This window comes from Coptis chinensis, chromosome 8, assembly GCF_015680905.1.
Source record: "Coptis chinensis isolate HL-2020 chromosome 8, ASM1568090v1, whole genome shotgun sequence".
NCBI lineage: Eukaryota > Viridiplantae > Streptophyta > Magnoliopsida > Ranunculales > Ranunculaceae > Coptis > Coptis chinensis.
The window spans coordinates 32,078,003-32,150,091 of NC_141463.1; the positions used below are offsets into that span (position 1 = coordinate 32,078,003).

The following is a 72,089-nucleotide window of genomic DNA, read 5'->3' on the forward strand; positions in this document are numbered from 1 at the left end:
ACTCCATTAACATTAGCTTCCTAACCTAACTGCCATTAACAAAGATTCAAGCTTTTGTTTTATACTTCCAGATCCAAAAATCGTGCATGGGCTTGGAGCCATGTTTTGGGTCGGAAAAATCGGCCCAAAACCCAATTTCTTTAGTCCAAAATGGGCTCTTCAGCTGCAGTTGGCTTCGACAGATGTTTCGTCCACTTCTGCTCCTCTGATTGGGTCAAGGCTTGGACCATTGCAAAGCTCTTTTCCGAAGCCGGTCGTTTTGACGTAAGGTAGGCCCAATTCGGCAGGTCCGAGTCCAAAGATATGGCACTTGGAAGTTCTCACGACTTTGCTCCTTTATCTCGCTAAAAGTGGCACATTTCTCGCACATAATGGACTTTGAAGCCCGAAATGTATAAAACACGTAATCAGTATTAACTCTTACTTATTATTCACATAATTGGTCTAACAGTATGATTATTAAGTGGTTAAAACTACAGTTTTGGGCTCTTATCAGAATGCAAACTTAGCAGCACCATCAAACCTACCAATCTCTTCATCAGGAACGTGTGATTGGGTTGTCTTGTCCTTGGGGAGTTGTTGGAGGGAAGAGGGAGAAGAGTAGTAAGGGTACGGTTAAAGGTAATTTGTCTTGAAGACCAAAAGTTTGTTGAAGATAAATAAATAATAAATGAAAATAGAGCTGTTAGGAATTATGGTCTGGTTCGGGTTTTGGTCGGACATTTTTACCCTCTATAACCGGGTTTTGGGTTCGGGTTCAGTCCGGATATGGTTTTGGGCTTTTTAACCCTTTTAACGGGTTTAGGGCCAAATTATCGGGTTGGGTTTGGGTCGGTCCGGGTTTAGATAGTGTGACCAAACCCGACCTTATGTATTTCGGTCTGGGTTCGGGTTCGGATTTTGTCGGGCTCGGGCAGGGTTCGGTGCGGGTTTTTTTTTTGGGTTTCGGGTTTCGGGCAGAATGGACATCCCTACTTATGTGTCTATTAACTTAGGTTTCGATGGAGGCGTTATATGGAACCTTGCAAGGCACCCTCAGTGATGGGAGTCTAACCACAATAGAAAAGCTTACGAAAACTAGTTTGGTAATATCGTGGAGCATAAGCATGACCTTCAAAGACTTGGTTCAAGAAAACAGTCACATCCCTCACGCGGCAAAATCGAAGGGATTGATGATGCCTTTGAATGTGGGAAACAACCAACACTGGATCCTTGTTGTCTTCAAATTTAAAAATTGGACGTGTTTTGTGTACGATTCATTGGTTTCCAATGTGATCGACCCTTCCCCAACTATAGATAAGTTGTGTGCTTTGCTCCTGTATGGACTCTTATTGCACGACCCAAATTGTATACACCCTACGTTCATACAGCGAAAATGGCAAATAGAACATGTTGATTGTATAAAACAAAATGATGGGTGGAATTGCAAAGTGTTTGTACTTGCATATGCAGACTCAATTAATCAGAGGTGATCACCTCCAATTCGGAAGACCTGCAGATTGCATCCACAATACCATGGCAAAGGACCTAGTTGACTGTGGTAATACTGAACATGAGTTCCTCGACATCGACAAAAATATGAAATACATAGTATAGATTTTATTCGCGAGGACTTCCGTCTTTTTTGAAGACTTGTTTGTTATAATGTAATTTTGGTCAATTGTCTACTAATCAGGCTACTGTGATGTGCCCTATAATATTAATCTTAATATTTGTTAGTGATAAAGCATAGAAACATTGTATGATATAAATATATCATTGTCTTAAGATTTACCCGAATCATTATACCTACCAACATAATCTCAAATATCTTAAAAACGTCAGATGTAATAATATTCAAAGCATTACAAATATATTATAAAAACAGTTTTCCTCGAGTATTTATCTACTGCCTTGAAAGTTTATATGGTGTCGCATGTAAACAAGTTAGTAATCTATATAAATTTTGTTAAGGACACTATATAAGCTTTTCATGACACTGTATACGCTTATTAAGAACTTGTCCAACAACCAACTATAAGGATGCAGATTTGATACCGGGAGAGAATGATCTCTTACTACATCTTCAAAAATTCCCGTCCAAAAACTCTTTCCATCCGTCCCATCTCGACTCCCAACCATACCTTGACATACTCATAAGCCATTCGTTTGGCACAAAATCTGACATTACTTGATGAGCGTGGTTCCAACCAACCTTTGGGATTTCTTTGATTATCAAATCCTCGATTTTTGTTAAATTATACCACACCATCTACCTTCCACAGTTGAAAACTGCAACATCATTATCTAGGTCCACGAAATGGGGTCGACGGATGCCTTCAGCATACAAATTGTCCAACTTAAACCTCCGACCTTCATCCCAACAGTTGTCAATTAAAAGTCAAAGCTCCAATTTTTGTGTACGATACCCAACACCCATAAAGGAGAACATAACTGCAATTGTTCCCTGAAACTGGAAAACCTTGAAACTCTTCCAGCGGCAACCTGTCAACTATAGTGCAATCTTTCTTCATCTCTCAGTGACAATATTGAATCGCAAAATCCCCCCCTCATGAATAGGCCAATGAAAACATCCTTTTGCCACAATACTCGAATTCATTTCAATGTACTCACTATTGAAGGACAACTCCAAATCTTTCAACTCTCTCCATTTGCGTATGCGGGAGTCAAACCCATGGCAAACGACTACCCTACGGTTGTTGACTTCGAACTGTCTTATAGTGTCTCTGCAATCTTCTGACAAATGCAGTATCGTAAACTCCACCGGTTCTACAAAACTCGCATACAAACCCATACACTGTGTCCGTAATCTAGTTTTAGGACTGGGCAACATAAGCATTTGTTGCGCCGTGGGTTTGCAAAGGTAGAATACATCCTTCATTTCAACTTCCTTGTGACATAAAGGATACCTTGCATTGAAGACGCCAAGATTTTGAAACCGTATCCATAGAAGTTCAGAGTAGGAGTAGGATGTGGTGGAATGTGATCAACATTCGAACCAAAGGATGTATACGTTTCCTAAAGGTGTGCAGTTTGAATTATGTAACCTAGAAGAGTTCTTGTCTTCAAAACATAGTCGTAGGGGTCAAACCTACTCTTTTCCCACTCACGACAAACAAGCTTTAATTTGTCGAACAATAGGAATGGAGCACATAGAAGAATTTGTCGACACATTTCCTGAAGAAGAACGCAACCCTCATCTTTCCCCTTTCTTTTAGAAGATTGGGCCATCGTTATGAAAAATCACTAATAGTTCACACACCAACACCCATATCCATGCTTATATAGGGCATGTTTACTATTTACTAGAAAGTCACCAACAGCCTAAGGACACGTCACTTCCAAAGGATGCATCACTTCGGGGCATCTCTTCCGAAGGACGCATGCATCACTTCAAACAATCTACTTATTTTGTGAAAGGTTATTATTTTGTATGCAACACTTCAAACAATTCAGTTATTTTGCAAATGGGATAAAGAAAAAGAAAGAAGAAAGTAGAGCAAAGTAAGAGTCATTTCGTCAAACACATACAATTCATAAAGGGATAAAAACATAACAACATAATACAAGTCATGAATATGAAACAGGTGAACAGTCTCCCTCATGAATCAAATTGGACTCCCTCCAGAACTGTTCTCTGAATCTAACCAAACCAAATTGAATGACTTCCAACTTACGCTCACATCTTTTCACTTTTTTCCTCAATTACACAATTTTCTTCTTCAATTTTCTTTCCCTCATTTTTATCAGAATGTCACTATCAGTAATAAAATTATACATCTTCCCAAAGAAAATAGCAACATCCTTCATTGCTAACGGATTCACTTGCTTCTTTATCATATTGATCATAACTAGTATGTCTTCGAGTAAATTCACCAACCCAATTGGGGAACGAGACGACACTGACGAAGTTGACATCGAGAAAGAGAACGATTATAGTTAAGAATATGGGTATTGGAGAACTAGGGCACAAACCATATCTTATAAGAAAGCCATTTCACAAGGCTATCTTAGGCCGTCCAACCTCAGGATCTTAATCTCAACCGTTGATCAAGTAATAGAGCAATAGCCATTAAAACCTTCTTGGGACGACAGTCAATTAAAAGACTCTCTCTGGGAAGGTTCTAAACGATGGTAATCCTATACCCAACTGAACCCAACAATTATGTATGGGATTATTGCCTTATTTATGGTCTGCTTATATAATTATTTATTCAATATGGAAAGTTAGAATGCACAAGTTAGATTCTAGAAAATGGAAATAGTATTATTGAAATGGTTCGTCAACACTATATAAGCGTGCAAGACACATTATAAGTTGCTCAATGCACTATATATGATGTCCGTTTAAGAGAAAGCCTATAATTATTTAGTGCCCTATTTAGTATCGTGTACTGACAATACTTTTATACGAATACATAAATCAGTCCTAGCAAGGACAAGTTAGTGTAACCATTTACGCCCTGAACCATTTACAAGTACCAAAATCCAACTCTTGCAACTATCAAAATAAATACAGGCCCAAATAAATAAGAAATAAAAAGGGGGCACACGTTATTCCCACAAATTCCATCTGTTACTTGTGCAAAATTCACATAAAAAATTACTATAAATGATACTTGAATTCAAGATCATTTAAAGTAAGAAAATGATAATTTCGCCATTTTAGTCACCTCATTTACAACCACAATAAGAAATGTCTCAACAATACTAGCCACACAACAATTGAACAACTTCACAAGTTAGAATCATTAAAATTGCAATAGTATCGCCCAAATCATCTGCCAAGATATTTTTTTCATGCACTTAATATAGGATACTCGAAAGACTATTTAATATTGTCAATAGCTTATATAGTGCCATATACAACTTATATAATATCTTCCAGAGAAGCTATAAACAATTGAAGCCACATCAGGTAATTGCAAAATTAAAGATAAAACAGTTGAAACCATAACCAATTACATGTTCAAAAGTACCCACAAAATCCCATTCTTGTAAATATCAATAACAAACAGTTGAAATTCCAAAAGGGAAGAAGGGCAAAAAATGTCAACTGCTATATCTGTCCTTCTAAATGGCGACAAAGTCAGAACTATTACAATCATAGCCTACAACGTTTGTCAACTACTTCGGGGTTCGCAGGACGGTGCTCGGCCCCCTTGTCATCGACGAAGTTTTTGCATGTACGTCTGTTGTGCCCTTCCATGTTGCACAAAGTGCAACATCTTTTATGCTTTGGACCCTTATGCTCTGCTCTTATCTTCATTCTCTTCATAGAAATCCAACCAGGTTTGCGCTTCAAGGGAGGGGGCAGGACACGCTCTTCCTCTTCAGCAATGTCCCATTGCTCCTTACTTAGAATGTCAACCCACACCTCACGATAACACCATTGCCAGTTTCCAGTACTGTAGTTTGGATCAACATATGTCATATGACAAGCTTGGTGGCTCACACTTATGGCTTTGGATGCATGCACACATGGGATTCCTATATATATGTTGGAAATACCCACACGAACAAACCCTATATTTTCAAGATTGACACGAAATATTTGGCAACGGTCGGTCTTGATTAGATACTCCCCAGTCCTAGCCCATGAGTGTGTGAATTCCAATGCCTTAGTGATGTTGGCTTGCACCAAACCAGTAGCCCTGGGTGTGAACCTCTCACCACGGGCAGCCCAATCATCCGCCACTTTTCTGTACTTGAAGTAGTGCGCACTAAGATTCTCCTTAATTGCTTCCACTAAACAAACAATTGGAAGGGCTCTGTCATCCTTAATCATGTTGTTCCAGCACTCAACATGGTTAGTGTAGGCAATGCCATATCTCTTTACTATGGAGGCATCGTGACATGCCCACTTATCCAGCGGAATGTTCATAAGCTTATCGTAGACACTTGAGTTCATTTTCTTTATATCTCTCATCATAGCACGGAAAAACCACTCTTGAGTTGTCTTAGCTGCTGTCTTAATCTTCCTCATAAGCATAAGTGATGGGTCGAACCCGACATGTTCTTACAAATGTGGTCTATGCAAAAGACATGTTTCGCCCGTGGAAACACCTCAGGGACTTTGACTACCAAACTAGGATGCCGGTTAGATATGATAACTAACGGAATCTCATACCCAACCACTTGGTCTCTTAGGCAACGTAAAAACCAATCGTAGTTCTCGTTGTCTTTACCGCTAACCAAACCAAAAGCAACAAGGAAAACATATTATCACCGTCAACAACAATGGCTGAAATCAGACATCCTCTTGATCTCCCCCTCAAATGTGTGCCATCTATTTCTATGTGTGGCCTACATGTGTCACAAAAGCTCCTCATAGTAATCCCATAGCTCCATAAGTAACACTTGAAGCGATCTATGTTTCCCACTCTTTGTAGCTCTGTAAAGTTGAAGCGATCAACCTTCCTCAATTATTTACTATAGCTGTTGAGTAGTTGATAGGATTGGCCAAAACTACCATGAATATGTAGACATTACAATTATAGTTAATACAACTTCTTCTTATGGGAATACAATAACATATCTGAATACAGTGCTGAACTGAATCACAGTCTATTAGGTCTATTAGGTGTACAACTTATATAATGTCTTTCACAGCTTATATAGTGTATGTCACAGCTTATATAGTGTCTTGCACAACTTGTATAGTTTATGGAACAACTTTATAAGTTACATATCTAAGCTGTCTTTCAATTCTTATATAGTGTCTTTCAATTCTTACAATATCTTCTTATGAGAATACAATAACATATCTTAATATAGTGTTCAACTGAATTATAGTCTATTAGGCCTACAACTTATATAGTGTCTTTCACAACTTATACAGTGTCTCAAACAACTTTATAAGTTACATATCTAACCTACCTATATGACACTATATAAGTTGTCTGTTTACCACAGAGCCTAAGAAGGCATTTCAAATAGGAACATAAGTTGTCCGTCTTGCAATGCATGCACCTCTTCGAGAGCCTTTTCCATTCCCCGCCACGCAGTTCTGTAACTGGGTATCTACTGAAGTCCACTTTTTAACCATTGCTCTCATGTGCATTGGCTTATATGTTCTATCCTTCTACAAATTGTCTTTACATGACATGGCAACATAACTGCTTGACACCTCATGGTTAAACTCACTAGCCCTTTGGCAACTACATGTGTGAAAGTTATATAAGGTTCTCACACCCCATATATATGAACCATCCGTGCTGCAGTACACGTGAAACGGGCATGTGGAACTCAAATTATTCATCTCAACCCCCTTACATCCAAACTGCACCCTTTTCCAGTCTGTTTTCACTCTTAATAGTTTAAAGTTATATTTAATTGCAAAAGTCTTCATGTGAAAAATAAACAAACTCCTTTCAGGGAACTCCATACCCACAGTCAGTAAATTTGGATCTGGAGCTACCCAATCAGTTGGAGGTGCATCTTCTATACGACCTTCGTCGACCACAACCTTCTTGTAGCGTTGGGATTTCTCTTTTCTTTCCTTCAAGCGGTCAACTCATTCACTACTGCACCCATTCTCTTCTGTCAACTGGGCTCCTTCTCCATCACCCATACCCCTTCCAAATGCCAGTAAAACGATTGGTGCTTTGTCAAATATGTCATTATTAGTATCACCAGTGATATTTGGATTGTGGTCGCCACCATTGTCTTGCATACACACACAATTATCCATTACTTGGGGGCGGATATACTCAAAAGGAAGCATTATTGGACCAAATGGGCATACTCCAAGAGTGGTGTGTAGAGTTCCAAGGAAATGCTAGTATAATACTCCACCGTAACATCCTGCACATATTGCCTAACCACCACTGCTTTCTTCTCCCACCGCAACACCAGCAACACCACTAACCTTTTCTGCATGACCACCACTATTTCCTGCCCCTGCCGCAGACACATAATCAACTCCATTAACTTCTTCAACATGACAACCACTTTCCACACCATATACAACTCTAGCCATTCCAAAGCATGCGGTAACACAACTTGGGTTATCACTACCACTAAATTCTCCATCAACTAGACCATCATCGTCAAGCGTACAATCACTATCCATAACATCATCCATATCTGTATCCTTCGCATTCTTAGAGTCTATACCTATAGGACCCAGTGGGTTCATATCTCTATCCACCCTAGACGTACCTGCCACATCCATAGACACATGACTGTCCCCTTCTAAGTCATTGCGCAATTCCAGTGGAGCATGTTTGCTACCTAACCCAGTTACAATAACTCTGTCTGTTCGTATGTCCGGAATAATAAGACTCAAAGTGCTTGGAAGTTGCTCAACATTGAACGTGGTTGTCTTCACATTAAGCAGTTCAGATTCGTCGGTTCCAATACAACTACTTTGGACAAGAATCGTTTCTACCACTCCCGAAATATCCAGACTATCTACGAACATGACATCGACTAGTTAATGCACAAAAATTTACTTATTGGTATATTGCGTCTCTGCAAGCTTATATAGTGTCTTGAAGAGAGAACACTAGATAATCAAAAGCTTATATCGCATCGTCAGAAACTGTATTTAACAACTTATATAAAGTACCAAGTTTTCTCTTGAGGGACATGTCATATAGTATCTTGAGCAGCTTATATACTGGAGCAACTTCTAAACATACTGTCTTTCACAGCTTATATAGTCTCGGCTGTTCAACAATTTAATCAGCGTAACTTAATTAACAAGCTATTACGAGCACTATATAAGCTATTAAAGACACTATATAAGCTTCCCACAAACATGTCAGTTTGAAGATTGATTCTGGTATCTGTGTTGCTATCGAAAGCTTCAATTCCACCATGTCATACATATTGTCTTACATAGTGTCTTTGGAAACGTACATTTTTCTTACATAATTTCTTTGCAAGCTTGTTTAGTATAGTCTTAATGCTCTTTGCAAGTGACATAAAACACAAAAATAGAATATTATAAGACAATTTAAAATTTTATATAGAGTACTACATATACTGTTTGCTACAGCGCTTACACTATCTTCGGCTTTGGCTTACATAGTGTCGTCAAAAGCTTATATAGTGTTTCTGAACGTAATTATATTTCAAAGTGTCATCAACCACGCACTTACCACCGTATACTTCTTCTGTTTCAGGTTGAACGGATGTTTCACCAACGACCGCTTCAAGCACGGGGAATGGTATGGCAACATCTACACAAACATTAAGACGAGGAAGAAGTTAGATTGAAACTTCTAATAAAAAATTTAGTTCCTCTCACTGCTCAGAAGTGAGAACCACCAAAACACACTTACCATCAATTTTTACACTCTCACGGTCAACACCACCTGACTTATCAATAGGCTTTCACTTAATTCATCATCACTTGGGTAATCACTATCACTTGATTCATAATCACTTGGACCATCATCCCCGACCAAAAGACCAATGTCTTCGTGCCAACTAGAACTATCCGTAAGTTCATCCCAATTTGTCCCTTCCCAATTCGATCTACTTTGACCCACATCACTATTCCTCCAACTCACCACTTGCTGAATAAGGGAAGTAAAGCTGCCAGGTGTGAGGCTACTTTCTCCTAGGCCTACCGACACATGACTTTCCCTTCAAACTCACTCGGCTCTTTTCGAGGAGCACCTTCGCTACCTAAACCATTTTCAATAACTTTGTCAGTTGGCATATCATAAATAATAAGCGTAGAAGTGCTTCGAACTTGATCGGGTCTAGGAAGACAAGATTTCTAGCGTTCCCACATGTGCTGAGAAGACACAACATCTACTCCAGCTGCAAACAACAAAGTGCTCTACTTTAGTACCGTTTTAAACACCTCTTTTAACGCAAAATAGTGCAGGAGTCCACAATAACACACTTACCACCACAAGTGCCAGATTCTAGGGATGCTTCAACAAACTGATTTTGAAGCGTCTCGCCTACAACAATACTAACTGCAGAAGAATTTAGTCAATTGCACAAGTCAATTTGATATACATGTCAATATTATATAATATCACATCCTCTAAGTGATTTCGTAAATCCAATACAAGGTAAGTGACACCTTAGATAGTGTCCTCTTGTTTACCTCTCATTCAGTCACAATAATTTAGTAAACCATAGTAACACACTTACCACCATAAGTGTCAGGTACACGGGATGCTTTAAAAAACTAAGTTTCAAGCGTCTCACCTCCTACAATGCTAACTACATAACAATTTAGTCAATTACACAGTTCCATTTACTAAACATGTCAGTATTTTACCATCGCAACCGACAAACCACAGAAATATTGTTTTTAAAAGACTTTATATAGTGATTTCCGTAAATCAAATATACTGTCTGCGAGTCCTTATATAGTGTCCTCGGTCTTCTTTACCTATCCTACAGTTACAATAATTTAGAAAACCATAATAACGCACTTACCACCATAAGTGTCAGGTACACGGGATGCTTCAAAAAACAAGAGTTTCAAGCGTCTCACCTCTAACAATGCTAATTGATAACAATTTAGTCAATTGCATAGGTCCGTTTACTAAATATGTCAGTATTTTACCATCGCAACCGACAAACCACATAAACATTGTTTTTGAAAGACCTTAATTATATAGTGATTCCGTAAATCAAATATAATGTATGCGAGTCACATAAACATTGTTTTTGAAAGACCTTAATTATATAGTGATTCCGTAAATCAAATATAATGTATGCGAGTCTTTATATAGTATCCTCGATCTTTTTTACCCGTCCTACAATTATGATAATTTAGAAAACCACAATAACGCACTAACCACCATTAGTGTCAGGTACACGAGATGCTTCACCTATCTTAGTTCGAGGCCAATCACCTCCAATAATACTAACTGCAAAACGATTTAGTTATTGCAAGAGTGTCTTCAAAAGCTAATATAATGTCTTCCTATGCTTACCAACGGTCTTACACAAACTTTTAGTCGACCATAAGTTAGATTCCAAAATACCCATATCAGTTACTTAAAACTTGCTCATACTACCAGTAACAACCGAAAGCGCATTTACCATCAACTTCTTTGGTAACAAGCAATTGGGATGATTCATTATAATCCTTGTCCAGAACTTCAGATTGTCCAAGTCAATATGCATAAACATATATGTTTCAAGTACTACTTTGTTAAGAAAACACCATATCATGAGGCTTTCTCTAAAACACGGACTGGCCATTTATGAACATGTTATATAGTGGCATAACCACCTTATATAGTGTCGTGCACAGCTTATATAATGTTATATATAAGCTGCCCATGAACAAATTAATAAACTTAAATTCAAAACTTCTTTAAGACACTCTATAAGCTCTTAAATCCATTATATTAGCTTCCCAACGAACTTGTCCATTTAAGAGAAAGCATGCCTATTTAACAGTTAACAATTGAGGACGTATATATCTTGTTTTACTTGCTTTCGAACTAAAGTTCAACACTTACCAACACCTCCAACTAACCCAGTATCGGGCACAACGGATGGTTCACCCAATTCGGTTTCATGCAATTGAGATGGTTCATAAATATCTACAAAATGATTTGGTCAATCGGCATATTAGTTTCAAGTGAATCCATTCAATAAAGAACAATGAGGATCGCAAACATACCTTCTTTTATCCTATTCTCATAAACAGGTGATGGGCATGATTTTGGGACATCTTCCTCCATCATATCTTAGTTCCCTTGTCTAAATATCAACAAACTACCTTCTCCATCGCTTTTCTTCCTATGCATGTCCATTATCTTGATGAAATCGTTCTCATCTTTAATTGTGCAAGTGTGTCCGAAAGCTAGGTAGCTAAATCGAAGAGGTTTGATCTTCGTTACTTGTTCCAAAAAAAATACCAAATCATATGTTCATACTGCAAGACCTACGCTTGGTTGATCCACCTACATATGTCATAACTCCACTGCCAAGAGTTCTAACATTACCCCACCCCCCCCACTTACAAATAAAATATCCCTTCTGGTCTACTATTGTACTGTCGTTTGTTATAAGGTTATATACTAAAAGCATTACTTTTGTAATAACTCTAATTTTTTATATTTTGAATAAGAATCATATGGGCAAATGTTATGCATATTATATATATTATTAGTTATATGCATATGTCTAATATTTTATGTTGTAGATGATATGGTGTGTGGTGACACACAGAAGATCATATCATCAGTACCTTATAAAGTATAAGTAAACGTTCACAACCTAGATGGATTTGGACAAACCATTGGTACGGTTGTTGTATAATCTGGTATTAGTCTATCTTGACTACAGGATTACACTAGTACGCTTTGTGTGTATTGAACAAGACCAAGTGAGGTTGTTTCTCTTTATACTGACTATATAAGAGAACAAACACCTCTGTTATTATAGATGTTTGTCCTCTTAATCCGGATATAATAACGGACACTTACGTGCATTGTACATTGCTTTAAACCATCAATGAGTGAGATTCATTTGTGAATCAACAAACTCGATGGATTAGGTAATGACATTGTATGTAAGGTGTGATGTTGATTATAGAAGGAATCCATGACCCGCAGGAAGTCGGGTTGATGATGTCCCCTTGAGGAGCTCATAAGGATTGTCATGTAAACCCTGCAGGTGGATTTAATCCGACATGACAATGAGGTTGAGTGGTACTACTCAAGGACATAAGAAGTTGATTAATATAGTTGTCAGTAACTTGACTTAATCAATGGGCATTCAATATCTTAAACATGGGGAGATCAACGAGCATATAATATGGAGCCTATAAACGTAATTTTGGGATTAGGGAGGTAGTGCAACAATAGCCTTTAGTGGAATAAGTCATTTGTTGACGGACTTGGGCCGTGTATTCTAGGAGAACATGGGAAGCCTAAGCCCGTCAAGAGACCTAACCCTAATTTCTCCTCATGGTCCCTGTTGTAGCCTATATAAAGAAACCCTCTTTCTCTGGCCGAAATACTCAGGTTTTGCTCAAGAAAAGTTAGTTCCTAAATTCGGTTCTAAACTAAGAGAGTGAGAGAGGCCAAGAAAGAAAGAAGGGGCTGGAAGATCGTTGCCCACACAACGTCCATTCTAAGGATAGGAATACAACAGAAGATCAAGAGGTTGCTAATTCGTAGAGCTTGGATTCTCAGAGAAATCACAGCTGATCTAAGGTGAGAATTCTAAACCAAATCGTGAGAACCCTTTATTCCGCTGCAGCATGGGTTTTCGCGGTTTGTAGTAAATCATTACATGAAACCGTAACGGTTCCTACAGTTTGCACCCATTTTAGTGCCGTCAAAGCCCATTGTAGTGCCTGTTATTGCCAATTAGTATGGTTGTCTTATTTTCTACTTCCATTCATTAAATACTAAAACTTCCAATTAAAAACCTCTCTAACATTCAAAAAATAACAAATAGAGACAAAAAGATGAACCAATTACTGTCCGTTGAAGAGAAAGCCTTAAGTTGTGATCGAATAGTCTCAAGTATGTATACAACTTTTGCGTGAGGTCAATGGCACTGTACTAACGTTCCATGCTACTAAATTGGATTTTTCAGAATGTATTCGATGGTACTACACTCTAACAACCAGAGACAAAAAAATGAACCAATTACTTTTATTCTGTGTTACCGAAAATACTATTAAAGTTTACAACTTTACAAGTTAAAACAATCATAAATCAAAATACTCTAGTGTGGAAACTTTAGTTAAAGTTTCGAGCTTTACTCCAAAAACACTCCAAAAACTAACTTTTAACTTTGGATGTTAATGTTGCACATAAATGAAACAGTCCTAAATGAAACACATTTATGACCAAATACATTATTAATAAGCCTATATATCACAAACATTAAATAATCGAGAGCCATAAAGTAAAGAATTTAAAGCAGACATTATTAATGCTAGAATTTAAAGCGTACCGAGAAGCTTCAAAAGACACCTCGACTGAACCTTCTAAGAATCTGGTTGGTGGAAAAACATTGTGCATTTGGGATGCGTGCAATCAATTTTGGAAGAAATAATGAAAAAGAAGAACAAAGGCAATTGAAGAAGGCTGAGATATTCCCGCGAGATATTTCTATCCCATGCATTTAATGCATGTAATGAGGTGTCATTTAGGAGGGATACAATTGGAATTTCAATTCGTAGCTATAAAGGCAAATATGAAAATTTGCAAGGTAGCTATAAAGGGAAAATATGACAATTTGCATGGCCCCTAAAAGTGGGTTCCACGTCTTAATTTAGAATAAATTAGGGGGCGATTTTGGTACGGGGGGTCGATTTTGGAATCATGCTAAAAACCATGAACCAGCTTGTTTTGCTAGAATGCACTCACAATTGGATGCCTTTGGGCGTGTAACATGCTTGATATATGGTTATGCTCCAGTTGGTAAAGGAATGTGGTTCGTTTATGTAATTCAAAGTCACGCCGCACACTAGTAATTCTCTAAGTTGAACGTAATTTCAAATGTTTCAACCTAATTAATGGACTTCTTAGTGGTGTTCTGTTTTTTCTTCAGTGTGGGACTGTGGGTTGTTGCAATTTGCTACTTCAAGAAGCTAACACGCTCCACGTATTTCAGGGTCTACTATAAACGAGCTTGAAAACAAGGGCCCTTATCGCAAGCCCAACAAATACAAATGACAAACACGCATTTTGTATTTGGGCCTCCCTCTTCTTCCTAATTCCTAAACACCTATACTGCTATACATATTCACTGATTCACCTATCTACTACTGCTAAAAGCCTAAAACCCTAGAACTTATCCACATCTCTTCCTACTTGGTAGTTTCTAACACCATCTCATTGAAAAAGAAAAATATCAAAAACAAGAACATGTAAAAGCAGTTGGCGGAGTGTAAGGATGTAGTGTTTTTTAAGCTCCCAATCGACATAATCGTTGACATAGACTGCCTCTCAAAACCATCTCTCAGTGCAGATGGCTTTCATCCCCCCACCCCTGCGCACATTTTGCTGAAACTCAATTTTCTAGGAATCTAGGATTAGTCTCAGTTGTGCCAGCCGCTTATTACGACAAAGTAGAATCTTACTTGATTGATCCTGAATGCACTGTTTTCTTTTTGGAGCACCGGCAAGGGCTTACGACCTTAAACTCAAGGAATCCAAGGAAAATTTCACAACAGATAGATGCTGGCCCTGTTCTGAAGTACTGGCTACAGGAACTTAATTGATACCTCCTAAGCTAGTTCTCCTAAGAAACATATTGTTTCTATTGGATCCCGCTTTGATTTTGATTTACTCAATATTGAGTACAAGGTAATTTGAATGTTGGAAAACTCTTCAAGAAATGGGAATGAGGCCGAAGTTCTTACTCTGGGTCCGGTATTTGAATAAATAGTCAACTGAACGTCCAGTTATTTAAAAGTCCCTTAATTCTTTAGAAGCTTGAGAAAAATTAATAATTATTAATTTCCATAAAACACAAGTACTTCCTTTTTTTCAGTTATAATAACAAGCACAGAAACTTCTGGTTTCAGGGAAAAGGATGAAAAGTTGGGTACTGATCATTTCAAGATATCAAAGGATAGTTCAAGCCAGAACTCCTAACAGACAATGAATCAATATCCCATCTGCAAACTAAGCTAAATTGACAGTACGCTACAGCATATTTTCCCACATAAGCATTCAAAAGAAGTTCTTACATGAAGCAACATCTCCAGTGACACGCTACTGCAAAGACTAGTAATGGAAAAAATGCAGAGTTCAGTTTCCTACAAATTATGTCAAAGGAAAATATTACAAGAGAAGAAGAGACATTCAGTCAAAATCCTTGGTTTTGCACCAAGGATTGGTTCAGGGTAGAGAGTATGAAGAGATGGCAGATTAATACACACACGGACGATAACAAGGTCCAGAACCGTCGTCTCAAACTACAGGGTACAATATTTATCCAACAGGAAAGACCTATGGCCTTTCTCTTGCCACTTTGAGTCGGAAGGCTCCTTCAAAACGCGCATCTGGTTTAGCACAAAACTGTTCTGCGTCCACCAAACATGTGAGTACATTTTAGCATGGCTTCTTCCTCTTCTCCACCGCAAAACATAATTGAAGATAAATTCCCAGCTGTGATGGGTTTCCGCCATAAGAAATCAATGATGGGTTCTCTTGGTACGGAGATGAATCTTTAGATCTCTAAAAATGACACTGACATATGTGCAACTTCTACAACAAAAATGCGAGGGTTCACCAGTCACTTGCATCCAGTTCATGATCTTTCAGAATTGCATAAGAATCAATATCCTAAGACAAGGAGGGAAGAATGAATTAGGTAAGACAGACATCATGCTTAGGCTCATTCAAATCAAAAGAAGAAAGAAAGGGACGAGGACTTTATGGTATTGACAGAGGTACATGAACATGAGAAATCATCTCAAAATTTCTTTTATTTTCTTTCTATCATATTTAGCAATTGTAAAGGTCTCCATGTGATACAGTCTTTCCATCTGGTAAAAGGTCATTAGAAACAATGCCATACATTCCAAGATTAACACAACCTTGACAAGATTATATATTATTTTGCATAATGAGCAATGCACTCGGTCTAAAATTACATAGACGACAGTAAGTGAAAATCTCCAATCCCCAAAAATAGATTTCCAACCAACCAATGCTACTTTGGCGAGTAAACGAAGATGGAGCAACATTAATTCTTCAGTTAGTAAGTAAAATACACATTGACATGCACATTCGCAAAACTGAAAGGCCAAAACAAAATGTGTTTAATATACACGAGTTAGATACTAAGAGGTATATACATGGACATTTTAAAACTAATCGAAAGGGTACTAGGAAAACACTGACGGATCATTTTACCAACAACATAACACTAAACTCGTATTATCAAGATGGAGCTATGTAACAATGATCTCCACGGTGAAGAAATGATAAAATCTCCTTGGTGAAGATATGACCCAAGAAGATTGGCTGTCGTTAAGTACAGAAAAACCAATTCAGGGTAAGATCAAGTATAGGCAGACCCACCTAATCCATTCAGATAAAAACCACTGTTCCGCTCCCTCCTCCCTATGGGATTTCATTACCTGCAATTAAGCTATATTGTAGAAGTGGACACGATCTGTCGACATCTTTCAATGACATGGATCCTCCATCCTCAGTGTCAACTCTAAACAGGAAAACTTTGGTTACTGGAAACAAGTTTTTTATATGTAATGTTTTAAAGGGGCTATGTTCTTCATAAAAATTGTTAAATATTAATGTACGAGAAATTGGTATTGTTACTAGACTAGCAGTAACCAATTGCTATAAATTTTGTAAGTTTGCCACTCACTTTGCCCTAGAAACCATGTCATGCCATCGCAATCTGATGTTTGAAAAAATCTCCATCTTCATTTGAGCTTCAAAGATTTAGTTGTTCCTCAAAAACCAACCAAACTTCTGCTATAAAGATATGTGTGTCCGTATCCAACATGGATAAAAGTGTCTAACACGGCGAAATATAAAAATTTGAGGTATATCTCATACAATCCGTGTGCGTCTGTGTTCGATATAGACAAGTGGATACATATCCAACACGGATTGTTTTTAAAAGATGGCGTCTCTATGTAACATAGTCAATGAAAAATAGAAAATATTTGAAAAGAAAAAACATCTGTAACAAGTGTGTTGGATGTGCCGAAGGCATGCCTAACATCTGCGAGAAGTACAAAAATGAGATGTTGAAGTAGTCTTAAAAATTAAAATCTGCGTTGGCACTTGTTAATTGAGTGCCAAAGGCACCGGATTCCACAAGATGAATGATATAGGCATGTATAGCCATACAAGAAAAGGATATATCACCTATATAAACTGAAAATTATCCAGTAGGTAGGCACCCCAAGAGCAACTTGCCACTTTTGCCCTCCCAAAGGTGGGTTACAACTGTAAAAGAGGGACTCGCTAAAAGAGGGCATGTAAAGACAAAAGACACTGGTCCACTGAAAGACTTATCTCTTCAAATCTACAAGGACAAAGTTGTTAAAGTCCATATTAATATAGAGAAAATCTAGTGTGCGCAATAAGGACTCAAAATAATCACTTGAAGTAATATTTTTCAGCAATTCCACCATGACTCCAGCTCTAAGAGAACTCCAAAAATTGAAACACACTCCATATTTAACAAATTCCTTGTTGGACTCTAAAGCACACTCGTAACAAAACTAACATAAACAGGCTGCGCCTGCATCATGAACATATCCATAGTTATAAAATAATAGACACTGCAATACCAAAATCCTTAAATATGAAAAACCATTTCTCTTATCACCAAAGTGATTGACAGTTTGACACTACACACGGCTCCGTAAGTACCACCACCTAAACAACCCTATTTGGTATGATCACACGCTACAACCAAGGCTCACTCATCTAACACTTAACTAGTTACACAGACATGCATTTTAACTCAAACATTCCCTCCTAATCTTTCATCACTCTATATATTTGATTGTTCTTCAACAATCCAAATCATAAAAAAGGTCCAGAAAGGGATTTAGAATCTGTACTCTCATCATGCTGATAGATGTACGTAGGGGAGAAATAGAGCCACTCCACTCCAAAAGGGGGCATACAGCATAAACTGAGGGCGGATTTTTGTGGAGATGATCTCCCTACAATAAAGATCATCCTCGCAGAAAATAGTCATTTGAATATGTCTAAACATACGAAAAGTTGCGTTCAATGTTTAAAATTTCATACAACTTTTGGCAACTTGTCGAATCTTTTGACAAGGTTGGGCATATTCAAACAAGTTGATGTTTTGAGAAGGTAGCCTTCATGGTGAAGAGATCTACAAAAAATTAACCCTTAATTCATGTTGTGCAAATACATATTGACACAGGAGTGTACATGGCAGTGTGTCTAAGGGAGTATGGTTCTATCTCTCCCCACGCGAAGGAATTATCACAAACAATAGTGTAAGGGTGCTTTACAAGAAAAATGGTGTGATGGTGTTTTAAACAAGCAGTAGATAAAATGTGCAAACAGAGAATTGGATAACTGAGAACTAATATTCCTCCTATCACTGATAATATGTCTTATTCAACCGTGAAAAAATGTATAAATAAATAAACATGCTTTCTCTTAAACGGACATGTTCGTGGGGCAGCTTATATAGTGTCTTGAACAACTTTTTAATTTACGCTTATTAACTTGTTTGTGGGCAACTTATATACAACACTATATAAGCTGTGCAAAACACTATAGAAGCTGCTCAAGACACTATATAACATGTCCGTTAACGGACAGTCCATTTAAGAGAAAGCCTGAATAAATAAATAAAGATAAAAATAAATAATTAGGCTTGATAAGACTGCTTAATGCTTATACAAGTAACCCCACTAACTACACACTCCACATGCCTAAAATATTTCGTGAATTTTACTTAAAAAAAATCAGTAAAAGGAAAAACAAATTATCGTAATACCATGCCCACCAACTGAGGCAATGCTGATGCATGGTTTCAATAAAGTACTTAGATCACAGCAAAGAGAACACAAAAAGGGATAACAATAAATTTGGTGATCCAACGGCCAATTATGATGGGTACATGGCCCTAATAAATGATCAGTTTGCCGAATCATGCAGAAAAGCACAGGTTTTGAAACCACAGTAATAACCAGACAGATAAAGTTTATCTCTTAGACAAGTTCGTATCAAATTGGACTTATATACTACCAAAATTTGTTCACTCAAATTTGAAGTTGGAATATATTCTGGTATTCGGCCAAAATCCAACAATCTCACATGGCCCAGAAGCATGACAAATAGGATTTCAAGGAAAACACCGACTCTCTGAATGGAACCTTTAAAAGTCAAGTAGCCACTCTTTTATTTCGAGAAAACCTTCTTGCTATAGGAACATAAGGAACACAGTTCGGTTGTGTGATAAAGCTCAATGTTCAAGTAAAGCAGGTTATTCCATTAGATAGAAAGCTCATGAATTATATGGAAACCCAAGTAAAAGTATGGAATCCACATGCGCAATGAGACCTTGATGGGTTTAGGAACCCTAGTTGCCTCTATATACATGAGGGGACGTCCATCTTTCTGCCTATGCTAGAGAGCTTCCCCATCATTTAGCTAAGGCAAGAAAGATGTAGAGCTCCTCAACTCAGGTTTCTACTCAGGTTGTCTTGTTGGTATTCAATGCTGGATTATGCATTATAAGGTATGTCATTTACAATATTTTACAGTGTTTGATCATGATATACTAGTGTCTAGATCTGTTTTTTTTTCTAACAGACTAATTATAAGCATAAATGGATCTTGACAATAAAAAATACTATGATCAAATGCTGGAAATAATTTTGAAGACATACCTTATAAACATTTAATCCAATAACGCATACCAACAAGCAAAACCTAAATGGAAACCAAAATTGAGGAGGTATGCTTGATAACTACCATCAGCAACCAACAATAAATTACTAATCAAATTGTACAAAATCATCCTCGAGAGATCCTTCGCCTTTTCAATTCTCTAGCAAACGTGACAACTGACAACCACATCTTTCTTGCCTTCACCAATCATGGGAAAGCTCTCTAGCATTGGAAGAAAGATGAACATCTCCCCATATCTGTAGAGCCATCTAGTGTTTCCTCCATTAAGGTCTCCATAGGTCATGGGGAATCCACCGTTATATCTGGGTCTCTAAATAACCCATAGGATTTCCACCCAACCCCATAACCTGAAATACTTGAATACTAGGCTTGATCACACAACTGGGTCCAAACTGTATTCCCATATTCCATATAGCACTAATACCCAATCAATTAAGAAAATGCATTAAGCTACTATATTGCATACGACAAATGCTACACCCGACACTGATTACACCTTAAATCATAACTTTTAGTCTATTAAGGAGGACAATTCATCAAAATAAAAACATAGTCATTTTAGGTAACCTACAAGTACATGACAGTCCATAAACAGTACACCCACGAAAACAACAGATGATAGATGATGTCTTCCCATCTAGCAACAAAAGTACTCGGCATTCACACCCCTAAATTTCTCAAATACTCTGGATGGACAACATACAAGACACTTAAAGAATAAAGAGACCTTCTGTACATCAGGTACACCCTCATGTTTCTTCTAATACACTAAAGCAAAATGTCCCATTCGATTGAGGTTACCAGAACTCAAACCCACATGCCATAAGAAGAGAATTGGCCGAACAGACTCAAACATTTTATTACCAAGTATTCCTATCATGTGTACTATAGTTAGACAAATCCAAAAAATTGGGACCTCTTTTTATCATCTAATCTGTGACCAGAGCTTCCAGTTGTGAAATTTCATATAGAAGTGATTCTAAATTATGGAAAAACCAATCTTTTTTTTTCGAGTAAAAATTTGATGTCCATGTCCAAAGAAGTTAACCCGAAAAGAAAGAGTCTACATGATTTTCAGCACAGAATAGATACGAATATGGCAATATGCAAAAGAATTGTTAGCTATAAAGATAAAACAATATTATATTATGAATACTGAACAAGGTACATGACAGCACCCACGATAGGGAGAGAGAAATAAATTTCCATGGAAGTACAAATTGGTCCTCAAAAAACACACCTCACATAAGCTAACTTGCCCTATTTGATGATCCAAGCAGTAAACCTCCATCATTAGAACTTTTCACCAGTGAATCTGCATTGACACATTGTCTTATTAAACAAGATTAACAACACTAAACAAAATTAGAAAAAAAATTAATAATCATAAAACAAGAACATAGCTCTGCACACCTTGATTTGGCTGCGGTACTTGGCGACCCATCTCAGAACCCAATCCTCCTCCTAATAACTTTCCTTGCCCTTCAATCTTAACACTATTCTGAGCATGTTGAAAGTTCCCCGAAGCATTCTTACCACCACTAATTGACCCATTCTTCTCCTTCTCTAACAAAACATTCAAACGCGGGATCCCTCCTTTCCCTTCAGCAGACATCTGTTTCTGCGCCATAACAGCAGCAGCAGCAAGTGCCGTATTATTCTTATTCCCAACCTTCTTCTTCCCCCCTTCCACCTTCACAACAACATTCTCTTCCACACTCATCATAATCACCTCTTTCCCTTTAATCTTCTCACTCTTCTCATTCCCCAACACAATAGCATTAACCTCTTCCAACGCCTCCTTTGCATTCTTCCTACTAACCATAGCTTCCCTAACTTTCCTCTCCGCATCAACCCTAGCCAACCCCGCTGCCCTACTCATGGAAACACTCGCTATCCTAGCTGCAGCAAGAAATACTTTGGACCCACTCAACTCAATCTCTTTCCCACTTCTCGAGGTGTCGAAAAAAGTAAAATTAGGGTTTGCACATGGTGGACAAATATATGAATTAATAACATCTTTAGTAACACATTCTTTATGCGTAATGGAAGGACAACGTAAACATATGACACGTTCAATTGGTGCATTATTTGGACCTGAATCATATACTTGAAAACAAATTGGACAAAATGAACCTGAATGTAGTTTTAATACACATGATGTGCATAAACGTCTGTATACTTCTCTCATACATACGTTGTGAAGTAACCATCTTTCTGTTAAATTACATCCACTGCATTCTGAGGGCGTGTCTCTTTTCATTGTCGAAATACCATTTAATGGAAAGGAAACCCTAATTTTGTAATTTTAGGGGGTAAATTAGAGGGGTTTTGAGAATTGAGATTTGAGAGAGAGAGAGAGAGAGAAAGTGGTTTCCCGCTAAGAAGAGGTTTTGATTTATCGGGGTTTTTTTTTTTTTTTTTTTTTTAAAGGAATCGAGAAATTGAGAGAAGTGGGCGAAGAGATGAGATAGAGTGGTGTACCTGTTTTTTTTTTTTTTTTTTTTTTTGTTTGCTGTGAATGGACTTTACTGTGGTCAATGGGGTGAAGACTCAAGTTTCGGAATAATCAATATTTCGGCGTTTTGAAACAACTCGGGTGAAAATAAAGTACGTTTACATACTATCAATACCCTACAAACTAATCATTGTGGATCTTTCTTTTTCTTACTTTTAATGTTTCTAATTCTGCATTTTATATTATATTTTAAACTTCCAAATTTATTCTTTTCCAATTTGTTCACCTGCAATTATGCTGGAAGATTCAGCATCTGGTTATTATTATTATTATTATTATATATAGAACTTTAATTATTTTCTAATTAAAATTATTACACTCATAAAGTTTACCCAAATAGAAATATCAACTAGTAAATCCTACGAGATGGTTTGCGCTATCTCATTCCATCTTCTTCTTCACCAAATTTTACTATAATTTCCAATTCAAACATACCTGGTAAAACTTGATCAGTATAGGAGGATCCAAGCAATATCATATTAAGAGTATTGAGCTCCATTGGATTACCTTATATATCATTTCATCACTATCACCATGACTAGCATCTTGGAAGGAAGAACAAATAGATGGTTATTGAGTTCTCTCGGCAAATTCAAATTTAAAATGTCATTCCAATGGGACTGTTAGAAAGCTCCTAAATTTGGATAAACCCAACCAAATTTGTGGTATTGTCTAGCAGCTGCCATAATAGTTTATGTCGTCTGTCGATCCAAAAAAAATTCAACTTAAGTTACAAACTAATTGACAGATAACAGAAATTGTGTCGTCCGTATCCATTTAGCACTTCAAACACAAAAGAGCGATTGGAATGAAATTCAAGTTTTGGTCTACCATATTTGGCCAGACCTAAAAACCCTAAATATCCTATGTGGCAAGGGTTTACTAGCTCCTTTTAGCGGCCCTCCATTGGACTTGCTCTAACAATCCCAAAGGTCAGTACATGGTAATAGAGTCGGCGGTAGGTGCAAGAGAACTAAAGAGGATTCTTGGTTCTACCACCAAGAAGAAGGTGGAGATGATTTCCCGTTTGCACCGCTTAACAGGTCCCCCAGCGGAAACAAGAAGTTAAGGAGGCCTCATTGGCAGCATTAACTGAAAATGAAACCCTTGTACTGCAAGATGTGAGGGGAAATAACCGAAATTTGCTTCCACTTAAAGAGATCAAATCTAGTTCGGCTTGGTCACCTCACTAGCGGTGACATATCGTTTTTAGCCATTCAAAAGATAAGGATTTGAAGTGGCTAAAGATCCAAACTTTGCTTCATCTGCTCCAATGGTGTAAGTTATCATGAGTGTACGTCCACTACTTGTCGTAGTTTTTGTAGTAGAATTATATTATATTGTGTGGTGCTCATAAACACATTACACCAGATCCACAGAGAGATAACATTGACACAAGAAACGGTGCGATTAAGCAGGGTTAATTCTAGTATAGATATCGTCTACATGTATTTTCATCCGACTCCACAGAGTTTGCAGTGTTGTTCGATATATCAAAGTGTTGTGTCTGCCTATATGATTTCATCCAAGGCGGGAGTCTAGCTAGGATCACTTTGTTGATTTACATCGAGAAGCGGGCCCATGCCGTTAGGATAATACGAAATCCCAAAAGGAAAAATTATTTTTTTTTAAAAAAAAATTAAGAAAAAGAAATGAAAATAGAATTAAAAAAATAATAATACACATAATTGAATAATACTAAAGTAAAGCATACAATGAAGAGCCAAAAGTTTATATTAATATACCAATTAGGATCCACAGGTTCCACCAGGTCCTCCAAAATAAAATGCATATTCAGAACTCCAAATCAAATCTTTTCCAAGAACTCTATAACAATTAGGCTTGTTTGAAATCATTGCAAGATCTGTTTCACTTGGGTTGATGAAATCATCACCTATAGTAGGAATAAGGTGAACCCGATGGAAAAAACATGCCTTCCGATATCCTTCTTCTGGAAAATGGCCACTTCCCATTTGAGGCATATTTTCTTCACCTACTAGGCTATGTGTTGCCCCACCCCATTCGATTGAGTTAGCATAATAACCCAAATTTTGAAAAATTGACCGTGGCCAGTATCCCATGAAATGGTTTTGATGACCAATGAAAAACATCCAATTTCCTGTGAATTGGTCCTATGAATACAATAAACCAATTTTTAGAAACATTCATTTATACCAATCATTTTATTATGCTTTGACATTTGCAAAAATGTTTTAGAAGTCATCACAATATTTAAGTAGTGAAAGTCCTTCTTGGTTCCCAAGGAAAGCATATGATATCTTGTGGATATTTATACCATGTTCGATACAACATATATTAATTAATTAGAGCTAGAAGAATTAAGGGCTATCATTGGTGAAAATGATTGAGAGACCATTTCAAAATGCTAAACTATGTAAAAAAAAATTAATAACTTAATTTGATGTTTGATTAATTGTTGTTATAAAAGTTTCAAAAGTTTAACTTAGGCATTGTTAATAATATCTAGTTAAGCTTAAATACCAAAAAGATCATTCCCACGGTTGGTGGATTGGTTCCATAAATTACTAGCTAGGTTCTAATTCTTCTTCTAGATGATATTTTGTATTAAAGTGATCTATCGACACCATATTTCATATAATTGTTTCTATAGTTGGGGAATCTCAATGGATAAAGTGGCCGGCCTAGCTACCTCCACCTTATTTACTTGCATTAAAATCGCACCAAATGAAAGTAATAATATTTCACTTGTGTTGTCACAAAATGTCAAAAGTTAAATCAAGTAGTGTATCAAAAATATTTATATTTGTCAATTAAAATGATTTTTTTTTTAATTCATCAAAAAAATTAAGCCTTTTTTCATTATTATGGATCATAGAATTTCATTTAAGTTACAATGTATAGTGATTTTTGTTAGTACCTGGAACACACTGAACTTCAATTGGCGTTGAATCCCATTGTAAATCGAAACTGTGTCCAAGATAGAATCTACGGAGAAATAATTACTAATCTGCACAAAGCCTGGACAAAGTGTGTTGTAGCAACCCGTTGTTTGATAATTATCTGCCTGTTTAATTAATAAAAGAAAAGTAATAATAAATAATCAGATAAAAGCGGGCACCTTACCAAAGATTTACCAATAATATAATGTGAAGAAGGTTAAAGCCATATGATATTTCATAAATTGAAGCAACGTCAACATAAATATTATGTTATATGTCTCTTTGTGTTAGCATATATACAAATATCCTACTTCTAAGAGACAAAAGTAATAACAAAAATAGAAGAAGTATATGACATGTTCAAGCTTACAGTCCAACGCGTAAACAAACGGGTCTTGTTGTCGCCATAAAGCTTTGGATTCACCTAGGAGTACAACCACTTGTATGAGTATTTGTGATGATCAATACGATTAATCATTAAATTAGATAGCTAGAATAACGACTACCTTGCATAACAAAAAAAGATGCGACTATACTTACATTACATTATGTAAGAATTTGAAATAGTAATACCTGATTGGGTCTACCTAACTCCATAACCATTTCCAAAAAAGAAAAACCCAACAATAACAACAACAACAAAAACACATTTATGGTGCCAATCAAATAAGTCCAAACAACTTAAGAACATAAAGTTTCAAGCACGTTCCGAAGTATATTTTTACAAAAAATAAATAATATATATAATTGACAAACTTATTTAAGTAGTCGTTAAACACCTTTGTGGTTGACCAACAACCTTGGACAACAAATTTCGATGAGGAACAATATATATGGATAATTCATAATAAACAAGTTGGTATATACATATATACCTTTAAGAATGTTTTATAATTGATGAACAATAGAAAGGAATTGAAAAATTAGAAGATTTCAAAACGTGATATAGCTTAGAGTTCATGTGCATACACATAATCATTGTTATACAACAAGTTTTAGTAGCTAACATTTGCACAAGGCGTTACAAAAGATTATTTGCATCAAATCCTTGTACGAGAGCTGGAATCCTAACACTTGAATATCCATAAATGATGTCATACTGAATATTGTAGTCACACTATTTACCGACAAATCATTTAGGTTTACTTGTAACAATAATATATTTTTTTCCTTGTTTTCAGTAATTTTAATAAAAGTTGCAACTTACGACCTAGCAAAAATATAAATGACAAAATAAAGTAAAAATATAAATCATACAACTATGTACGAGACACTTGATAAATAATGATTCAATTTATTTCTCTTGTGCAAAAAGAATTTTGTTTATATTTTTTTTTCTTTTGTTTAAAAAGAAAATCAAGTGGGTCTTTACATCTTTTCCAATAAGTATAGTAATGAAGATAACTTACAGTCCATCCAATATTGATACTGTTTAAGCCATATGCGGATCCACTTGATATGGATATCATAGTCTCACTTGACCTGGTCATAACTTGAAACTACTGGATTGTACACCACTATATGCGCTTCAGCTCCATAGTATTCATTATATCCTTTCGTGGCGGTGATTGCGTACTAAAAGTAATTGCACTTGGTTAATAGCACAAATTTTCAAATTGATTAATAGAAAATAGTACAACTTTTATTGGTAGTTGGTTGACCGTAAATTGACCAAGTTCACCATGATCAAACTGTTTCAATAATCTATTTGAGTTTTCATATTGACCACAAGACCCTTTCACATGGCTTTCAAAAAGTTGTATGTGTCAAAACATAATTTTATATAATACATTAAGGTAATTCCTAAAATATGAAAGTATTATTAGTATGAAACTTGAAAATGATAATTATAGGGATGAAAAGTAAGTTAAGTACTAAATTGGTTGTGTACCCTTCTCCTCATGGGAGATGTTGCAAGTTTGAATCCCACCAAGTGTTGGTTGAGATTTCTTTCATATGTAATTAATTGCAAGGAGCCTTCGGGCTAGAGCCAGGTTATTACTATGATAGGTGGACCAAGTAGTGAAAGCAAGTCTTCATGGACACTGTGGAGCATTCATGCTAGGTTCCCTTAGGGGTAGATGAGCCTCCAGGCAATATAAGCCTTTGGGCTAGTTACCTTCAATGTAACCAGTGTGGATTCACCTTAACCCTCTAAAATAATATATATATTAAGGCTACCTTGACGCCCCTAACATAATAATATATACACCTTAACCCTCTATATATATAGATCAGGATAGATAGAGCCACTCCGAAAACATACAAAGACATATCTCATCCTACCAATTGAATTAAGAGCTGATATTTTGTAGATAGGATCTCCCCACCATGACTAACATGCCCACCAAATTTCGGCTCATTCAAATATGTTTAACCTAATAAAATGTTATTATCGGAAAATTTTGAACCGTTAGATAAATGTTCAAAATTGAACACTTGTTTTGCAAGGTTAGACATATCCAAATAGGATGAAATTTTGTGGACATACTATCCATTGTGAGAAGATCATATCCAAAAAAAATCAGGTCTTAATTCAATTTGTAAGTCGATGGAGTGGCTATATATGTGGGGAGATCATATCTACAAAATATCATCCCTTAATTCAATTGGTAGGATGAGATATGACCTTATACGTTTTGGGAGTGGCTCTAACCCTATATATATAGGGTTAGGGTTTTGTCAAAACTATTCAGGTTTTGGAGTTTGAAAGAGTGAATAATTGTTATGATATGGTTGAGAGAGTGAAAAAGATGGGTCAGTTATATTAAGAGAAAAATATGGTGGGTTTCTCCCTCTTTAGTTTGATCAACGAAATATAAAGTTAATTGGTCAGACTGTTTTAGATCGCAATAACCAACGAGATACTAGCACATGACGAACCAAACACTTCAAAAGTTGTACCAAGACCTAAATACTAAAAACATGTGAGAGGCTCACTAAGGGATATTGTCATCATATTGAAAAAAAAAAATAAGTAGATTGACCGAGGTCAACTTGGTGGAATGATTATAAAAAAAATGTGTTATTTCCTAATTAATTTTAAAAATTGTACTATTTTTTTAAAAGTTGTAATGGAACCTAAATAATCATTTTAATATACATGCAACCAAAAAAACTAAAGGGGCATGTAAACAATTGATGCTTTGTGGTATGACTTACATGAGAGCTGGGGGTTTCCTGTGTAAAAGGATGGATATTTGAAGACAATTTAGTTCTTATCAAATCTTCTTTTGTTATCCTCCTAATTGGGACAGTTTCACTCGGACACCCTCCTCTAGGCAACTCTTCAATTTTAGAAGATTCTAAAATAGATGATGAATCTTCTTGAGGTGTTACTCCTTGTAGAAATGTTGTAGGTCTCATCTGCCAAATTCAATCAGCGATTTTAGTGAGTAATAAAAACTTTGAGAATAAGTAAGTACATAATATTAGTAAAATAAAAAGGGGGAACTATGTAACTTTGTGTACATTTTAAAATGAAAAAATATGTTGCCAGGAGGGAAAAAAAAGGAAAGAAATACATGTCCCATATATGTCAATTTTCACAAGAATGAAAAACTACATTATTCTCCGGAAAATTCATACCTACATACAATAGTATAATTTGGACATGAATTGAACTAAAAAGTAAAGTTCCTGGCCTCACTAACTAGGTGGTTATGTTATCCTTTCAAACAACTCACAATGATGGGATAAAAGGTAGTTTCCATGTGTAATTTGGATTAAACAACTCAATGCATGGCAATGTGACATGCACAGTCTTTTTTGCATGGCAAGTTTGGCATGCACAATCTTCATTTGTATGCCAACTCTGATGAATTCATTATAACTTTTATTGTTGCTTGTATGGCGTAGTGAGAATTGAAAACTTAGTGTAAGAGGCAATTTGCCCCCTCATCTCCATATGACCTCTATTTCCATAAAGCGTTACCTAGTGCATTCCCAATGGTTTAGCTATAAGTCATATTTGATTTGGCATACACCCTGGTGGTTTAGATATAAGTCACTGCACATTGTAGCTTTTGACAGCCATTTTAGTGTGACATACAACTAAGACTTCCTCCATGACAACCAAAATGTTTTGTTGCAAGATTTAAAATGGTAGGGACTTAAAATGGTAGGACCTATCTGTTTGAAAATTTTCACAATTAGGACCAGGGTCGGCCAGCTCTAGGGCCCCAATCATCTAGTTTGTCTACATATTTAAATGAATATGATGCAAAATGATTCCATAGGAGTCGATTTTGGGGTGATTGTATGGAATCTATGGTAACAACCAACTTGACCACACAACTTTGGATGCTTATTATAGGCATTTAAAATTATTTTGCATCCTAAACAATGGGTTAGTTTAGGCCCCCTTTTAAGGGTTCGCCTTGGGCCCCCACAATCTCAGAGCCGGCCCTGATTAGGACACAATGTAAGCTTTGAATGGTAACAACATTAGGGGAAATCTTTTACCTACATAGCCTTTTGGTATGAATTTTCATATATCTGGCATATGTGGCAAGTCATATTTGAGTACACAATCGGGGGTGCTCATTTGTAACTTTGAATTGTTACATAGAGAAACTGGTGGAATTGGGAAGAGTACATACCTTTCAAATTTAAATTCTAATATGCATTTAGACATTATTTTCTTTGAATTGTTCTATCATTTGGCTTAAAAATCAACTTGTAAACCCTGATCGATTTTAGTCAATGAGACTGTGATTAACATTACACTACAAGGATTGGTATTTGGATTGAAGAAGGAGATGGGGTTGAAGGTTGTTAATGGATGTTTTTCGGTTTGAGTGAAGATGTCTATGTGTTTGAAATCAAGTCAATGTAGTTCCGAGTATCCTTTTATAGGTGAAGTATTGGCTTAGATCATGTTGTGATCCATGGTAAACAGTAACATTTTGTGCCATAGATGGAAAATATTTGAATGTATTAAAGGCCATATATGTAACAATCGCATGGGATTTGGAAGACCATTGTGTCAAGTATGGAATGTGTGGCACAAGCTAGATCTTGCAACGGTTTTCCTAATTAATTGGTGGGATGTAGTCGTCGTGATCGAGAGGAGATGACTAGCCATGAGATGAGCTAGGTGAAGGCGCATTGTGCTTATAAGTCTCATTAGTCTTCAGGAAGTAGTTAATGTATTTAGTGAATTCTCGGTCAATGTTTGGCCACGTGTCTCGTTGTGAATTGATGATTAATATGGAGTATATATGCACTTAGTCACTTACACAACCATTCCCCTGGCACTCTAAATTTGAAACAAACTCTTTCTCTAAATTTGTCAATTTAAATTGGATCTCATAATCCATTATAATGATCAAAATCTACCACATTAAATCATAACATATTATGTATTTAATCCATTGATAACCATAAGTGTGAATTCATGAGTACTATACAACAAATGTCCACTATTCCAAACTTAGACTATAATAATGTTTAATTGACCAAGACAAATGCACAAATAAAAAAGTTTATATTATGTGATTTGTTTATATACGTTTATGAATTTTACACTGGTACATACCTGGATAGAGTGATTTTTAAGCTTTGGATGATCAAAAGCATGTTGCCTATTGATTTCCACGCAATCATATATTTTTCCATATTTAGTCTGTAGAGTTACATCAAAGAAAAAAAAATCATAACTCTAAACAATGATATGAAACAAAACATAAAACAAGATAAAATAAAATAAATAGAAGACAACCAATAAGAATTTGAAGTTACCTCTCGCTCTATTAATAAAACTTACCTGAATGCTTTTAATATATGGTTTATTAAGATGATTCAATTGTTGCTCTAACTCTAAATCTTCTTCGCTAGATATACTTCTTCCTTCTCCACAATTCATATTTAAAGTGATGAGACATTGAGCAAGTATGATTGTGGCTATAAATCCCATATTGTCTACAAGTAAGAACCGTTATGAACACAGTGATAAATGATTTTGTTGTTAGCTTACTCATGATCAAGGCACATATTTATATACACCTAAAAAAAGCATATTAGTTGTCTCAATAATTGTTTTTGAATCCTTAGAATTCATTTTGGTGTTTAAATTGTCAAGATTAATACTTAGTAGATGTATCCTAATTAGCCACATATATTAAATCATTTCCTTAAAAACACTACAATTTAAGTATAAGAGATTAAACCTTGTGAAAAGATTGATCTTGTTCCATTTTAAAATAATTGAGTAAAAAGACTTTGCCTATATTCTCCTTTTTTGCCAATTAAAAACAATCTTTGCCTAATCAGTTCTTTCCTATATAGCATCAATCTAATTAAACACATAAATGTATACAAGAGATGTCAATTTTATGTCTTTAATATATTCACCTTTAGTAAATTTTCCTAGATACAAAAATAATGACTTACAATTGACCACCTGAAAAAGTAGCTCACGTGGATTCCTAACAACCAATCATACTTGTCAAAAATAACATCAACTGAAAATCTAAAATCAAACAAAAAGTTTTCTAGTCTTCATCATAAAGCTTAAAACTAATCACCACTATGTTTTCTCTTCACTTCAACAAATCACCAAAACAAGAACACTTTATGCACACACTCAACTTCACCATTTTCAAAAATTATATTTCTCTCTTCATACCAACAAAGTGAGATTTTGTTTCCTTGAATTATATTGATAAAAAATCTTTGTAGTAGCATGATAAAATGAAATCTTATTTCTCTGACTTTTCTTTAGTTGAAGGACAAAGAATATAAAGGGAATATAAAACATTCTATACCGGCTGATGTGAATCCTAATGGACATATATGCAGGTCCCATAGACCCAAAGAAGTCTGTAAAAATGTCTACTTTATATATTTTGGAAAAGAAAAGATAATGAGGAGGATGCTTTGAGGTTATTCAATGTGGTTGTCATTTTAAAACATAAATATCTTTTGAGATTTGTCGGTATTGATTGGTGCCAAAGGGATGTGAGACTTGAAGAAGCTGGTCATCCTTTGATTGATGTCCTAAGTGAGAGCCCTTCTAAGAGCGTGCCCGCCTCTCTTGACGAGCGACCTCCCGTGACATGTAGCATCTAGACAACAAATTAACTTTTGGTCGTCTGGGGTATTCTTGTGTGTAGATCCCAACTATACACAAGTATTTTTAATGATCTAGTTGAAAATAGTAGTTTGTGTTTCTAAAAATATAAAACAACAACAAAGATAGAAAAATAAACAAAAAATAAGAAAAATAACAATAAGAAAAGAAAAAGAAAGTCAATTGGTTAAAGTTTCTAAAACTTACTAATTTTTAGATTTTTGATTTTCTTGAGCCATTTGAGTGTGCAAGGCGAATCACACATGCTTGCGCATTACAAATCAAGTTGGTAATTAAAATTTTAATCTTGACATTCTCTCGTATAATGTATATATAGTTAAATACGTATTAGTTAAAATTTTAATTTTCATCAAGTAGACCCACAAAGGCAAAATTTGTAACTTATTGGCTTTGCCGCCATTTCGACCCTCTTGTGGGCTACTATTACGTGTAACGTTTGATAACATGAGGGTAGGATTTGAAATCCAAAAATTCAACAAGTTCATATCGCACCTTAGGATTCATAACACCCCCAAGGTCGTGAATAACACTTGGGCAAGTAATTTCTTAAACATCCTCAAATCCAAAGTAAGAGGATATCTTGTTGTACCAAGCATAATAGCCGATTACGTGAATTTCATTATTGTCTTTACATTTCGCGATTAAGGCTAAACCCAAGCCATTAAAAACAACAAGTGGGATTAAGCCCCACTTTAGTAATTAGACGTTGTTTGCTCATATGCTACACCGCCTAAATTAAATAAAATCAACCAACTAGAGCCTAATCTTAGTCACGCTCCTCAAAAAGGACAAACACATTAGCACGTGACAAAGAGGTGATTTGATACCTCTCCTAGTGGAACGTTTGACTCCTCTCACTCCCTTCCCTCCAATTTTGCGAGTGAGACCTCAAGGCAATGATCCCACATGGCAAGGTAGAGAGTCCTTCCTATTATACATGTAGAACTAACCCAGTAAAGCCCAACTGTTCGTCTCGAACAGGGCCTTGTCAAATCTGCAAACCATCAAAAGATTTCTTTGCAAATTCAATACAATTCAAAAAATGAATTTATGCTATTTGTGTATTATCCTTGTTCGAACATCCATGACTTATCAATATGCATCACATCCCACATGGAATTACTATGCAAACCCAAAACCATATTTTTGTTGTGGTAGTCCTTACCATTGGGCTTCTAATTGTCCATCATATATCGTGTTTGAGTCTACTACGGGATATTCTCACAATTATGAACCTCAATTTTCAAACACTCACGAGTTTTCTAGTTATCCCAACAATTCATGGAGTTCCACCACAAATAGTCAACCACCATTTATGTCTCCACCTAGTCAGTCAGAATACGGGTTCACTAACATACAGTCCATCACAATACATGTCTCAATCCATACCCAATTCATATTCTACTAGCTCCACCATCTATCATAAACCAAATTTACCATGTAATGGCTGAGCAAACAAAAACAATTCAGGCAATGGCAAAGACCTTGTGTTTTCTCCAATCCATTTCAATCGATGCCATATCTAAGACTAATATTCTTCCCACCAGTCCAGAACTCAACAAACAAGTGGAACAAGATGTTACTATAACAGAGCCAATTGCTAAAGGCCATCCTGATATTCAAGACAAATCAAAACCCCATCACCCTCCACCTAACTATAGTGTGAATTCCTTATTTGATATGCTTCAAGATGTACTTTCTCTCATTCATCCTAGTGCACCATCACCCTTACAAAAAATCAATGACCTCCTGACAGCCAACCAAGAACCATCAGATTATGGTCCATATGATTCTAATTGTAGTGCACCCATGAATGAGGAAATTCCGGCAGCAGATATTTTAGAACATGAGTTAGGAACTCCATCGACACATGCAGTTGGACAATGACATAGAGGAATCTTTTGAAGTTCTAGGAAAAGAGGATGAGGAAAATCATGTGCCAAAAAAGAGGATGTAAAATCTATGGCGGAATATGGATCTAATTTTAGTTTGGTCGTTAAAGACTTAACGATGGAACAAATCTATGACATCCTTAAAATTGTTAACAAGAACCACAATTTTATGGATATGCCAAAGCTAGATGAAGAGTTCTATGAGTTCTCGAGATTATGTGAAGAACCACCACCCGACTATCATTCTCCCAAGTTAACACCTCTTGAAAGCCAACCCGCCTTGCATAAAAAATCCACCAATTTCTGAGGACTGCACCACTAAACCATTTCAAAAGAATCTTCAATTTGCACTTGAGCCAATTGCGTCAAAAGTCCTTCATAACTTTTTCAACCCTTCTAGTGATGAAATTGTCCCTAACTCACCAACACAAGAGTCCACCATTCCAGTTGATAAGAGCCCCGCTTTGATTGAGTGTCTTGAAAAGCCTAGTTTGTTCTATTTCACATCATATGAACCTCATGAAGGTCAACTAATACCAAAATCTCACTTTCTTGGACAGTTACATACAACATGACGGGTTATTATATAAATTCGATGATAGGTTACATAAACTTTCTTTTATCATTCTACATCTTACATTCCAAATGCACCATTTCATTATATTTGGGGGCAAATATTTTGTCATGTTTTTCTGTATTGATTCCAAACTATTTAGACTATTAGTTTATAGTTAACAACATATCATCTATCTAATGCATAGTCTTAGAGAATCTGACCTAAAACGACCCCACATATAGTTTTGACTATAAAAGACTCATTATTTTATCGGTGGATTCCACTCCATTCTTATATCATGGGAGTGCACCTTTAAGGTAACCGGACCATCCTCTTGGAGTATATGGTTGTAAGCGCTGTAACCTTAGTCCACATATATCTCGCGCACTCCCTTCTTGCATTTTTACTCGTATTTTGAGTAGTGTATATATATGGAGCGAGTATACTATTTTTCTTTTCTTTAATTTTCATTCTTTTTTCGTCCAAGTAATGAAAGATTCTTGATACACTATAGTAATGTGATTTTCTAAAACACGGACAATGGATTCCACCTAGACCAAACCTTAGAAGTACGCAATCTCCATTCTTCTAAGGACGGTTTGAGGATCAATTATGTGTTACTAAGGGTTGCCTATATCACCGTGCTATTTATACAAGACATCTTACGTCTTGTGCAGTAAACCCCCCCAACACATAACTGAAGCCACAATTTGACTAGATTGGGTTCGATAAAGAGCCGACATAAAAGTTGCATAAGATTAATTTTTTGGTTTTGTTTTCAAACTTAGTTTTAGAAATCACTATTTTTGTATGAGTTATCTTTATAACATCTCTACATAGTTTTTTCAAAAACTTGAGGATATAAAAATGAAAATCATACGCCCATGAGTAGTCAAAAATTATACCGGACAAACGTATAATTTTATCTTCTTGAAAAACCTCTCTATATGTCTAGAGATACATTTTAATCGGGAAAATCATTTTTCAAAAAAATAAATAAAATAATAATAATAATAATGAGGCGATCTAAAACAAGAATTAAACAAATGGTGTAACCCAAAGTGAAACCATTGTATGTTTAATTCTATCTTTTTATCCACCTCTCTATTATTGTCTCGAGAATCTAACGTTAAAAGACTCAACTTTGTATAAATTTTTTGAAACTGTTCCCTTCTTTTATAAATCTTTAAAAATTTAAAACTTCTTTCTTTCTCTAATCCTCTAACTCTTTCAAAATGTCTACTTCTACATACAAAATCTCTGCACCTAGCAAGACTAGATGGATTTGTTTCAATGATCGTGTATAAACACTTCCACATGAGATGAAAGTGACGATATGGACACACTTACCAAAGACCAAACCTAGTTAAGGTAAAAGTTTATATGCACATAAGAGACGTGCTAAGAGAGAAGACTAGTGCTTGAACTGTCAAACACCAACCTATCCTGGTCTTCAACCTCATAGTGAAAATTCAGTTTTTAAAGTTTATACTTGTTTACCACTTGCAAGTCGCGCTTAACTTCATAGAATAATCCAACCATCTGGTTGAGATGGACTCAAATTTTTAAAACCTTGAAAAGTCTTGGGGATCTAACTTAGACCCATCTTTTTAAAATTTCAGTTCCAAAAATAAAACATACAAAACAATTAATTAATTTTTTTACAAGTTCCTTCCGTTTGTACATATTTCCATTCCTTTCTTTCATGTACTCATAGTGATTATATTCTAACACAATCTAATTCACGAGATTCCCTCCGTGCATACAACTTATGTCATCGACGCTCTCCAAGGCGTTCTTCCACCATCTTGTTTTTCATCCACCGTTGGATGTGATCATATCATATATCATTGTGTAATATTTTTTATGTTGATCATTTTGGTAGCTCATTGGTCCAAATCAGACAGGTAACGAAGCGAGGATCTGCATTTTACACATTCTAAGGCACTAAGGACTTGATAGGAATTATGAGATTTCAGAGGGGCTTGGGCCAATTTTTCAAACTTAAAAGGAGGCAGGTGCAGTTCATGTGTCATCATTTCTTTTACCCCACGTGACCTGCCTCCCATCCCCACCCACCCCACATCCATCTTCTCCAACCAAACAAAACCCTCGCCGCTAGTGCAACCTACGCGCCCGCCCCCTATAAGCACGTGAATGCTTGTACAACCACCACTGATATTTACCAAATTTTTACAGTAAACTCCATTTTCAACCCCCATTACAACTATACACTCCTAATTTACCAAGTCTTACCCAAAATGGCCCAAGTAATAAAAATCCTCTCGGAACAAAATTTCCAAAATCTCTTCTGTTCCAATCTCTTTAGAGTGCATTTCATGGCAGAGATAAAAAGAAGACATTGGAGGTCTTTGGTGCTATTAGGTGAGACATTTTACTCCCCCTCGCTTGCTCTTTCATTTTATAACCATATGCACCGAGTGACGGATGGTAAAGTGTTCTGTATGTTCAATAAGGGCACTTATCAACTTACACTAGAGGTGGTGAATGAAGCAATTGGGATTCCTTTGAAGGTTTACACTCAGACAAAGCGGACTTCGGAGAATAAGACTATGGATGTTATAATCGCTGAGACACTTCTAGAGGGTATGTAGAAAAAATCTCTCGTCTCATTGTGCCTTTCAGAGCTCTCTGAGGAATAACCTTTTTTTTTGCAGGCAAAATATGAATATATTAATATAAATATAAATATAAGGTTACACAGTTAAGTTTCCACCCTAATAGACAAAAGGATATCTTTCTACACTCTAGGGAAATCTAAATTGTAACTAGTCAAGATTTTCCCATGTTATGACAATTGTTGGTCTTTCATCGCTCCACACAAAGTCATCCTGATCTAGAGTGGCTCCAGGCTTTGCAGCCGAATCTGCGCTGAAGTTGGCTTTCCTCTGAGGAAGAACCAATTGGCCGTTTCTCAATGGGTAGCCTACAATCTTATAGCTAGGCTCAGTCAAGCCATCCGACATCAGTAAATGTATGCTTCACATCCTCTGTATTCTTCAAGAGCAGAAAAACAGTTTCTGCATAGTCCACTTCATCTGGGAGCAACTCCGATCCGTAAAGTCCAGAAGACGACTACTTCTCTTCTTGTTAAAAATTCCGCGCCCTGTTAAAAGTAGAATAAATTCATTTTTTTTATATTAATTGCAATATTACCTCATGAGTATAGTACAATACTCGTACGCCCAACCACTCCAGTAATTGCATAAAAAAAAATTTCATACTATACGATATCTAGAAATTGAAAGAATTGGGATTCTCTAATTAAGGAACGTGCACGCACAAACAACCTCCCTCAATTCTTAAGTGGCATGGCCGTTGGTTTGAAAAGTTTTTAGTAGATGTGCTTCAAGGCTATTGAAGACACTATTTATATGCGTAGCAAGGACGCTTCAGGTAACACCTCTTTACATCCTCGAATCTACTGTAAGAGGATTCTATTTTTTGTAATAATCAGGCTAATTTTTGCATGCTCATTAGAAATTGCCTATTAGTCTTAAAACTTGCATGCAATTAAGATCTAATATGCATAAACCTGCCTTATTAGTTTATCATAGACGCAAAAATTAACGCCTATCTAGAAATTCACCAATCACCACACACACACCACCTACACCCACCCCAACTACATTTGTAGCAATGGTGAAGAAATAGCAGAGAGACCCCTCTCTGATTTTTATAAGGCTTTAAACTATGAACCGAGTCCTGTATAATTCTTGTAGATACTACGGGAGATTTTAGAATCCCCCATAATATATTTAATCTGCTACCTGTTTTCCATGGCTTAAACCATGAGAAGCCTTATTAACACTTACGTAGGATACAACAAGTAATTACTACATGTCATCATCCTAACGTAAGACCTGAACAAATAAAGCTGAGGGTGTTTCCTTTCACCCTAGCTGACAAAGCAGCAGCTTGGCTAATAGTACAAAAGCCAAACTCTGTCGACACATGGGAAAAACTAGTTGAATTATTTATGGAACAATTTTACCCACCACAGAAGACTGATGAGATGCTATTACATATTCATTTCTTTCGCCAAAAGCCTCAAGAATCCTTTTCTGAGGTAGCTTGACAAAGCAACAGCTTGGCTAATAGCACAAAAGCCAAACTCTATCGACATATGGGAAAAACTAGTTGAATTATTTATGGAACAATATTATCCACCACAGAAGACTGATGAGATGCTATCACATATTCATTTATTTCGCCAAAAGCCTCAAGAATCCTTTTCTGAGGCTTGAAATCATTTCACTGATCTTGTAGTAGAATGTCCCCATTATAATCTTGGTAAAGACACACTAGTTTGTGCCTTCTTCAAAGGCTTATGCCAACACCATAAGGAGACGTTAGACATCATGAACGGAGGTAATTTCTTAAGTAAAGGAGCCACAGATGCTTATAACTTCTTAGATAATCAATCCAAGAAAAGTAACAACTAGGGAGGTAACAATTACTCCCGCTCCAATACTTGTTCTTCAACAGTTAAGGCAACTAGTATGTTTGAGGTAAAACCTGACCATGAACTTAAAACTCTTATTGAATCCCTCACTAAAAAGGTCGATGCCCTCTCTGTGCATAAACAAGAAGTGATACCCACTCCATTCATGAACATCAACTCCCCTCCATGTAATGTATGTTTTAGTCCGATCCCAACCATACCAATTCCTTTAGTCCCTTACTCTACAGTTCACTGCCACCACAACCCGTAGATAATTACGCTTTCACCAACCCTAACACACAATGGATGCAAAACACTAATTATAATCAACAACAACAACTTGCACCAGGTATTAATTATCAAAGCGTTAGGCCCACTACAAACTTCAACCAATTTAACCAACATCTAGGAAAAGGTGATTTAGGTGACCAGAAGAGAAGTTTAGTGCCCGTGACCCAGAACAATCAACATCAAGACATGACCACGCACCAAGCCTTAGTTCTAGTCACTCCACCAGTTAAACCATCTACAAAGGACGTAGTAGTAACTTTGCTACAACAAAACTCCAACTTGATGAAGGAACAAAATGAAAAAAACTCCAACTTGATGAAGCAACAAAATGAACAAAACTCCAGATTTATGAAAGATCAACATGATTAAAACTTTAACATGCTACAACAAACGATGCAAATGATGTAGTATTTGTGCCAAAAGGTACTTGAGCTGTCTCCTAACCAAAATAATAACCAACAAGGCATGTTTCCAGGTCAAGCTGTGCATAATCCTAAGTCTACAAACACTGCCTTTGAAGTAAATAGTATTCAATGTCATGGTAATATAAACCAAGGAGAACTACAGGCCGTAACTACCCTTTGTTATGGGAAAGTAGTTGATAACAAAGTGATTATGCTTGAAAATTGCCCACAAATGAAAGCTGAAAATGTAACCATACCAATTACTGTCATAGAAACTAAAGACCCTACAACTGTAGAAGTTCCAGTCCAACCCCAACCAAAAGGGAAACCTTACAAGACCCAATAATAGAAATTGATGATCCTACACCTGTAGAGGTTCCAATATGGAAACCTAGTTGGAAAATGGCAAAAGATAAAAACAAGGTTGATAATACTGTTGACCTTTATGTTAAGTATGGAGAAAAACAACCGTTTCCTCAGAGACTAGTTATGTCTAAAAAGGTCGAGAATTTTGATGAGATTAGAAAAGTGTTTAAAAATCTGACTATAAACCTACATTTTCTAGATGCTATAAAAAGCCTACCTGGACACGCTAAGTTTCTAAAAGAGTTGTGCACCACAAATAGGAAAACTAACATACCCAAAGAAGCCTTATTAACTAAACAATATCCCTCTTTATCTGAACATAACGGAATCGTTAAGTACAAGGACCTTGGCCGTCCAACTGTATAATGCACCTTAGGCGATAACTCCATAACAACTGCACTATTAGACCTAGGGGGAATGTTAACTTACTCTTTTTTTATTTATATAAACAGTTAGGTCTCCACGAACTAAAACCGACCAAAATGACTTTGCAGTTAGTCGATTGTTCTATTAAGTATCCCAAAGGCGTAGTTGAAAACATTCTCGTTAAAATTCAAGATTTTTACTATCCGGTTGATTTCGTTATTCTTGACACAGCAGCTGCTCATGATTCTATTCCATCATCTTAGGGCGCCCTTTCTTGGCAATCGCCAATGCCCAAATAAATTGTCAGGATAGATCAATGACTATTTTCTTTGGAAATCTGTCCATAGAGGTTAAGATGTTTAGACTCAAGCAGGGCAGCTAGGTTTGCTTATAGAAGGAGAAGTGAAATCCATTGAGAGTTTTATATATCACATTAGTGCTTCCGACACTTTCCTTCCCACACTAGTAGATACCCCTCTTAGGGAAAAAGACAAAGATCATAATTTCAACTCCCTGAACATAGATGAAATTGAGGAAGATTTCCTTCAACTATTTTGCAACCTTTCTTTGCCACCTCGCGAGTCCCTTCCTATTAACATCCATTCATCCCTTAACACCATGACGGAAGAAATTTTTTTTCACCCTCTATCCCAGTGATTCTTCAGACCCACCTATTGAGGAATGTCTTGCATATCTCAAGGCTTCTAGGCCTTTGATGATATAGAACTAAGAACACTAGCTCATAACCATTCACCTTCCATCACCAATGTTCCCTACCCTCCACCTTTTCAAAGGAATCTTGAGTTTGCACTTGACCTTCTTGCTTCTCCTATGTTTCATGACTTTTTAAACCCATATGGTGAAGAGGTAATACCCAAGGACGTACAAGCCACCTGACACTTTCTCAGTTTTCCCATTCCTTCCTTCTAAAACTTATCCATATCCCACGTATCTTCCACAACCATCCATTTCCTCACGATCATTCACTTGGAAACCCTTTCGTTTAAGAAAAAAGAAGAAAGTGTATGCTAGGTTACATTCTAGGTCTATTAGACTTCACTCCCATTCGGCTAAGCCACGTCGTAGAAAATCATGGTGCTTAATTCTGTTTGGGCGTGCTTTATGTGTTAATTATTTATGGAAAGACCCACAACTCTTTAGATTGTTGATATATGGTAAATTACATGTTAATATATTTTAGATAAAGTCTCGAGTATCTGACTTTAAAAGACTTATAGTATTCTTTAGTGTACTCCATTCCAATATTATATTATGGGAGTACACCATGAGTTCCATTTTTATTTCTTCATCGTAATTTTGTTTTTCCAAAAATCCAACATATAAAAATTAAAAAATAATAATAATAATAAAAAAATTAAAACATAAACATAAACATGTATTAGTAAGTTTAGGGAATCTGACTTTAAATGACCCATGTTTTTGTAAAATACCACCTTAATGGAGTATAGGCCACAAAATTTTTCAAACTTATAATTAAAAAGAGTTTTCAAATTTTGTTTGGGGGTGGCATATTTTGGACTTTCATTTCAAAACTTTTTTCCACCATTTGCCTATCATGTTTATTCCAGTAGAGTCTACGCTAGTTAGTTACATAATTTAATTGTGCTATTGATTTATTCCATGAACCCTCTTCTCCCAAATTGTTTGGGGGTGGTATATTTAATTTTAGCACGTTGTACGTCCACATATTAAAATTGCATGTATAAATTTTGAAACATAGAACCCATGGGCCTTGTTGATTTAATAATGTAATTAGGTACATTAATTTCGTTAAATTTTACTATTTTACGGAATTTCGGAAGCTAATTCTATAGGAGCCATGATATGCGCATGCTTGATTTGTGAACGTATGATATTATTATTTTATTTATGAGTCCGCTTATGTGCCAAGGGCTATTTATTATTTTATGTTATCCCCATAACAGGTGAAACTCATATAGGAGTTGCGTATGTTTTTATTTTTTTATATTAGTATAGATTAATCTTCTTTTTCAGGTGCTCCCATTTACAAGCACGTTTATATGGTACTCTCTATCATTTATTTTCATTCCATACTTTGGGGACAAAGCATGATTTTGTTTGGGGGTGGTATAGAAACATGTTGTAAATGTTTAAGCACATATTAGGTTGTATATTACGTATTATTTGTTGTATAAAAAGTATAAAATCATAAAAATAGTTTATACTATGCACTTAGTAATAATGGTATTGTTCCCTTCTCCAAGATGATATTAGTCTAGAAATCTCACATAATACTTGAATTAGGATTTAATTTTTGAAACTTAGATTAATATGTAGGTAATAGTCATTGCATCTTTTCATAAACATCTTGCATGAACATTTACGATTGTACTTAGCAGTATTTTTCTGAGACCTGGGTTAAAGTACTTAATACATATCTTGTGAGCATCTAGCCTAAAAGCCTTATAAGAGTAAAATATTTGAGTGATGACATAAGGGAGAAGTAAATTCCGAATAGAGAAATCACACATCCACTTGCTTGATCACCATACCATATCCTAAGCGAGAATTTAGGCCCTTTTTAGATCGATATAGCCAGAAATTCTAACCTAAGTATATTTTATGCTAGTCGCTCTACTGAGCCTTTCATTAGCTTTTTCACAAACCATAAATCCTTTACCCAATAAAACAAAATAAAAAAATAAAAAATCAGCCTACCTATCTGGATAAGTCAGAGAAATATGATGAGTGAAGAAAAGAGAAGAGAAAAACTTGTGTAAACAAAAATTAGTTAGTTACTTCAAAAGAAAAAGAAAAGAAAAGAAAAAAAAAAAAGAAAAGAAAAATAAAAATAGAAATAAAATAAAAAATCCAAAAAAATAGAATAAAAGGAGTCAAAAAACCAAAATAAAAAGGCTAATGATGGAAACTAAGTGTAGAAGCAAAGTAAGAACTTAATAAGGTTTTCTCTATGTTACATATTTTGAAACCCTATCATCTCAGACTTGTCTTTTTGAATATCCATTTCTTCCTTCTTTAACCAACACCTACGCCCCGTGTAACGCCCGTATTTAAAATACGTAATTATTTATTAATTAATTAAATTATTTATTTAAAAATCGGCTGGATTGGATTTGGGATACGGGCTTGATTTCTGGGCCCGAGTCTGTTTTGGGCTTGGGTTTCAAACCCAAGTATATAATCACATTGTTCTAGAGAATAGGGCTTTTAGAGAAGAAAAATAATAAAAATGGAGGCAGAGCTAGAAACTCGTTTGCTGGAGGGTGGAGCGCGACGATTCGGACGAGGAGGGATTCGTCGAGTTGAGTTTTAATACAGGTGAGTAGCTATTTTTGCTATTTCACTGAATTTATAGTTTCCGTGTACCGGCGTATACTGTTAAAAAGTTTCTGCTCATATTTTCGGTTCATTATTTTGTTATTAGCATTTGTCCCCGCTTTTGAAACTTCGTCTTGTTCATACTATTGAGATCTGTATTTTGTCCCGCTTCATATCGTTATTAGCATTCGGATCCCCTTTCATCCGTTAAAAATTAGTTAAACTGTATTTTGAAACTCTGTTGAGACTCAGAGATCGACATTGAATTGTCGAAGCTTCGAGAAGCTGTTAATGGTAGCACAAGCCCAACAGCAAGAAATCGTCCCATATTTTGGTTTGAACTCTTTTGGGTTGGTTTTGAACCCGTACTGATGTGGTTAGGATTGAAGATGTTGGGTGGTGGTGGTAGAGTGTTGGGGTATTTGTTGGTTGAAATTGGTGGTTAAAATGTCGGGATGGATATTGGGGGTGGCAGTAAAGCTTGCACTGTTCATCAATGGCGTCGCCTGTTATGATGTTGGTTGAACTCTTGATGTTTTGTTTTTTTTTTATGTGTCTACTGGAATGGATTGTTTGGTGGTGGTTGTGGAATTTGGACAATGGTGCATTTGAAGCTTGAAACGAAAGTTAATGGGGGCGGGAATTATTTCTAGATCTAGGTTTGATGAAGATGAGGGATTAAGGAGGTGAGATTTTTGGTTTTATTAAAGTTTAAGGGGTTTTTATAGGGATTAAAACCGGTGGGTTAAGGGGGGAGGACGAGTGGTGGCCAGACTTGAGCAGGTGGTGGCTGGTGGTGGTGGTAGCAGGTGAGGAAGAAGACCTGATGGTCGGTTTGGGCTTTGGGCCTAATTCCTTAGTTGGTTTTGGTTGGGCCGACCTTGTTTTGTTTTGGTTGGGCCGATGGTAGTTTGTATTGCTTGGGCCGGTCCATGTTAGGTTAAACTATTTTTGGGCCGGTTTAGTTTAAGTTGTATGGGCCAAAACTAATTAGTTTTCTTTGGGCCGGTTTCTAATTTTATGTGGGTTGGTCCTTATAACCCCAATTGGGTCAGGTTGAATAATAAGTTTGTTTAGACTTTTGGGGTCCAGGTTTTAAGGTTTGGGCTTGGCCAGTTGGGTCCGAACCATTACCTTAGCCATGACATGAACTTTGACCTTAGCCATGAACCATGGCTATGACCATGAACCTGTTGAACCTAGAAACGATAGTTTGACTTTGACAATGATAGTTTGACTTCGACCATGACAATTTGACTTTGACCATGACATGTCGACTTTGACTTTGACCGTTGACCGTTGACTGTGGAATGTTGACTTTTTCCAATTTTTCTCATATTTAAGAATATGGACAAATATAGTAATAAAATATTGTCGAAAATTATATAACGTTGTTTGTCATTATCTAATTAAGATTTGACGTGAGTAGTGTGTAAAACATATATATATTGGGCTTTGATTGTGGACTGTGGACTGTTTAATTATGCTGCATTTTATGTTGTAAATTGTATGGACAAATCAAATGCTAAAATGCTGTGGCAGCCTTATTCCACATGATGGGGTCCATAATTCCCGATCCTCCCTGTTCTTTATCCATTCTAATGAGTGAGTGGCTAGCATGGTGCATCTTCGGTGTCATGTCTGGTCCTGCCCATAGGAATCGAATACAAATCTTAGTAATATCCCTCAAAGTTTTTTTGGGTAAGATAAATGTTCGAGCCCAATAAACATGAAAAGAGGATAAGATTGATTGAATTAATTGTAACCTTCCCGCATGAGTGAGAGCTTTATTCTTCCAATTAGATATCGTCTTGGTGACCATTTCTGTCAGAGGCATGCATTCTTTAATACCCATTCTTGCTGCAGTGAGTGGCAACCCTAGATACGTTACAGGGGGTTGTATCAGCTGCACTTCCATAATATCCGCCAATTCCTGAGCTTCATGATTACTCATGCTTCCAGCAAGGAGGGTAGTATCTGTCTACTTAACTTCAGACCAGTGCATTCAGAGAAATCATTAATAGTCTTCTTCATTGCCCTCACTGTCGTATCATCCCCTTTACAGAACACCAAGACATCATCGGCAAAACACAGATGTGTAATGCCCAATTTCTTACATTTAGAGTAGTAAGAAATTTCTTTTGTCATAACACTACGATTCAACATTCCACCAAGTACCTCCATGACAAGGACAAATAAGTAAGGGGATATGGGGTCCCCTTGTCTGAGCCCCCTACATCCAGCAAAGTAGCCCTGCGGTGTACCATTAACTATAATATAATAGTATGGTGTAGAATAGCACATCTTTGTCCACTCAATGAACTTCTCATGGAATCTGAATCTTGCCATTACTTTCTCAATAGTCTGCCAGCTAACTTTGTCATATGCTTTAGTAATATCAATCTTGATGGAGCATCTTTTAGACCCATGTGCTCGATTATAACTTCTGATAAGCTCATGACCCAGCAGGAGGTTGTCTTGGATCGATTTTTCAGGGATGAACGTAGATTGTTGCATGGAAATGATGTTAGGCATATACGGCTTCATTCTATTAGTGAGTAGCTTTGATACACACTTATAGGTCTGAACTCTTCTACTCTTGAGGGAGTTGCACATTTAGGGATGAGACAGATGTTGGTAGAGTTGACTCCTCTATTAATAGCCTTCAATGCAAACACAGAAGTAACAGCTTTGACAAACTCCTCCTTCTCATGCTGCCAGTTCTTTTTGAAGAAAAATGCATTGAAGCCATCAGGCCCTGGGGCCTTGTTATCTTCCATTTCAAACAAAGCTAGCTGTACTTCTGCCTCAGTAAAATCTTGCACCATTAGCTCTGCCTCATATGTAGTAAGCACCCTTGGGAAGTGGAGACCCTCCAGGAATGCAGAGTCACATAGAACAGGAGCTGGTTGTCCCAACAAGCCTTTGTAGTAGTCAACAAATGCTTCTGATACTCCCACATGACCTTCCCTTCTAACACTAGTGGGATATTGAACTGCCCATATAAGATTCCTGCCTTTTCTCTCTTTAAGCATCTTGTGGAAAAATTCAGTGCATTTATCCCTATACTTAATCCAATCACATTTTGTTCTATGTTGGAGATCCTCCCCTTCCATAATAACAAGCTGACAAAGAGTGGTCTTGGCTTCCTTCTCTTGTATGCATAAAAGACTATCCATAGGATTGCTTTGTTGAGCTTTCTGGATGCTCTTGAGCTCTTTCCTTGCTGCTTCTGTCTGCTTAGTTAAATCCGAGCAGTAGAATTTTGCCCATCCTTTAAGCTTACTCTTCAGCTTCTTTAGTTTTTGGGTTAGGATGTACATGGGGCACCCAAACACTACTTCATTCCAGCATGCTAGAAACGTGGCCAAAAATTCAGGATGTAGAATCCAAAAATTACTGAACCTGAAAGGTGCAGAGAAATTATTCAAGATAGTAATGATAATAGGTGAGTGGTCAGAAGTGCCAGGTGGCAAGAATTCAGCAAACGAGAAGGAAAAATAAGAGCTCCAAGAGCTATTTACCAAGCACCCATCAATTTTAGACCACTTACTGGCAAAGTTGGTCCAAGTGTAGAAACCCTCAGTAGCTTTGATGTCATATAGTTAAGCTTGAACAAGACAGTCAGAAAAGGGGCCTGTCTCCCGAGCATGCACCGCCTTTCCTCTAATACGTTCAAAGGAGTACAAAACATTGTTAAAGTCCCCATCAACACACCACTCACCCTGAACTCCAGAATGAATAGAGCAAATATCACTCCATAACCTCAGTCTGTCAGCACTTGAGTTCCTGGCATGTACCACAGTTAAGAAAAATGATTTCATAGTAGGTAACAACTCAACCTTACAGTGAATAAGTTGATCCGTTTCCATAATTTTCACCAAGGAGATAATGCCCGGATCTCATGATAGCCATACTCGACCACTTGGACTACTGATGTTATTGTTAACAAAAGCCCATGAAGGGCAACAGATGTTGCTGATGGACTGAAACTTCTCAATCTTGACTTTAGTTTCCAATATACCAAATAGACACAATTTATTCACATTTCTAAAACTATTCATGTATCTAGCTTTATTAGTGTTATTAAGTCCCCGCACATTCCATATAGTAATCTTCGACATTACTAATGTTTGTGGTTCTCTTTCCTACTCGAGTCCTTGTTCTTTCCCTTTCCATTTTTACTGGAGTTGTCCTTAGCCTATGACCTTGTTATTACTTGCAAAGGAAGGACAATTGATGTGGTTGCCTGCTGCGGCTGCTCGTCATTAAAGAGTTCCTTTTCTGGTTCGAAAAAGTCATCTTCAATGATTCCATCTTCTAGCACTGCTGCTTCATAAACTACTTGCTCATCCTGAAATTGAGATTCTTCAATAGGTGCCGGGACATCACCATGAATGATCAACTCAGAACTCTGTATAATATCTTCTGCTGAGTTTTGGAGTATGGCAAATCTACCTCCACTAACATCCAGTGCAGCTGCGTCTGGGTTAATGAACCCCACAGTGTTGCTAGACTCCAGGATGGATACAACTATTTCATCCGCTGTGATTCCCTGCATGATGGGGTTAGCTCCAGTTAAAAGGACTATCATGCCCACATTTGGCCCCTCATTACCTTACTTTCAATGTGAATAAAGCCCACATAAGGAACTAAAGCCCTGCTATCATTACAACCTGTCAAGCTCACATCCTCAGTAGTAGTAGCCACCACTACTTCTCTTACTGCCCCTGTTCCATATTCTTCTGCCTGCTCCCTCATGGTATCGCCTTCATGAGGACACTCTTGGTTAGTAGTGTCTTCATTTGTTTGTGCCTGGCCATTCTGTTGTGTGTTTCATCTTCTCCAAACTCGAGCATTTCTTCCATTACACTTGTCATCTGTGTGCCCAAATCAGTTACATTTTGTACAGGATACTGGCTTCCATGGGTATTCAAGTGGGATAACAACCTCTCGATTTCCTGCTTTCACTGTAATGACCTCCTTGTAATCATGATTCACAGGGAATTCAATGCAAAACCGAGCAAATGATAGTCTTTTTCGTTGTGTGGTTGCAGCATCCATAAACATAGGTGTTCCTCCTACTAGACTCGCTAGATATGACAACCCATCAAACGTCCACATCTCCTTAGGAACATCCATCAACTTGACCCAGACCGGTGCTGAAGCCACCTTATTTTTGTAATTATCCACTTCCACAGTCCAAGGTTTAACAACAAACACTTTCCCAGCTATAAACACAGAACCTTCTTCCAGTACCATTTGTCGATCTTTGGTGCTAGTGAAACTCATATAGAACAACTCCTTGTCAGTGGTAATCTCAAATGAACCTTTTAATTTCCACTTCTTCTCCAGAAACTCCTTAACCATTAGGAACGACAGTCTTGAGTCCAGAAAATACCCACCAAGTATTCATCCCACTGTTGAATACCTTGTTCAATCAGCTCTTGGGGGAATTGCGCTACGCCATTTACAATGACAGGAGTGAAAGATTTAAACGTTACAGTCGTGTCTTGAGCACCATTTCTATTGAACAACACACTCCATGAATTTGGACGGTTTCCAGCTTGTCTATTCAAATTTGACGACTACAGGGGGTTGCTAGATGAGGCCATGATGAAGAGGGATGAATAGAGTCACGAAGCTCTTAAATTCCTTATCTGAACTTGCACTGTTCGCAGTGAAGGATTTTACCAAATAAGGAATGAAGCTAGAGTCTGGTTCGGATAAGCGAGGGAAAACTCTATATTTTAACTAAATTAGGAAAGGAGAGGTGTATCGGATCACATTAGCAACTTAAGTTATGTTGCTACCAATTGCCCTAAGAAAGGACCCCATTGACATAATACTTGGTTCCACCCCAATGAAAGATTCTTGATACATCAATAGTTATGTGATGTTTCCAAAAACAAAACAGGCACTGGATTCCACATAGACTAACCTTTAGAAGTACGCAATCTCCATTCTTCTAAGGGCGGTTTGAGGATCAATTATGTGTTACTAAGGGTCGCCCATATAACCATGTACTTTCTGTCGTCCCAGTTTAAATCGCATAGATACCAATTGTCCCTTGCTCAACAACATATCATCACTTCAACCAGAAGAAGTCTGTGCTTTCAATGTACCAAATGCAACATGGAGGCAACACCCAAATTTCACATGGAGTACTAATCCACAAACACCAACCACCTCTAGGGTTCACTAATTATGTCAAACCACCAAATGCATTCAGACAAGGATAATATACCTATAACAATCAGAACAGAGCTTTGGTTTCATCCCAGTTTAACTAGAACTATCAAAATCCACCAAAGAGACCTAGTTCCACCACCCACTAGTGTCGAATCCTCTAAACCCTTCCATTATGTTTTGTGCAGTAAATCCCCCAACACACATAACTGAAGCCACAGTTTGACTGGATTGGGTTCAATAAAGAGCCGACATGAAAGTTGCCTAAGATCACCTGTTATGGTTTGTTTTAAAAAATTAGTGTTTAGAATCACGACTTTTGAGTACGAGTATCTTTATAACATCTCTACATAGTTTTCAAAACTTGAGGATATAAAAATAAAAATTATACGCCCCAGAGAAACCAAAATGATACCGGATCAGCATATAATTTTATCTTCTTGTCAAAACCTCTATATGGTTAAAGATACATTTAGATTGAGAAAAACAATTATTCTAAAACACACACACACACACACACACACACACACACACACACACACTTCATATAGATAGTTGTTTACATGCTTGCATTTCCCATCTTTTTATTTATTAACTTCTAAGTATAATTTTGTATGCATGTTTAGTATTTCATAGTAGAATAATTATCCCTAATACAATAAACCATGTATTTATCGTTATATATCAAACAACCCATGCCCCAAACTTATTTGGGGGTGATATTTTCATAATAAAATACAGAATACAGGTGTAACATAGTTTTTGCTTATATTTCTATGGTAATCTCTTTCCTTATCTCTTTATACTTTGATGACAAAATGTATTTCTATTTGGGGGGTGGTATAGTAATATTTTGTAAAAACTAGGCATTTCTTATATTAGATATAGAAGTATATTTCTTCATTTCTAAAAAAAAAATTCAAAAAAAGAACAAAAATATTTTTCTGTTTAGTATTAAAAGTCTTGTATCCTTTTCCATGATGAATAAAAAGTTTAGAAGTCTTATTATAGCAATAGAGTAAGGATTCGTTCTTGGAACTTAGACTAAAATTCGTACAATACTTTCTGCATCTTTTCATGAATGACATTTGACATTCATAAAAACAGTTAAACACTAATATTAATCCTAAATAACACTAACACGTAATATTACCGTTCTTATGTCATCAATTCTAAATACTTACGCTCAATATATCATCATGTAATATACTACGAGTAACAAGTTCATTCCACTCTTAAACTACCAAGACATAAATATAATTCAACTAATTTAATCTAAGGGAAGAACACGTGAGAGTAATGATTTAAATAAGAAATTAGTTATTATGATGATACTATGAATTTATATTAAATTAACTTAAACAATATAAATATGTGAATCAAAGATAGAGAATGTTAGAGAGAGAGAATGAAATCTACTTTTCAATTCCTAGAAGTGTTAGAATAGATTATTGAGAAACCTTAATCTTTATATTCTCACTAAAAGCTTAAATATAAATCTTAGACTTTTATGATCCCTAATTCAATTATACTATCTCTAGTCATAATCAAATTAGCATGAGAGGAAGGTTTGTTTTCCATTCTCATGGCAAAACTCACAACCCTTTGTTTAGATTTTTCTCTTCTTATCTCTAAGTCAAGAAAAATCCAAACTTTAAACCCTAATCAACAAATCTATGTTAAACAAATCAATCCCTCTTAAAGCTTCAATAACTTCCCTATAATGGGAGTTTATCTTTGATTCATTGGACGTTCTAAACTAAAACAATAAAGTAAAGACATAATATAAAGAAGAATAAAATTGAATATAACTAAGCTTTTGATTGAAGAAGGTTTTAATGGATGCTACATTACAAACTAATTAACTAAACCTAAACTAAACTAATGAAAGAGAGAGAAAGAGACCCTAATTACTACTAAACTAATGAGGAGGTGAGCCTAGTTTAAGTTTTGCCTTTATCCTTTTTATATAGGAGAGGATTAGGGTTATATTTTAGTGCATAGGCATGGATGCTAGACTTTGGGCCTCTAATATGAGCCCAAAGTCCATTAGGTTAAGTCTAAAAGGGCTAATTCTACTTGAAATTACTTTAGTGCCCTTTTCATTTACTTTTACAACTCTGATTGGGGCAAGGCTGGGTCCATTGGAACGCTTATTCCAAGTTGGTCATTTTGATATAAAGTAGGCCCAATTCTGAGATCTGAGTCCAAAGATACGCTCTTTTGAAGTTCTGATGACTTTTTGTTCTTTTTCTACACACACAACACCTACACCTACCCCAACTACATCTGTAGCAATGGGTGAAGAAATAGCAGAGAGACCCCTCTCTGATTTCTATAAGGCTTTAAACGATGGACCTGAGTCCTGCATTATTCTTGGAGATACAATAGGAGATTTTAGAATCTCTCCCACCCCAACTATATTTAATCTGTTACCTGTTTTCCATGGCTTAGACCATGAGAAGCCTTATCAACACTTATGTAGGATATAACAAGTACTAACAACATTCCATCATGCTAACATAAGACCTGAACAAATAAAGCCCAGGGTGTTTTCTTTCCCCCTAGCTAACAAAGTGGCTGCTTAGATAACAGCACAAAAGCCGAACTCTGTCGGCACATGGGAAAAACTAGTTGAATTATTTATGGAACAATTCTACCTACCATAGAAGACTGATGAGATGATACAAAATATTCACTTCTTTTGCTAAAAGCCTCAAGAATCTTTTTATGAGGCTTGGAACCGTTTCATTGATCTTCTTGTAGAATGCCCCCATCATAATCTTGGTAAAGACACACTATTTCGTGCCTTCTTCAAAGGCATATCCCAACACCATAAAGAGACTTTAGATATCATGAATGGAGGTCATTTCTTAAGTAAAGGAGCCAAAATGTTTATAACTTTTTAGATACTCAATCCAGAAAAGCAACAACTGGGGAGGTAACGATTACTCCCGCTCCAATACTTCTTCTTCAACAGTTAAGGTAACCAGTATGATTGAGGTAAAACCAGATCCTAAACTTAGAACTTTAATTGAATCCCTCACTCGAAAGGTCGATGCCCTCTCTGTCCATTAACAAGAAGCGAAACCCACTCCTGTCATGAACATAAACACTGATCCTTGTCATATCTGGTTTAATCCCAACCATACCAATTCCTTTTATCCCTTACTCTACGGTCCACCTTTATCACAACCCATAGATAATTACGCTTTCACCAACTCTAACACACAATGGATGCATAACACTAATTATAATAAACAATAACAACCTGCACCTCCATGCTTTAATTATCAAAATGTTAGGTCCACTACAAACTTCCACCAATTTAACCAACATCTAGGACAAGGAGATTTAGGTGACCAGAACATAAGTTTAGTGCACGTACCTCAATACTATCAAAATCATAACATAAACACTCAAAAACCTTAGTCTCAGTCACCCCTCTTATTATCGCACAACCGGCTAACCCATCAAAACATAACTTATTATTAACCATGATACAAAACCAACAACAACAAACTAATATGATACATGCATTATGCCAAAAGGTACTTGATCTGTCTCTTAACCAAAATAATAACCAATAAGGCGTGTTTCCAGGTCAAGCTGTGCCTAATCCTAAGTCAACAAACACTGCCTTTGAAGTAAACAATATTCAGTGTAATGGTAATATAACCCCAGGGGAACTACATGCTGACACTACCCTTCATTTGGGTAAGGTAGTTGATAACCAAGTGACTACGCCTAAAGATTTCCCGCAAACTAAGAATGAAACCATACCAAATACTATCATAGAAACTGAAGACCATACAACTGTAGAAATTCCAGTCCAACCACAACCAAAAGGGAAAACCTTATAAGACTCAATAATAGAAATTGATGATCCTACACCTGTAGAGGTTCCAATATGGAAATCTAGTTGGAAAATGGAAAAAGATAAAAACAAGGTTAATAATACTGTTGACCCTTATGCTAAGTATAGAGAGAAACAACCGTTTCCCCAGGGACTAGTTATGTCTAAAAAGGATGAGAGTTTTGATGAGATTAGGGAAGTGTTTAAAAATCTGACTATAAACCTACCTTTTCTAGATGCTATAAAAAGTCTCCCTAGACATGCTAAGTTTCTAAAAGAGTTGTGCACCATGAAGAGGAAAACCAACATACCCCAAGAAGCCTTCTTAACCAAACCTTGGGTGATTACTTCATAACAACTGCGCTAGTAGACCTAAGGGCAAGTGTTAACTTGCTCCCATTTTATTTATATAAACAGCTAGGTCTCCACGAACTTAAACTGACCAAAATGACTTTGCAGTTAGCCGATCGTTCTATTAAGTATCCTAAAGGCGTAGTTGAAAATATTCTAGTTAAGTTAAGGATTTTTACTACCCATCCGACTTTGTTATTCTTAACACAGAAGTTGCTCATGATTCTATTCCAATTATCTTAGGGCGTCCTTTCTTGGGAATTGCCAATGCCAAATTAATTGTCGGGATGGATCAATGACTCTTTCCTTTGGAAATCTGTCTGTGGAGGTTAACATGTTTAGACTCAAGCATAGACAACTAGGTTTGCCTGTAAAAGGAGAAGTGAAGTCCATTGAGAGTTTTGTATATCACATTAGTGCTTCCGCCACTTTCTTTCCCACACTAGTAGATACCCCTTTTAGGGAAGAAAATAAAGATCGCAATTTCTACTCCTTGAACATAACTAAAATAGAGAAAGAATTTTCCACCCTACCTTCCGACCCTATGGGAGATGGAGTCAATCTCACAATGAAAGAAATAGATGAATTCCTCAAAGATGCAGATGAATACCATAATTATGTGGATACGAACAACCTAAGTGAGGAATTCTACGAGTTTCTAAGAGCCTATGATGATCCACGCCCTCTCAAGAACTACCTAAAGCACCACCCGACCATCATCGACATGAGCTAATCTCTTATAAATACCATCATTTACCACCACCAATATTCCCCGCCCTCCACATTTTCAAAGAAACCTTAAGTTTGCACTAAATCTTCTTGTTTCTCCTGTGCTTCATGATTTTCTAAACCAATCTGGTGAAGAAGTAATACCCAAGGACAAGCCACCTAACACTTTCTCATTTTTTCCATCCCTTCCCTCTAACACTTATCTACATTCCAAGTATTTTCCACAACCATAATTTTTCTCATGATCATTCACTTGGACACCCTTTAGTTGGAGGAAAAAGAAGAAACTGCATGCTCAATTAGGTTCTCCCTCCATCAAACTTTGCTCTCATTCTACTAAGCTACGTCATAGCAAATCTTGGTGCCTAATTCTGTTTGCAGGTGCTTTCTATGTTAACTATTTATGGAAAGATCCACAACTATTTTGGTTGTTGATTTATGGTAAACTACATATTAATACATGTTTTAGATGAAGTCTCGAGTATCTGACTATAAAAGACTCCCCATTAAGGTAACCGGACCCTCCTTTTGGAGTGAGTAGTTGTAAGTACCAGATCCTTAGTCCATGTTTCATGTAACTCACATATTTATCTCTTGCATTTTTTCTCGTTGTTTGAGTGGTGTTTCTCTATGGAGTGAGTTTCATTTTTATTTCTTTTTCATAATTTTGTTTTCCTCAAAACTCAAACATAAAAAATAAAAAAATTAAAAACACAAACATATATTAGTTAGTCTAGGGAATCTGACTTTAAAAGACCCAAGTTTTAGTAAAATACAACCTTGCTGGAGTATAGGCCACAAAATCTTCTAAACTAAAAAAGAGGTTTCAAATTTTGTTTGGGGGTGGCGTATTTTGGTATTTCATTTCAAAACTTTTTGTCACCCTTTGCCTGTCATGTTTACTCCAATAGAGTTTAGGTTAGTTCGTTTCGTAATTTAATTGTGTTATTCTTTCATGTGACCAAGCCACTAAAAGAGACCAAGGGCTACGAGTTCTAAACTCACGCCATTTATCATCAACGGCAGCGGCGCCATTTGATAATAATGAAATAACACGTTTCTATATCCTATAGAATAATGGTTTATGTTAGGAATAAGAAATCTAATTTTTTCACTTTTGATCAAAGTTTCTACTCTCAATTATCTTATAATAAAACTAGAGTCAGATTTAGTTCCACTCCTAGTTGCTTAGATGTGACAATTTCTCTATCCTAAACAATTCTACAATATCAATTCGAGCAATGGTTTAATTATACAAATATGGTGAAAATAACTAATTAAGATATTCTAAATTATACTACGGAAATTTAACGAGAAGATGTGAATGAGAAGAAGAGATTAGGGGAATTTGATTCCACCTTGATTTATTCATAATATGATAGTATCAATTTGTTGCAACCCTAATCTTTATGTTTTCACGTAAAGATTAGGTCTTTTTATCCCTAATTATTCATGGCATCTCTACCAACTAATAATTAGCAAGCGAGGCAATTGAAATCCATTCTCATTGTTAATTAACTACCTTTTAGAGTAGAATATCTTACTACAACTATTCTATACTAACACATCAAATTTTTATCAAAGCTTTATTCAAACCCCTCTAAAGGAGGTTTAGCTAAGATTCATTAGACTATCATAATTAAAAGAATAAGAATAAGACATCATAAAAACAATAACAGTAACTTGGCTTTTATTAATGGTGGCTAGGCTAGAAAACAATAATTAGGTTTAGACTAAAGAGAAGAAAACCTAATTTATTATCTAATGGGAGAAAGTCTAAGTGTGTTTTTAGTTTTTCCCTAGTCTTCTTTATATAAGAGAGGTTAAGTTTACAATTTTCGTGCATGGGCTTTGGAGCCATGTTTTGGGCTAATAAATCAAGCCCAAAACCTAATTACTTAAATTCAAAAAATGTTTCTCTGCTAAAAATTACTGCAATAGCCTTTTTGTCAACTTTTACTCCTCTAATTGGATCAAGGCATGGACCATTAGAAATCTCTTTCCGAACCAGTCGTTTTGACATATAGTAGGTCCAATTCCGAGGTCTGAGTCCAAAGATATAACCTACAGAAGTTCTGTTAACTTTTCTGCTCCATTTATGCCCGCATTGACTTTGACTTTTCAGCTTTGATTGGGCTTTAAAAAGGCCTTTTTTCCTTGAAACTTGGGCTTTAACCATAGAACTTCTTAGCAACCAACCTTTTCTCTTTTCTCTTGCAAAAATGACCTATTTCTTCACATATTTAACTCTAATACCTGAAATACACAAATGTACGTAAACAGTATTAACTCTTATTTATTATAGACATAATTGGTCAAGATGTAATATTATTAAGGGGTTAAAACTACAGTTTTGGGCTCTTATCAAACCACCCCCAAACAATATTTTGCTTGTCCTCAAGCAAATATGAGAAATTAAAATAAGTGACCAAAAATAGACTTCTACCTAATCTCATTTCGCCGAGTGCGATTGCAATGACCATATGCAATAAGGCCTTAAACCACTTAGAATTCCCTAGTGGATGAGTTATAGCCTCGTGAGAGTTTTCCAGAGAAGATACTCACAAACTTTCTTTATACTACATCGACTAAGAAATAAAATTACTCTTTCCTTATTTATTCTCAGCTATCTGTACATCTCACAAGCAATGAATACTGAGAATAATTGAAATTTGAATAATAATCATTCAATACGGATAAACATATATATATATATATATATATATATATATATATAATATATATATATATATATATATATATATATATATATATATAATGAACTATGCTATGAAATGCAATAATAGGTCCATTTCTGAAACTTTGGAATACTGTCCTTAAGTAGGTCCTCACAAATATGTAAAGACAAAAACACTCTGATTTTTCCACTAAAGGTTCGCTCACTCCAGTGTGCAGTAGGCACATTTTTCTCACAAACTCAATGACGTACAAGGAAGCCGAAGTCGATCAAACACATTTGCCACTTACTATCACACTAACGTATTCCTAATTAAGCTAGAGGTCTTTATTAGGTGTTATGGGGATTAGGTAATAGTTTTAAGAATGAAGGAAATGGATATTCAAAAGAACAAGTCTGAGATAATAGGATTTTCAAAATATGTAACTAGAAAAAACTTTGTTCTTAATTTGCTTATACACTTTGTTTCCAACCTTCACCATTTTTTTTTGGGTTAGTTAAATTTACCCCCCCCCCATTTTCAAAAATATTAGTAATACCACCCCAATTGCAAGATCCAACGGCTACGAGATGATTTTTTTTTTCAGATGAAGAAATCGGACCGTTGGATCTTACAAAATGGGGGGTGGGTAAGTCTATCTAACCCTTCTTTTTTTTCTTTTTCTTTTGGCTTTTGACTCCTTTGATTTTTTTTTGGAGTTCCAACTTTTTTTTTTTTTTTTTTTTTTTCTTTGGATGGAAATTTTCTTTTCTTTTCTTATTTGAAGCAACTAACAAATTCTTGGTGTTCCACAAGTCTATTTCTCTTTTCTTTTCTTCATTTCATCCTACTTCTCAGACTTATTCAAAAATGGTAGGCTGATTTTTATTTTTGTTTTGTTTCTTATAAAAGGGTAAAAGATTTGTGGTATGGTTTATGAAAAGGCTAAAGAAAGGCTCAGAGGGGCAACTAGTGGAAAATAATTTTATATAGATTTGAATTTCTGACTATATCAATCCAAAAAGGGGCCTAAATTCTCGCATAGGATATGGTATAGTGATCAAACAAGTGGACGTGTGATTTCTCTATTTAAAATTTACTTCTCTCTTATGTCATTACTCAAATATTGCACTCATAAGGCTTTTAGGCTATATTCTCACAAGATTTATAGAATAAGTACTATAGCCTAGATTTCAAAAACTTACTGCCAATACAAACATAGATGCTCATGCAAAATATTTATAGAAAGATGGAATGACTATTACCTACACGTTAACCTAAATTTCTAAAAACTATTATAATTTAAGAGCTAAAGTGAAACTTCTAGACTACTATCATCACAAAAAAAGAAACAATACCAATATTCCTAAGTGCATAGTATAAATACTTTTTATTATTTTTTATTATTTTTTTAGTAGAAAACAAAGTGCATATTATATACATATATATATATATATATATATATATATATATATATATATATATATATATATATATATATATATATATGTGTGTGCCTTAAATTACGCGTGTTTATATGCCACCCCCAAACAAAAACATGATTTGTCCTCAAAGTATAGAAATAAGGATAGAAAATACCATGGAAATGCGTGAAAATTTTAGAACACCTACAAAACAAATTCAAAACATACTAATATAGGTAAAGAAAAACAGACGCAACTCTATATGAGTTCCACTCGTTATGGAAATAACAAAAAATTAAATTGATTGGGACATAAGCAGACACTAACAAAAAATAAAACTTACCTCATATCCAGCATTTAAGCGTTCTCTTCCTCTTCTATAAAGAAGTGAGGTTCCTTTGCATCCTGCCAAACCAAGATAATTTGTCAGGCCTCACGCCATTTATCATCAACCCGTGCTAATCTGTTAAGTGTTACTCGGTCTGATGGGGTGTACACCATGATAATGATTTAACCCTTGGTCTCTGCCGGGGATAATAATGAAATGACTAATTTCTATATCCTATAGAATAATGATTTATGTTAGGAATAAGAAAGCTAATTATTTCACTCTTTTAATCGAAGTTTCTACTCTCGATTATCTTATAATAAAACTGGAGTCAAAATTCGTTCCACTCCTAGTTGCTTAGACGTGACAATTTCTCTGTCTTAAACAATTCTACAATATCAATGAGAGCAATGGTTTAATTATACTAATATGGTGAAAATAACTAATTAAGATATTCTAAATTATACTATGGCAATTTAACGAGAAAATGTGAATGAGAAGAAGAGATTAGGGGGATTTGATTCTACCTTGATTTATTCTTAATATGCTAGTATCAATTTGTTGCAACCCTAATCTATATGTTTTCACATAAAGGTTAGGTCTTTTTATCCCTAATTATTCATGGCATCTCTATCAACTAATAATTAGCATGTGATACAATTGAAACTCATTCTCATGGTGAATTAACTACCTTCTAGAGTGGAATATCTTACTACAACTATTTTATACTAACACATCAAGTCTTCATCAAAGTTTTAATCAAACCCCTTTAATGGAGGTTTAGCTAAGATTCATTAGACTATCATAATTAAAAGAATAAGAATAAGAATAAGACATCATAGAAACAATAACAATAACTTGGCTTTTATTAATGGTGGCTAGGCTAGAAAACAATAATTAGATTTAGACTAAAGAGAAGAAAAACTAATTTATTATCTAATTGGAGAAAATCTAAGTGTGTTTTTAGTATTCCCCTAGTCCTCTTTATATAGGAGAGGTTAGGTTTATAATTTCCGTGCATGGGCTTTGGAGCCATATTTTGGGCAAATAAATCAAGCCCAAAACCTAATTACTTAAGTCCAAAAAGGGTTTTTATGCTGAAAATTACTGCAGCAGAACTTTTAGTTCACTTTTACTCCTCTAGTTGGATTAAAGACTAGACCATAAGAAAGCTCTTTCCGAGCCGGTCGTTTTGACATATAGTAGGCCCAATTCTGAGGTCTAAGTCCAAAAATACAGCCTGCAGAAGTTCTGTTGACTTTTATGCTCTATTTCTGCCCGCGTTGACTTTGACTTTTCAGCTTTGACTGGGCTTTAAAAATGCTTTTTCTCCTTGAAACTTGGGCTTTAACCATATAACTTCTTAGCAACCAACCTTTGCTCCTTTCTCTTGCAAAAGTGACCAATTTCTTTACATATTTAACTCCAATACCTGAAATACACAAACATACGTAAACAGTACTAACTCTTATTTATTATAAGCATAATTGATCTAGATGTAATATTATTAAAGGGTTAAAACTACAGTTTTAGACTCTTATCAATCTACCCCCAAACAGCATTTTGCTTGTCCTCAAGCAAATATGAGAAATTAAAATAAGTGACCAAAAATAGAGTTCTAACTAATCTCGTTTCGCCGAGTGCGATTGCATTGACCATATGTAATAAGGCCTTAAACCATTAGGAATTCCCCTGTGGACGAGTTATAGCCTCGTGAGAGTTTTCTAGATAAGATACTCACAAACTTCATTTATACTACAACTACTAAGAAATAAAATTATTGTTCCTTATTTATTATCAGCTATATATACATCTTACTAACAATGAATACAAAATAATCAATTCGAAACCAAAGCTAATAAGTGCATAATAATAAATTATTTATGGATAAACATATATATAATGAACTATGCTATGAAATGTAATAACAGATCCGTTTAAGGAACTTTGGAATAACTTCCTTAAGTAGGTCCTCACAAATATGTCAAGACAAAAACACTCTAATTTTTCCACTCAAGTTTCGCTCACTCCAGTGTATAGTGGGCACACTTTTCCTCACAAACTCAATGACATACAAGGAAGCCGAAGTCGATCAAAAACATCTTCCATTTACTATCACACTAACTTATTCCTAATTGAGCTAGAGGTCTTTATTAGGTGTTGCGGGGATTAGGTGATGGTTTTAAAAATGAAGGAAATGGATATTCAAAAGGACAAGTCTGAGATAATAGGATCTTCAAAATATGCAACTAGAGAAAACCTTGTTCTTACTTTGCTTCTACACTTTGTTTCCATCCTTTGCCCCTTTTTTTTAATTTTTCTTTTGGCTTTTGAATCTTTTGATTATGTTTTTGGAGTTCTAACTTTTTATTTTATTTTATTTATTTTTTCTTTAGATGGAAACTTTTTTTTCTTTTCTTATTTGTAGCAACTAACAAATTCTTGGTGTTCCACAGGTCTTTCTCTTTTATTTTCTTCATTTCATCCTACTTCTCAGACTCATTCAAAAATGGTAGGCTGATTTTTATTTTTGTTTTGTTTCTTATAAAAGGGTAAAGGATTTGTGGTACAATTTCTGAAAAGGCTAAAGAAAGACTCAAAGGGGCGACTAGCGGAAAATAATTTTATAGAGGTTTGAATTTCTGGCTATATCGATAAAAAAAAAGGGCCTAAATTCTCGTTTAGGATATGGTATAGTGATCAAACAAGTGAACGTGTGATTTCTCTATTAGGAATTTACTTCTCCCTTGTGTCATTACTCAGATATTTCACTCATAATGCTTTTAGACTATATTCTCACAGGATTTATAGAATAAGTACTCTAGCCTAGATTTCAGAAACTTACTGCCAATACAAACATAGATGCTCATGCAATATATTTATGGAAAGATGCAATGAATATTACCTCATGTTAACCTAAATTTACAAAAACTATTATAATTTAAGAGCTAAAGTGAAACTTCTAGACTACTATCATCACAAAAAAGAAACAATACTAATATTCCTAAGTGCATATTATAAATACTTTTTATTATTTATTTTTTTTTTTTACTAGAAAGCAAAGTGCATATTACACACACACACACACACACACACACACACACATATATATATATAAGTGCCTTAAATTACGCGTGTTTCTATGCCATCCCCAAACAAAAACATGTTTTGTCCTCAAAGTATAGAAATAATAAGGATAGAAAATATCATGGAAACGTGTGAAAATTTAAGAACACCTGCAAAACAAATTTAGAACATACTAATATAGGTAAAAAAAAATAGACGCAACTCTATATGAGTTCCACCCATTATGGGAATAACAAAAATTAAATTGTTTGGGACATAAGCAGGCACTAACAAAAAATAAACTTACCTTAAATTCAGCATTTAAGCATTGTCCTCCTCTTCTATAAAGAAGTGAGGTTCCTTTGCATCTTGCCAAGCCATGATAATTTGCCAGGCCTTCACGCCATTTATCATCAATCCGTGCTAACCTGTTAAGCGTTACTCGGTCTGATGGGGTGTAAGGGGCAACCCAATGAGGTTGTAGCCTCCACCCCGGCCAAGCCATATCACGAAAAGAGCGTATAATACAATTGGTGGGTCACATAATGTCAACCCCAACCCAACTCGTGTAGCGGAATGTGAAATCAGGAAAGAAACATACCATGATGCGGCAAACCAAGACAGGCATAAGAAGGTACTTATGCTTCATACTATGGGCTCGTGCTAAACTGGACACTAAGGTCTGGGGAATGTCATATAGCATACGTCCCTCAGCTAAAGCAAGGAAGACGTCACCGGAAGCATTATTTGCAGAAGAAAACCGCCATTCCCCTAAGATATTCAGTATGATAAATAACATGATAGTGCCTAAGTTAAGGGACAGGCTACCAAGGGCTACGTTAAGATTCCCTTAGTCCTCTACCCAAAAAATCCCTGCTCCATAAGTCTCAAGGAAATACTCATAGTTATATAGGTATATATTATCAGACATATAGCCCCATGAGTTTCGGGGAGCAGGCATAGCCATCCCAACAGCAAAGGCTACTAAAAACTTGCTGAAATCCATTGTTTCATCATCAATGGTGATAGAGAACACTTGTTCCCCATCCGGTCAATAAAAGAACTTACAATGATCATAGAAATAAGTAGTAAGTTTAGGAGAATAAAAGTCATCAACACTTACCAGTAGAGTCTGCCATCTTGACTGCACAATCATGTCGCGGAACCAGTATCCATAAGTGTCACTCTCGAGAAATTCTTCAAATGACTGCTCCGGTATGATTTGAAGAGATTTCATAGCAAACAAATACACTACTGAACTCCTGGAAGTGACTGCGGAAAACCCCAGAAAATAGAATTAGAGTTGTATTGAGGTCAAGGCGTGGGCGCTCTCAGAATGGCCTATGGAAGGGGGTGTGCACGCTCAATTTTGACGAAGGAAAATTCTGCGATCTAAGACCTTAGGCACGGGCGCGCTCTGTTTTAAGGTAAGAGAGAGGGCATGCGCGCTCCGAGTACTATTTGTGGTATGAGTTGCGATGTGAAATTGAGAGGTGCTTGTGTGATGAAAAATAATGGTGTAGTGTGAAGTATATGGTGTGCCATGTATTTATAGATAACTAGTTTCTTAAACCAAGTTCCACAAGTTCCCTAAATTGTTAAGGCAAGATGATGGAAAAAGAAAAATTTCTAAATCCAAAATAGAAACAGATGAGATGCAGAGTCAAAAATCAAACTGATTGCTTTTCAGCTAGAATTAAAAATTGCAATCATCCAATTTTTAAATCCTTGAAGTTGCACAAACCAAGAGTAGCTAATTCTAGCTACACCACCGTAACAACATGCTCATATATAAACTATATTCTTCCAACCTTGCAATATTAACTTCCAAAAACATATGGATAGGGTAAATATAATGCTAAACAAATAATGCCACCCCCAAACAAGTCGGAAAGGTGGGATTAATGAAAAATAGATAGCATGCTTGGACAAAAAAATTAATTAACTTGAAATTCAAATAACAACCAAATGCATAATCCAATATTAACTACTTAACTAAACAACTAGGAATAAAAATTCTACTAAAACAGGGAAATATTCCTAAAAACAACAATATAACTAAAGAAACTAGCCACGAGATGAGGAAGGGCTAGAGTCATCCGTCTTGCGTCGACGACGCTCATGTCTTCCAGAGTAAGCAGAAGCATCATGAGGTGGCAGGCGTCGTAGAACTTCTACTTGAAACATGCGTTGTTGCTCCATAAAAACATCAATGGCTTCCCAATGCTCATTATTACTCTGGACGAGAGTCTCCACGTTAGCCTGGAAGTTTTCTTGGCTATGGATGATAGTATATTGCCTAGTCTGAATAGCCTCATAGAGGTCACGCAGAGAACATTGGCCTGTACGAATCGTCTCATATTCGTTATGGAGCTAGAGTTCGCATGCCACGATGAAGTAATGAGACGTGGGCAATATCCGTAGTAGCCCTTTCCAAAACGTCTGCATCAAAACATGTTATGTCTTCCTCATCTTCCTCATCCTATACCATCTCAGCACCCACCCAAAACCTCAGGCAAATTCCAATGCCTCTGAATACATTCCCGATAAATACGTGCATTTTCATGCAACTTCAAATTAACCTTACTAGTTTTCGAAACACATCCCCAGTATAACATAACCTTTGTAATCAATGTAGGGAAGGATGCGGTTAATTTACCAACTGCTCTAATCTCATTTTACAAAAAGTTAAGAATGCAAAACCCATACCTCTTTTCCTGAAGGGTCCAGAGAATGTGCAGACAACTCAAATTGATGTCACTTATCTTCGTGGTGGCAATAACATTCCTACCAACCCACTGAGCCACAGCCAGCTGGTTTCTTCGCAGGGACGTCTGACGAACACAATGCGAACCAGGGTTGTACAATCCTTCCAATACAGTCTCCGTCATCAAAGGACCAATTCCACCAAACTGAGATTCTTGCATTGTGACTATGATGTCTTTTTGCTCAATGCCAGTAATCTCAGATAGCACTGTTGTAGCCAATTCCTTCCGACTACCATTTACCTTTACAAAAATCCTACGACCATCAATCTCCCTCTTCTTATAAAAATCAAACACCAAATCAGTGTAATAAAAATCATCCATAGAATACCACAACCCATTCCACTTCCTAATACACATTTCGGTACCGAAAAAGGGTGAAAATTGTATTTGATTAAAAACTTGTTCTGGAAGAATCTTTGGGGTTTGAGGGGCCATTGAGTTTTGGATTTGCAAATTGGGGTGAATGTAAGGTGGGGGATAGTGAATGAATCACTCAATCGAAATTTGAACTGGGGTTGTGTGGAGGTTAAGGCGCGGGCGCTCTCAAGTTTTTCTGGCCCAAAGGGCGTGCGCGCTCAACCTTTTTCTTTGTCAAGCGGTGTTCTTGAGTTTTGGAGGCAAAGAGAAAAGAAACCAAAAACTCGCGTGGGGTTTTTAAAAGGGAGTCACGTGCTGGGTATGTGACCGCGTAGGGTTTAATCGTTTGGGCCCAAGCCCAAAACAAATCTGTAATACCCATCCTATCCTAGGCCTCGTAAAACTTAAAACTAAAATTTCCGATTCGTTAACGGTCTGATTTTTGCGAATGAGCTATGAAAATGATCAGCAAAGAAGGTACAATCCAATGATCTATAAAAAAAAACTCAAATCTAACCGTGGTTGACATATAAGAAGATAGAAAATGTCTCAAAATGCTTGAATGACATAAGTTATATGATCAAAAGAAATCTAAATTCATAGATAGTGTTAACCCGAATCAAAATATGACTATACGGCATAACCAGCAAGAGTAGGAAGTTGAGCGATCAAGAAGAGGAAAGACCAAACACCCCACCCCAAACAAATTTTTGAAAACAGGGTTTAGAAAATTTGTTTAAAAACGTGGGTCTTTTAAAGTCAGATTCCCGAGACTTGCTAGATTACTGTTTATAGGGTTTAATTTTTTTTTCTTTGTATGAATAAAGTTTAATATAAAGGAAAACAATAAAACAATAAAAACATAAATCACTCCATAAAGAAACATGACTCAAAAACCGAGAAAACATGCAAGAGTGGAAAACGTGAATTACGTTAAACATGGACTTAGGATCCGGTACTTACAGCCACACACTCCAAAAAGAGGGCCTAGTTACCTTCATGGTGCACTTACCAATATATTAAAATGAGAGGAAGTACACCAAACATCAAAGGTCATTCCTCATAGACAGGGTCTTGTAAAAGGACATCCTCCACATCTGGGGATATTAACTCGTGAAAATGTTTTAAACATTGGCCATTAACTTGAAAGGTACTGTTGTCCTTGGGATTTACCAAAGTGATTGCCTCGTAAAGGGTGACTCCAGTAACCAGAAAAGGACCAAACCAACGAGTTTTTAATTTTCCTAGGAAAATATGCAAACAGGAGTTGTAAGGCAAAACCTTTTGACCAACTACAAACTCTTTATGCAAAATTTATTTATCATGGACACGTTTCATGTTAACTTTATAATCCTTTGCGAGATTATAAGAATCGCTACAGATTTCTTCCAGCTCATTTAATTGCAATTTGTGCTTTACACCGGCCTCATAAATATTGAAGTTCAGGCTTTTTATAGCCCACATAGCATGGTGCTCCAATTCAATGGGCAAGTGACAAGGTTTTCCAAACACAAGTCTAAAAGGAGACATTCCTATAAGAGTTTTAAAAGTTGTCCGATACGCCCATAATGCATCTGTTAGACGCTTAGGCCAATCTTTCCAATCAGGATTGACTGTTATTTCTAATATTTTTTTAATTTCCCTATAGAGACTTCTACTTAACCACTAGTTTGTGGATGATAAGGAGTTGCCACCTTATGGGTAACTCCGTACTTCTTAACTAAAGAAGCAACAACTTTATTGCAAAAATGCGTTCTGCCATCACTGATGATGGCTTTAGGGATGCCAAAATGACAGAAAATGTATTCTCTAACAAAAAACACAACCGTCTTATGGTCATTGCTACGGCAAGCCATGGCTTTTATCCATTTAGAAACGTAGTCCACAGCAACAAGAATATAAATAAAACCGTGGGAAACAGGAAAAAGACCCATAAAATCAATGCCCCATACATCAAAACTTTCTATTACCATAATGGGATTGAAAGGCATTATATTATGTTTAGTGATATGCCCAAGTTGTTGGCAACGAACACACGTTTTGCAGTAAGCTTGGACATCTTTAAAAAGAGTAGGTCAATAAAAGCTACATTTAAGAATTTTAGCTGCCGTTTTCATACCACTAAAATAGCCACCACACTCTTTGTCATGGCAGAAGGATAAAACCTCATTATACTCCCACTAGGGAATACAACGACGAATAATTTGATCCACACAATACTTAAAAAGGTAGGGCTCATCCCTGTAGTATAGCTTAACTCTGGCCAAAAAAAATTTACATTCATTTTTTGACCAAACATCAGGAATAATATCAGAAGCTAAACAATTCACAATGTCGGCATACCAAGGTGTAGAAAAAATAGAATAAAGATGCTCATCAGGAAAAGAATCAGGTATGGACTCAGAATCACTATCACTGGCATTTGTTAGTCTAGATAAGTGATCAGCAACTACATTTTTGACCGTTTATCCTTAATTTCTAGGGTAAACTCTTGCAGGAGCGGAATCCATCGGATCAATCTCTGTTTAGCATCCTTCTTGGCGAGAAGGTACCTAAGAGCTGCATGGTCAATGTAGACTAAGGTCTTTGAACTAACCAAATAAGGACGAAATTTATCTAAAGTGTAAACCACATAAAAAATTCCTTTTCCATAGTAGTGTAATTTCTTTGAGCATCATTTAAAATTTTACTAGCATAATAAATAACGGTGGACTTATCATTTAGTTTTTGGCCTAACACAGCACCAACAGCATAATCGCTAGCGCCACACATAAGCTTAAAAGGTTTAGACCAATCGGGAAGCTGTATAATATGTGTAGATATTAAAGAGGCTTTTAAAGTTTTAAAAGCCTGTTTGCAATCATAATTGAAATCAAAGATGACATCTTTTAAAAGAAGATTAGTTAAAAGCCTAGCTAATTTTGAAAAATCCTTGATAAAATGCCTATAGAAATCTCCAATGGCCTAAAAAGGCTCTAATCTCACAGATAGTCCGTGGTATAGGTAGAGACGCTATTTTATCTATTTTGGCCTTATCTACTTCTATGCCGTTGATAGGAAATTAACCGGCCTAAATAAATAGGCTAATTAAATCCTACTTTACCTATACTAATACTCGTAAGCTCACGAGGTCTATCGTAATAGGTGCACAAGAATGATGTCGATCCCACAGAGATTGTTGTTTAGGGACAATTGAATACTAAAATATTACTTATCCTAATTCGACAATGTTGTTTTATAGAAATTTGGAATTAACTATTATCTAAAACTATTTAATTTAACTACGGTCTAAAACGAAAATAAACTAAATAATTGGGTTTCTGTTACGTGGAGATAATACTAGGACTACGACTCCATCTTAAACCATTGTCTGTATTTGTATGATTGGATTCTCTATTTCAATTTTTATACGAGTGGCATTGGCAATGAGTATTCACTACCGTCTTGATGATATGAACGTGGTAGCTCTTAATCGATAAATGTCTTCTAACGGTTTAGCACTAAGGTCAAGGTCACATAAATATTCATCTTCTTACAACACGAATAGTACACAATATGAACTTAAACAGTAAAAACGTGTTTAACTAATAACAAAAGTGACCAAACAATATTGCATGCATCACATACCATATGAAAGACTAAACATTTTGCTAATTAATCATGAACAGTGAAGAGTTTATATAAATATGAAGCATACTGAAAATCAGAAACCAATCCCAAACACAAACAACTAGTCCCAGACTTCATCTGTCCTAGTCTAGAGTTAGCTACGCATGGCAATTCGAACAACCAGGATAGAAGAAAATAAAGTCATTAGTAAAACCGATATCCTGATGTGCTCGTCTGGCTTCGTCTTCGTCTTCGTCTCTTTCGCTCTAAATCTCTCCGTCCTTCGGTGTTATATTATGTGTTCTGGATATTCTAGAGCCCCCTCAACTCCCTGTCTCTCCTCTTTTTATATCTTTTCTATTAGGGCATTGATACATATTTGATTGGAATTGGAAACTTCTAATTTCGGTTCTAGAGTTTCAGTTTCGATTGATTGTGTGAACTGTCGATCTCTTTCTCGTGTTGGGTTTTAGTGCAATCGAGAATAGAAAGTGGTGATCAAGTGAAATTGGGTGTATGGATGAATGGTAGATCGGTTATGGTGGTATGGGATTTGATTGGTTTATTGGTTGGTTCAAATTTGGAAAGCTTGAATGGAATGGAGGGAAGGTTTCCTATTTCTGTTCGTGAGAGACGAAGGGTGGAGGCTGATAAGGTGGTCCGGTAGCTAGGAACTATGGTGGGAACGGGCTTTAGAGTATATGGGCTGGTCTCTTTAGTTGCACATGGTCCGGTTTTCAACACCTCCTTTAGTCATGTGATTTTAGACTTTAGATGTTGGCCCATAACTCACAAGCTTGTACTGTTCACGTGCATCCTTGAGCCAATATATTCAAGGTCCCATATCCGCCAGTTCCCATAGACTAAGCCCTCGATTGATCTCGCACAATACGTTCCATGCTAGTCCAACTAAAACCATTGTACTAACTCAATCAACGCCTACTCCCTGGAATGTAGTGCTGACAAAACAATAGTTGTGCATTAATATTTCCACATTATCTTTAATTCTTGCAAAGTCACTAGAAACACAATAACTAATTCAAACAAATTAAATAAATGAACTAACTAATATAAAATTGGGTGTAAATATATGTAACATTTACGCGTTTATCAAATACCCCCGAACTTACATTTTGCTAGTCCTCGAGCAAAACTAAATCTAACTAAGAACAAAAAATAAAAATCCTAACTCACTTTCGTAGGAATCACGATTACACTTAGCATGTGCAACAAGCCTTTTAAACCCCTAAGTTTACCCTAGTGGACGAGTTTAGTCTCGTGAGAGTTTTTAGAGAAGATACTCACAAACGTCATTTATACTATAGTGACTAAGAAATAACAGCAATGTTTCCTTAATTTATCTCAGATGTCTATATATCCCACTAGCACGGAAGAAAGAATACTCCTTTTAAAACCTAAGTTAGTACATGCATAAATAATCAAATCATCTAAAAATAAACATACATGCAATGAACAATACTATGAAATACAGTGGCAGGTCCGTTTCTGAAACTTTGGAATAACGTCCCTAAGTAGGTCCTCACAAATATGTCAAGACAAAAGTACTCTGATTTTTCCACTCAGGTTTCGCTCACTCCATCGTGCAGTGGGCACATTTTTCCTCTCAATCTCAATGACGTCCAAAGGAGCCGAGGTAGATCAAACACATCTATTACTTACTATCACACCAACCTATTCCTAATTGAGCTAAAGGTCTTTATTAGGTGTTATGTATGGCTTAGGTGATAGTTTAAGAATAAATGGAATGGATAAATAAAATAGACAAGTCTGAGAAAATAAGTTCTTCAAATTATGTAACTAGAGAAAGCCTTGTTCTTACTTTGCTTCTACACTTTGTTTCCATCCTTAGCCCTTTTATTTTGGCTTTTGACTTCTTTGATTCTGCTTTTGGAGTTCTAACTTTTATTTTATTTCTATTCATTTTTCTTTTCTTTAATTTTCTTTTGAAGCAACTAACAAATTCTTGATTTTCCACGGGTCTTTCTCATTTCTTTTCTTCATTTCATCCTATTTCTCAAACTTACCTGAATGGGTAGGCTATTTTTATTTTTATTTGGTTTTTTATAAAAGGTAAAGAATGTGTGGTTTATGAAAAACCTAATGAAAGGCTTAGTGGGGTGTCTAGCAGAAAAAAATATTCTTTAGGTTTGAATTTCTGGCTATATCGATCCAAAGATG

General features: G+C 36.0%; 3 protein-coding genes across 3 annotated transcripts; all 3 read right to left on the bottom strand.

The window, feature by feature from the left end:
* Positions 1-5,104: 5,104 nt before the first annotated feature.
* Positions 5,105-5,986, bottom strand: LOC147481106 (uncharacterized). Its single transcript, XM_086578841.1, has one exon. The coding sequence runs from the start codon at positions 5,984-5,986 to the stop codon at positions 5,105-5,107; it is 882 nt and encodes a 293-aa protein (XP_086434967.1).
* A 9,605-nt stretch (positions 5,987-15,591) lies between these two features.
* LOC147481107 (uncharacterized) lies at positions 15,592-22,865 on the bottom strand. Its single transcript, XM_086577922.1, has 3 exons — positions 21,756-22,865; positions 21,583-21,657; positions 15,592-16,244 (listed from the first exon to the last, which is right to left on the bottom strand). Exons 1-2 carry the CDS (start codon positions 22,603-22,605, stop codon positions 21,593-21,595), a joined length of 915 nt encoding a protein of 304 aa, XP_086434048.1. The 5' UTR covers positions 22,606-22,865; the 3' UTR covers positions 15,592-16,244; positions 21,583-21,592.
* Positions 22,866-24,608: 1,743 nt separating this feature from the next.
* On the bottom strand, positions 24,609-31,647 carry LOC147481108 (carboxyl-terminal peptidase). Its single transcript, XM_086578842.1, has 6 exons — positions 31,549-31,647; positions 31,321-31,407; positions 28,944-29,147; positions 26,152-26,205; positions 25,846-25,906; positions 24,609-24,853 (listed from the first exon to the last, which is right to left on the bottom strand). The coding sequence occupies exons 1-6, from the start codon at positions 31,645-31,647 to the stop codon at positions 24,609-24,611; spliced, it is 750 nt and encodes a 249-aa protein (XP_086434968.1).
* Positions 31,648-72,089: the final 40,442 nt, after the last annotated feature.

Bases quoted from the DNA above. Each gene is read 5' to 3' on its own strand.
- LOC147481108 (XM_086578842.1), bottom strand. From the start codon at position 31,647: ATGAATTGTGGAGAAGGAAGAAGTATATCTAGCGAAGAAGATTTAGAG. The intron at 26,206-28,943 runs GTAAGTCATACC...TTGTACTCCTAG, and splicing joins AGGAAACCCCCAGCTCTCAT to GTGAATCCAAAGCTTTATGG. The intron at 25,907-26,151 runs GTAAGCTTGAAC...TTAATTAAACAG, and splicing joins GTTTGTTTACGCGTTGGACT to GCAGATAATTATCAAACAAC.
- LOC147481106 (XM_086578841.1), bottom strand. From the start codon at position 5,986: ATGAGGAAGATTAAGACAGCAGCTAAGACAACTCAAGAGTGGTTTTTC.
- LOC147481107 (XM_086577922.1), bottom strand. From the start codon at position 22,605: ATGAAAAGAGACACGCCCTCAGAATGCAGTGGATGTAATTTAACAGAA. The intron at 21,658-21,755 runs GTGTGCAGAGCT...GTGTCAATGCAG, and splicing joins AGTACCGCAGCCAAATCAAG to ATTCACTGGTGAAAAGTTCT.